This window comes from Salmo salar, chromosome ssa18, assembly GCF_905237065.1.
Source record: "Salmo salar chromosome ssa18, Ssal_v3.1, whole genome shotgun sequence".
In the NCBI taxonomy this organism is placed as follows: domain Eukaryota; kingdom Metazoa; phylum Chordata; class Actinopteri; order Salmoniformes; family Salmonidae; genus Salmo; species Salmo salar.
This window is the reverse complement of record NC_059459.1, coordinates 8,010,652-8,082,740: the sequence shown is the minus strand read 5'-3', so window position 1 is coordinate 8,082,740 and position 72,089 is coordinate 8,010,652. Positions and strand designations below refer to the sequence as shown.

Here is a 72,089-nt window from a genome sequence, read left to right as displayed (position 1 = left end):
CATGATTGTGCTAAATACCAGGATACTTATAATAACATATTTACTGTATAAACACTGTTCATCTTTGAAAATACATAGCTCACACCTTCTCTGATCACTGAAGAATGAATGGTAAGGATGTCATGTGTACTTTCAACTCTCACCTTGATAATCTGCCCATCTGTTCTATCAGCATTCTCTGCAGACTGGACAATGACGAGCCCAATGTCTTTGTGCAGCTTTCCCATAGACATGGCCTCTTTGGTGTATAAATTAGATAGGAGAGAGGTCATATTGTTTAAAAAATGGTGGATGCTTGCATTGGGATAATGAGGGAGGACTAGGTAGCAAGGTTTCTCTACATTCCGTTACATTTTTTAGATACAGAGCATTCTTCACTTTGAACAGACTGTCTTTTACAGTAATAGGAAGGAGATTAGAATTGAGACACCCACCTTTGGCACTCTGGGATATAGTAATCTCACTATCTGGGAGGTTCACATATACGTCAAACAAATCCGATCTGTTGCTCACTTCTGGATCAACAAATCCTGCGACGTATCCTGCAGAGACAGTGAGCATATGGGTGAATCAACTATTCATTTCTTCACCATAAGGCTTTTCAGGGACAGTGCAGATGGGGGTACTCACAGAACTCTACGTTGAGAAGCTCCAAGGAACATGTTTTCAAAACAGGCAAGTAAATAAATGTACTGCAAGTCAATTATTGCATGAGTCTTCCTGTGTGTGTGTGTGTGTGTGTAGAACTGACTGTTGGGAGACTATGGGAATCTGAGTTGTGTTCATTAGGACACGCTAAGGAAAACATTTAAAACATTTTGCAAGAGAAAATTAACATTCTATTGGACAGGTCAAGGAAGTCCCTGACTGTTACTGTCCATGTTCTTCTCTTTGGTGTTTAATGAACACGATCCAAGTCTGAATCAGTTTGCTTTAATGTGGATCTAATGAACCAGATATCCTCACCAGTGCACGTCCTGAGATTCTCGAGCTCACTGTCAGTCAGGTGGACATAAGGGTGCAAAATGGACCAGTCTTTCCTGTGCCACGTCAGAGCTGGAAGAGCTCTAGGAGGGAAAAATACAATAAAATCATACATTTGATATAAAGATTATAATGTTCTCTCAAAAACATCAATTGTAATCCACTTCAACAATGAAGTCCATGAACAGTCAAAGGTCAGGGCCCAGTTTCCCAAAATCATCTTAAGGCTAAGTTCATCGTTAGAACCTTCGTAGGACCATTGTTAAATCTCAGAGCTGTTTACCAAAACCATCGATACTAAAGTTGCACTTGAAAAGGCTTGCTACTTAACAACTGCCTCAGACCACTAGTAGAACATCTAAGTGCATCGTTAGATGCTTTTTTTACCTTCCGCATTAAGATGTTTATCTGTCTTTCTGTAACTGCTGATAACTTTAGACCGATTGTGACTACAAATAGATAGCTGCCAATGTCTTTCCAACTGATACAAACAAGCGAAGGATATAAGATGCTTCAAATAAAAGAGATGACTGTATTAAAAGAAACACAGTATAGGCACTCTATATTTCAATGATATTGAAATACATTTCTTGTTAATTCAATTGGGTTTTATTTACCCATTTGTATGCTACTGTCTTATTTTTGCCTACATGTGCACAAATGATGTGTCAAATCTTAATTTATTGCATATAGGATAAGCATTAGAATAAGCCGCCTCAATATTTGTAGCCATAGGTGATAATATATCATAGGAGCTGATCTGTCATCAGTATTGTGGAATAATTCTAATGCTAAGGTAAGATTTGAAAGGGAGAAAGCTGATCCGAAAGCAGCGGTTTCTTTCTATCACATCACTTAGCGAACTCTCTCTCTCTAGGCGGTGGTGGTGTTTTGGGAAACGCATGTTACATCTTCGCCCGCATTTTCTTCTGTGCATTTTCTCTATTGCCTTAGTCACCTTGTGAACTCCAACAGTGCTTCAACCTGAGGGTGATGGACCACAATCCTCTTCTTTAGCATAAGGGCTGTGTACAGGATGATGGTCTCCATACCAAACTGGGACACCACATCTGAAACAGTTATCACAAGATAGTCTACCTAATCCTGGTAATCAAATGGGATCAGCTTCTTCAAGGAAATGCTTCTTTGCATACCAATAAGGAAACTGGACAGTGTCAAGCAACTTGTATGAACAATCATGTCCTTATACTGTAATAAGTGTTTTATATTTGTACATGTTTAACCTTTCACTGAGCCTGCTAAGTAGGCCTTCCTGACATCGTAGTCCTTGATGAGAAAGGAGCCATTCTCGTCACTCTGGCAGATGCCTTTGGTGAGGACTGCAATGTAACCCTCCATCATTTTCACAGGGCTCCCATGTTTGATGTACATCCTGAATGATAAAACACACATGAAGAAATATGTTTTTGGGAAGTATTAAATAAGCAGACATTTAGCCATGGGGATGCATTAGCGTAGCATGCTGTACCTGCATAGTACTCGACTGAATGCTGCATACTTCTCAGGGTTGAAGTCCTTTGCTGTGACAACTATTGAAAAATGTGTGACCTAAAAAGAGAGAAATACGAGCAATATAATTTATCATTAGACCTACAAGTTCAAATTATTTCAATGAATGGAGAATTTCAAAACTAACTGTACCTTCTTTAGGGCGGTGGGTTCCTGCACCTCTACAGTGGATATGTAGTACCAGGTACGGCAGAACTGGCCAAACACAAAAGTGTGCAAGCCTCGGCTGTCCTGTCTGAGACAGCACTTACTGAGCAGGACCTCCCGGAGCTCAGCACTGACTGAAGGATAGCACCACACCCACAAGGTGTCTGCATTCACATCTTTCTCTGTGTGGGGAAGAATATGAGAATACTGTGTCATATTACTTTCACAACTCATTAGTATCAATATTACAGATCTTTAACTAAATTAATCTGTTCTCACGCTTACAGGAAGTAAAATCAAAGATGGTAAAATACTTCATCACATTGATATCACAGATGGAACAATGAGACAGATATTTCACTGGATGTATAAATATGAAGCATCTTGTTGGCGTTTCCACTCACTACCAAATATGGTAGTGAGAGGAAGCCCACTGGTGGGAGAAGATGGAACGAGATGGATTTTGGCCAACATTCTGCAAATCTTATCAATTAAACATTGTATCTCAATACAGTTCTGTTCCCAAAACTAGAATCTGTTATGAACAGAACAGACTAAGTTTTGTAGACTTCACCCATTGCCAAAGTTTCTAAAAATGTAGTTCTTTAAAAGGAATTGTAAAGACGAATTGAGTTATTGCATACACACGGTTCACAGCGTAGGCGTTCCCTGACGGAAATATGCTAGAACGCGCCAATAGGATCTCGCTAACTCGTGCTTGGTTCTACACACTATGATTAATTTGCTCCCATTGGAAACGGCAGGCTGTGGTCTATCTTGGGTTAGTTAAACAAATCTTTGTTGATCTCATGTGATGCCAGTCAAAGCCAAACAGAAGCAAACCTGGCACGCTTCAATCAAAAAAGCAGGGTAAAAATAATTAGAAAAGGGGAAAGATATGTCTTTCCTTACCAATTAATCCAACGCTTAACATGAGCTGAGTTTCTGGTGCCGCCATATCCCATCACAGTTCTGTTGTACTGTGGGAGTTGACAATTAGGGACTCATGACAGCTTGTCTTGGGCAAGGAAGTACTTTCACCAAACGAACAGCTAGCTAGCTGTTCCTGACTGTTTGGAGATAGGATGAGCAAGAAAGAAGAGTAAACGCTATGATAAAACATGTTCATTAGCTCTAGCAGGTTAGAGGTTATACCGACATCAACAAATTAGCCACAATGAATGATTAGCTACAAGTAGTTCGACAGTGATAACATTTGATTTGAGAAGCCATGCACAGTTTGATGATAACAGTCTTAGGCTTCTAGCTAGCTACGGTATAGGACACACAAAGTTGATGAAAGTACAGTTACTGTACCCTGTGTCTGGTCCAGATCTGCGATTATTATCGTGTGGATTTAGCGAATCTACAAAATGTATAAATGATTAGCTAACATTGATGCTTTCAAAACACACAAGCATTGTGAACCTATCGCAATTGAGGTCATGTGATCATACGGACAATTTTCTAAATAAAAGTCCCCTGAAAAACTGTTACAGGACGTTTTTCTGATTTAAAAATCACAAAACGTATAGTTAAAAGTTACTCAAACATTTGAAAATGAACAAATATAGATTTACTGTATTATTATTCTTAACTATAGCCTAATGATAACGCTTTTCGTTATAGTGCCCTGTAAAAAACAATACCAACACTGTTGCTGGAAGTATTAGTGGTTTTCTAACTACTGTCCACTCGTAACAGAACAGGATTTAAACATGTTTTGAAGAGAACATTTTCACATTGGCCCCGTCCAGGGATAACTTTGGACGGGACCACAGTGTTTGCACTGTACAAGGCCATAGAGGATAGCGGTGAACCACATGACAGTGTCTGCCTTCCAGCAGAGACCCCAGACTGTGTTTTTGTGTGAGGAGGATGCAACCATGGAACTGAGGGTTAAAACTGTCAAGTACTTCCAAGGCGAGCTCATTTTTTCCCAATGGTCTGTGCTATCTGGCATCCTTGGGAAGTCCTTACCCCATTGAAGTTGACATTTTCAATGGTTAACAAGAGTTGGGGTAGGGTAAGGGTTGGGGTTAGAGTTTAGGGATGTCCCAAGAATCCCGGATAGCATTGAACCTTACCAAATAACTTAATCCCAATGTTTATTTCATGATTGTGCCACTTGCATGGCTTATGAACAAAATCTATTCAGTGTTTTGTGTTATTTTTGGCTTGGGATTTTTTTATTGTATTCAAAACTAAAATGTGAATAAAATGAAAATCTAACTCACTTGACCTATTGTTATTTCCCCTCTAGGAAACCTGCAATGACATAGATGCATGACATGCCTGGATATGAGCAGCATGGAGAACAGTGCCATCTAGTGAAATGAAAATTAAACTATTATTACAGATCATTTAAATGAAAAATATTGAACTTTCAATCATTATTTCGTTTTCAACTCGTGTATTTTGGAAGACTGTAAAAGCAATTTGTTTAATACACATTTCGATGTCCCATTATTAAAATAATTACATGTACTGATTACATGTTTTATTTAATCTACTTACAAATAACCACAAGCACTCAACAATAAGACTTAATACCTCCTACAATAGCATGAAAAGAGGAGGGTAGGAACAATGAAACAGAATAAGGCATCTTGATACAGCCAAATATAGTACCATTTGTGAGTGTTCAAGTAAACGGAGGACTTCTATTTTGAAGCTTTTCCGGCGATTTGGACCCGTTAATGACGCTTATTTTTTCATCCGTACTCCAGGACGACCCACGTGACCTTAATGAAACGGTTGTCTCTGGCTTCCATATGCCGCGTTCAAAACAATTGTAAAATCTAAAATATTCGACTTTAGTGCATTCAAAACAATTGGGAACTTCAAAAAACGAGCTCCGACTGGGATTTTTTTTTTGAACGGTCATCCAACTCGGAATTCCAACTCGGGCCCCTTTCTAGACATGAAGATCACTGACGTCATGATTTGACCTCGTATTTTTCCGCGCTTGGTGCGTTGTCTTCTACAATTCATCTCCTGAAAAATGTATTTTAAACCTAACCACACTGCTAACTTTATGCCTAACACAATGCTTAATTTAAGAACAAAAGGCTCATTTACGTTTTCAGGAATTTTTACAATATAGCCTATGTTGACTTTGTGGCTATGGAATATGATGCTGCAATTTGATGCCCTATGCAGGTGTCGCTCCACCATTTCCTGGTTGCTAAAATTATAATAGTTCGCCTAATTTCAGTTTATGTGACAAAACAAGCAAGTATAGTGGAAAGAATCCTAATACCAACTAAACCGCTGTGAAATATATATTTTCCATGAGAAAAAATATAGCATTTTCAGCTGTTTGAAGCAGGTGTACTAAGCCTAACGTAAAATACAAAAACGAAATTTAAGAACGCATAGAAATTGCACACATAGCACATATCTACTGCTTCTGAGACTTGCTTTCAATGAGAATGACAGATCTATAAAAAACACTTCTATGTGGATTTGATATGTCCCCCCCAAAATGTAAATATTGGAGCTGTAATTCCTTTCATCCCTCAAGATGTATGTCACTGTATCACCAATAAATGTATCTACAATTGTATTTAATTAAACTATGTTTTCACACAATGTCTGATTTTAATTTCACATTAAATTTGTCTCATATGCCTACTGAGCAAATTAATGTATCATAAATATTGAATATAAATTCATATTAATTTGTTGAAACCTACCAGGTACAACCCCAAATCCGTAAACATGGGCACCCTCATAGATATCATCCTAACCAACTTGCCCTCCAAATACACCTCTGCTGTTTTCAACCAAGATCTCAGCAATCACTGCCTCATTGCCCTGCATCCATAATGGGTCTGCGGTCAAACGACCACCCCTCATCACTGTCAAACGCTCCCTAAAACACTTCAGCGAGCAGGCCTTTCTAATCGACCTGGCTGGGGTATCCTGGAATGATATTGACCTCATCCCGTCAGTAGAGGATGCCTGGTTATTCTTTAAAAGTGCCTTCCTCACCATCTTAAATAAGCATGCTCCATTCAAAAAATGTAGAACCAGGAACAGATATAGCCCTTGGTTCACTCCAGACCTGACTGCCCTTGACCAGCACAAAAACATCCTGTGGCATACTGCATTAGCATTGAATAGCCCCAGTGATATGCAACTTTTCAGGAAAGTTAGGAACCAATATACACAGGCAGTTAGGAAAGCTAAGGCTAGCTTTTTCAAACAGAAATTTGCATCCTGTAGCACAAACTCAAAAAGGTTCTGGGACACTGTAAAGTCCATGGAGAATAAGAGCACCTCCTGCACTGAGGCTAGGAAACACTGTTACCACCGATAAATCCACTATAATTGAGAATTGAAATAAGCATTTTTCTACGGCTGGCCAAGCTTTCCACCTGGCTAACCCTACCCCGGTCAACTGCCCGGCACCCCCCACAGCAACTCGCCCAAGCCTCCCCCATTTCTCCTTCACCCAAATCCAGATAGCTGATGTAATGAAAGAGCTGCAAAATCTGGACCCCTACAAAATCAGCCGGGCTAGAAAATCTGGACCCTCTCTTTCTAAAATTATCCGCCGAAATTGTTGCAACCCCTATTACTAGCCTGTTCAACCTCTCTTTCGTATCGTCTGAGATTCCCAAAGATTGGAAAGCTGCCGCGATCATCCCCCTCTTCAAAGGGGGAGACACTCTAGACCCAAACTGCTACAGACCTATATCTATCCTACCCTGCCTTTCTAAGGTCATCGAAAGCCAAGTTAACAAACAGATTACCGAGCATTTTGAATCCCACCGTACCTTCTCCGCTATGCAATCTGGTTTCAGAGCTGGTCATGGGTGCACCTCAGCCACGCTCAAGGTCCTAAACGATATCATAACTGCCATCGATAAGAGACATTACTGTGCAGCCGTCTTCATCGACCTGGCCAAGGCTTTCGACACTGTCAATCATCACATTCTTATTGGCAGACTAAACAGCCTTGGTTTCTCAAATGACTGCCTCGTCTGGTTCACCAACTACTTCTCTGATAGAGTTCAGTGTGTCAAATCGGAGAGCCTGTTGTCTGGAACTCTGGCAGTCTCTATGGGGGTGCCACAGGGTTCAATTCTCGGGCCGACTCTCCTCTGTATACATCAATGATGTCACTCTTGCTGCTGGTGATTCTCTGATCCACATCTACGCAGACAACACCATTCTGTATACTTCTGGCCCTTTTTTGGACTCTGTGTTAACTAACCTCCAGACGAGCTTCAATGCCATACAACTCTCCTTCCGTTGCCTCCAACTGCTTTTAAATGCAAGTAAAACTAAATGCATGCTCTTCAACCGATCGCTGCCCGCCCATCCAGCATCACTACTCTGGACGGTTCTGACTTAGAATATGTGGACAACTACAAATACCTAGGTGTCTGGTTAGACTGTAAACTCTCCTTCCAGATTCACATTAAGAATCTCCAATCCAAAATTAAATATAGAATCGGCTTCCTATTTCGCAACAAAGCATCCTTCACTCATGCTGCCAAACATGCGCTCGTAAAACTGACCATCCTACCGATCCTCGACTTAGGCGATGTCATTTACAAAATAGCCTCCAACACTCTACTCAACAAATTGGATGCAGTCTATCACAGTGCCATCTGTTTTGTCACCAAAGCCCCATATACTACCCACCATTGCGACCTGAATTCTCTCGTTGGCTGGCCCTCGCTTCATACATGTCGCCAAACCCACTGGCTCCAGGTCATCTACAAGTCTCTGCTAGGTAAAGCCCCGCCTTATCTCAGCTCACTGGTCACCATAGCAGCACCCACCCGTAGCACGCGCTCCAGCAGGTATATCTCACTAGTTACCCCCAAAGCCAAATCCTCATTTGGCCGCCTTTCCTTCCAGTTCTCTGCTGCCAATGACTGGAACGAACTGCAAAAATCACTGAAGCTGGAGACTCATATCTCCCTCACTAGCTTTAAGCACCAGCTGTCAGAGCAGCTTACAGATCACTGCAACTGTACATAGCCCAGCTGTAAATAGCCCATCCAACTACCTCATCCCCATACTGTATTTATTTATTTATGTTGCTCCTTTGCACCCCAGTATCTCTACTTGCACATTCATCTTCTGCACATCAATCACTCCAGTGTTTAATTGGTATATTGTAATTACTTCGCCACCATGGCCTATTTATTGCCTTACCTCCCTTATCTTACCTCATTTGCACACACTGTATATAGACTTTTTCTACTGTATTAGTGACTGTATGTTTGTTTATTCCATGTGTAACTCTGTGTTGTTGTATGTGTCGAACTGCTTTGCTTTATTCTTGGCCAGGTCGCAGTTGTAAATGAGAACTTGTTCTCAACTAGCCTACCTGGTTAAATAATGGTTAAAAAAATATAATTTAAGCGTTAAGAGCAATGTCACGAAAAAAACCCCCCCACATGTAATTCAAATACATTTTCCTCTCAATCAATATACAGTTAAAGTCAGATGTTTACATACACTTAGGTTGGAGTCATTAAAACTTGTTTTTCAATCACTCCACAAATTTCTTGTCAAAAAACTATAGGTTTGGCAAGTCGGTTAGAACACCTACTTTGGGAATGACAAGTCATTTTTCCAACAATTGTTAACATACAGATTATTTCACTCTATCACAATTCCAGTGTGTCAGAAGGTTACATCCACTAAGTTGACTGTGCCTTTAAACAGCTTAGAAAATTCCAGAAAATGATGTCATGGCTTTAGAAGCTTCTGATAGGCTAATTGACATCATTTGAGTCAATTGGAGGTGTACGTGTGGATGTATTTCAAGGCTTACCTTCACACTCGGTGCCTCTTTCCTTGACATCATGGGAAATCAAAAGAAATCAGCCAAGACCTCAGCAAAAAAAATTGTAGACCTCCACAAGTCTGGTTCATCCATGGGAGCAATTTCCCAACGCCTGAATATACCACATTCATCTGTACAAACAATAGTACGCAAGTATAAACACCATGAGACCACACAGCCGTCATACAGCCCAGGAAGGAGACGCATTCTGTCTCCTAGAGATTAAGGTACTTTGGTGCGAAAAGTGCAAATCAATCCCAGAACAACAGCAAAGGACCTTGTGATGATGCTGGAGGAAACAGGTACAAAAGTATCTATATCCACAGTAAAAAGGGTCCTATATCGACATAACCAAAAAGGCCGCTCAGCAAGGAAGAAGCCACTGCTCCAAAACCAAAATAAAAAAGCCATACTGTGGTTTGCAACTGCACATGGGGACAAAGATCATACTTTTTGGAGAAATGTCCTCAGGAAGTGAAAGCTTGGTCGCAAATGGGTCTTCCAAATGGACAATGACCCCAAGCATATTTCCAAAGTTGTGGCAAAATGGCTTAAAGGACAACAAAGTCAAGGTATTGGAGTGTCTGTCACAAAGCCATGACCTCAACCCTATAGAACATTTGTGGGCAGAACTGAAAAAGTGTGTGTGAGCAAGGAGGCCTACAAACCTGACTCAGTTACACCAGCTCTGTCAGGAGTAATGGGCGAAAATTCACCCAACTTATTGTGGGAAGCATGTGGAAGGCTAACCCGAAACATTTGACCCAAGTTAAACAATTTAAAGGCAATGCTACCAAATACTAATTGAGTGTATGTAAACTTCTGACCCACTTGGAATGTGATGAAAGAAATAAAAGCTGAAATGAATCATTCTCTACTATTATTCTGACATTTCACATTCTTAAAATAAAGTAGCGATCCTAACTGACCTAAGACAGGGAATTTTTACTTGGATGAAATGTCAGGAATTGTGAAAAACGGAGTTTAAATGTATTTGGCTAAGATGTATGTAAACTTCCGACTTCAACTGTACATACAGTACCAGTCCAAAGTTTGGACTCACCTACTCATTCAAGAGTTTTTATTTATTTTACCTTTTTTCTACATTGTAGAATAATAGTGAAGCTATCAAAACTATGAAATGGCACATAGGGAATCATGTAGAAACCCAAAAAGTGTTAAACAAATCAAAATATATTTTATATTCTTCAAAGTAGCCATTCTTCGTACTCTATCAACCAGCTTCATCAGTCTTGAGGGAGTTCCCACTAATGCTGAGCACCTGTTGGCTGCTTTTCCTTCGCTCTGCAGTCCAACTCCTCCCAAACCATCTCAATTGGGTTGAGGTCGGGTGATTGTGGAGGCCAGGTCATTTGATCAGCACTCCATCACTCTTCTTCTTTTTCAAATAGCCCCTACACAGCCCGGAGATGTGTTTTGTGGCATTGTCCTGCTGAAAAACAAATGATAGTCCCACTAAGCGCAAACCAGATGGAATGGCGTATCGCTGTGGTAGCAATGTTGGTTAAGTGTGACTTGAATTCTAAATAAATCACTGACAGTGTCACCAGCAAAGCACCCCCACACCATCACACCTCCTCCTCCATGCTTCACGGTGGGAACCACACATGCGGAGATCATCCGTTCACCTACTCTGCATCTCACAAAGACACCGCTGTTGGAAACAAAAATCTCAAATTTGGACTCATCAGACCAAAGGACAGATTTCCACCAGTCTAATGTCCATTGCTTGTGTTTCTTGGCCCAATCAAGTTTCTTCTTCTTATTGGTGTCCTTTAGTAGTGGTTTCTTTGCAGCAATTCACACAGTCTCCTCTGAACAGTTGATGTTGAGATGTGTCTGTTACTTGAACTCTGTGAAGCATATATTTTGGCTGCATTCTGAGATACAGTTAACTCTAATGAACTCAGCAGAGGTAACTCTGGGTCTTCCTTTCCTGTGGCGCATCTCATGAGAGCCAGTTTCATCATAGCACTTGATGGTTTTTGTGACTGAACTTGAAGAAACTTTAAAAGTTCTTGACATTTTCCGGATTGACCTTCATGTCGTTTCTCTTTGCTTATTTGAGCTGTTCTTGCCATAATATGGACTTGGTCTTTTACCAAATAGGGCTATCTTCTGTATACCACCCCTACCTTGTCACAACACAACTGATTGGCTCCAACCCATTAAGAAGGAAAGAAATTACACAAATTAACATGGCACACCTGTTCATTGAAATGCATTCCAGGGGACTACCTCATGAAGCTGGCTGAGAGAATGCCAGAAGTGTGCAAAGCTGTCATCAAGGCAAAGGGTGGCTGTTTTGAAGAATCTTGGTTACTACAACAAAAGAAAGGGGATGATCGTGGATTTCAGGAAACAGCAGAGGGAGCACCCCCCTATCGACGGGACAGCAGAGGATAAAAAGGTGGAAAGTTTTAAGTTCTTCGGCGTACACATCACGGACAAACTGAAATGGTCCACCCACACAGACAGTGTTGTGAAGAAGGCGCAACAACGCCTCTTCAACCTCAGGTGGCTGAAGAAATTTGGCTTGTCACCTAAAACCCTCAAACTTTTACAGATGCACAATTGAGAGCATCCTGTCGGGCTGTATCACCGCCTGGTACGGCAACTGCACCACCCACAACAGCAAGGCTCTCCAGAGGGTGGTGCGGTCTGCACAATGTATCACCGGGGGCATACTACCTGCCCTCCAGGACACCTACAGCACCCGATGTCACAGGAAGGCCAAAAATATCATCAAGGACAACAACCACCTGAGCCACTGCCTGTTCACCCCACTACCATCCAGAATGCGAGGTCAGTACAGGTGCATCAAAGCTGGGACCGAGAAACTGAAAAACAGCTTCTATCTCAAGGCCATCAGACTTAAACAGCCATCTCTAACACAGAGAGACTGCTGCCTACATACAGACTTGAAATCATTGGCCACTTTAATAAATGGATCACTAGACACTTTAAATAATGCCACTTTAATTATGTTTACATATCTTACATTACTCATCTCATATGTATATACTGTATTTTATACCATCTATTGCATCTTGCCTATGCCGCTCGGTCATCGCTCATTCATATATTTATATGTATATATTCTTATTCCATTCCTTTATTTAGATTTGTGTGTATTAGGTAGTTGTTGTGGAATTGTTAGATTACTGTTAGATATTACTGCACTGTCGGAACTAGAAGCACAAGCATTTCGCTACACACACAATAACATCTTCTAACCATGTGTATGTGACCAATACAATGATTTTATTTGATTCCATATGTGTTATTTCATAGTTGAGGTCTTCACTATTATTCTTCACTATTTGTCTTCACTTTTATTTACGTTTCATGCTCTTTTGCACACCAGTATTTCTACTTGCACATCATCTGCACATCTATCACTCAAGTGTTAAATTGTAATTACTTTGCTACTATGGCCTATTTATTGCCTTACCTCCTCACGCCATTTGCACACACTGTATATAGACTTCTTTTTTTATTTTTCTATTGTGTTATTGACTGTACGCTTGTTTATTCCATGTGTTACACTGTGTTGTTGTTTGTGTTGCACTGCTTTGCTTTATCTTGGCCAGGTCGCAGTTGCAAATGAGAACTGGTTCTCAACTGGCCTGCCTGGTTAAATAAAGGTGAAATATATATATATATATATATATATATATATATATATATACTGCTCAAAAAAATAAAGGGAACACTTAAACAACACAATGTAACTCCAAGTCAATCACACTTCTGTGAAATCAAACTGTCCACTTAGGAAGCAACACTGATTGACAATAAATTTCACATGCTGTTGTGCAGATGGAATAGACAACAGGTGGAAATTATAGGCAATTAGCAAGACACCCCCAATAAAGGAGTGGTTCTGCAGGTGTTAACCACAGACCACTTCTCAGTTCCTATGCTTCCTGGCTGATGTTTTGGTCACTTTTGAATGCTGGCGTTGCTTTCACTCTAGTGGTAGCATGAGACGGAGTCTACAACCTACACAAGTGGCTCAGGTAGTGCAGCTCATCCAGGATGGCACATCAATGCGAGCTGTGGCAAGAAGGTTTGCTGTGTCTGTCAGCGTAGTGTCCAGAGCATGGAGGCGCTACCAGGAGACAGGCCAGTACATCAGGAGACGTGGAGGAGGCCGTAGGAGGGCAACAACACAGCAGCAGGACCGCTACCTCCGCCTTTGTGCAAGGAGGAGCACTGCCAGAGCCCTGCAAAATGACCTCCAGCAGGCCACAAATGTACATGTGTCTGCTCAAACGGTCAGAAACAGACTCCATGAGGGTGGTATGAGGGCCCGACGTCCACAGGTGGGGGTTGTGCTTACAGCCCAACACCGTGCAGGACGTTTGGCATTTGCCAGAGAACACCAAGATTGGCAAATTCGCCACTGGCGCCCTGTGCTCTTCACAGATGAAAGAAGGTTCACACTGAGCACGTGACAGACGTGACAGAGTCTGGAGACGCCGTGGAGAACATTCTGCTGCCTGCAACATCCTCCAGCATGACCGGTTTGGCGGTGGGTCAGTCATGGTGTGGGGTGGCATTTCTTTGGGGGGCCGCACAGCCCTCCATGTGCTCGGCCAGAGGTAGCCTGACTGCCATTAGGTACCGAGATGAGATCCTCAGACCCCTTGTGAGACCATATGCTGGTGCGGTTGGCCCTGGGTTCCTCCTAATGCAAGACAATGCTAGACCTCATGTGGCTGGAGTGTGTCAGCAGTTCCTGCAAGGGGAAGCATTGATGCTATGGACTGGCCCGCCCGTTCCCCAGACCTGAAACCAATTGAGCACATCTGGGACATCATGTCTCGCTCCATCCACCAACGTTACGTTGCACCACAGACTGTCCAGGAGTTGGCGGATGCTTTAGTCCAGGTCTGGGAGGAGATCCCTCAGGAGACCATCCGCCACCTCATCAGGAGCATGCCCAGGCGTTGTAGGGAGGTCATACAGGCACGTGGAGGCCACACACACTACTGAGCCTCATTTTGACTTGTTTTAAGGACATTACATCAAAGTTGGATCAGCCTGTAGTGTGGTTTTCCACTTTAATTTTGAGTGTGACTCCAAATCCAGACCTCCATGGGTTGATAAATTGGATTTCCATTGATTATTTTTGTGTGATTTTGTTGTCAGCACATTCAAGTATGTAAAGATAAAAGTATTTAATAAGATTATTTCATTCATTCAGATCTAGGATGTGTTATTTTAGTGTTCCCTTTATTTTTTTGAGCAGTGTATATATATATATATATATATATATATATATATTTTTTTTTATTCTACAATGTAGAAAATAGTAAAAATAAAGAAAAACCCTTGAATGAGTAGGCGTGTCCAAACTCTTGACTGGTACTATATATTTCATTATTTACTTTGCTACTTACTGCCTGTCTAGCTATATCAAAGACAAAAACTGTGATGAAAAGCGCTTCGTGTACATACGGGAACTTATGTCGTTACTGATGTAGGCCGCTCACAAGCAAGGTTGCCATGTGTGTGGTTATCCTGTTATAGGCTACTTAGAAAACGATGTCAAGGGTGAAAATGTATTGGTCGAGCATTTCATTTTTTTTTACCTCTTAAGTGACCCGTGGCCGTCTTGGCATTTCTCTTAAAAATATATATTTATTTAACTGTGACCTGTTGCTGCCGATTTACATGCCATTGTAAGCTACCATTTGATACAATAAATATGTTGAAATGACTGTCACTGGAGTCATTGCAAATCAATTTGTGCCATTTGTGTAGTCTACTTGGAGTTGGCAAACGGATTTAATAAATAGCCTATAACTTCAGTGTATTGTTGTTGTAGCCTTGTGTTATGCAATTATTAATGGACATGTTCAGTTAATTAAATTGGAAGTTATCAAAGCTCTATCGCAATTTCAAATCAGTTGTTAGAATGCATTAGATTGATGGTAACAGTCAGTCAGATTAGGCTAAAGGAAAATATGTTAAACACTGGCTCTTGTTGACAAGCTTATTTAGTTGATATACATATTATTAGTATTTAATTGAAATTACGACCCAATCCTCAGTAGCCTATTCTAATAGGCTATTGGGAAACACACACACTTCTTACCTCGAAATCGCCAAACTATTCATGTTAAACAAAAGAGTCAATTTGAATTCAGCAAGCTGCTAAATCTTTCATTTTACATCTTGCCTACATTTTGCTTAGACTACTGTAGACTATCTGAAATAAGATGTAGGCCTGTCTGGGGCTCTAGGCTACCTGCATCTATCTAAGCAAACCATGGCAAAGTTGAATTACAACCGTACACCCAGAATTTTGTCTGTAGTCAATGCCTATTGAAATGACAAGTCAAATGGGCCATTCATAGCTGTTTGTAGTCTTAACATCGGGCATATAATAAAAGGCACAATTGAAGGAAAATAGCCTAACAGTTTTTTTAAGTCTCAATAAGGCACCTCCAAGGTTTATAATTAAGCAATAAGGCCCGAGGGGTTGTGGTATATGGCCAATATACCACGGCTAAGGGCTGTTCTTATGCACAAATCAACGCGGCCCTAAGCCGTGGTATATTGGCCATATACCACATCCCCTCCGGCCTTATTGCTTGATTATAAACGGGTTCAAGCCCTGAATGCTGATTGGCTGACAGAAAATTACTTTTATGTTGGTAATCAGTTTATAATAGCAATAAGGCACCCTTGGGGTTTGTGGTATATGGCCAATATTACAGGGCTAACGCCTACATCCAGGCACATCATGTTGCGTCATGCTTAAGAACAGCCCTTAGCCATGGTATATTGGCCATATACCATACCCCATTGCTTAATCATAGCAGTCAAACAAGTTAAATAGACATCCATTGATGGACAATGATATGAGTTTAATAAGGGCAAATTATATTTTCTCTTGCAACATATTCAAATTAGTTTATTACATCATGTCATAGTTTGCAATAATTATTATTTTGATAAACTTGTAACTACTATACATGTGGCAACTCTCCTCTTGCGGTGGGGGAAAAATGGGGCTATTTTTCATGCCTTTTGTGCGGGTTTTGAATAGTCGTTTACAGGATTTTTACGAATTTTCTCGAACCTGGCAACCCAGCTCACGAGGTTAATTCCTTTCCCAGGAGCTTGTAGAGTGGGTGAATGCCTGGCTCGGATGGACCGGTGAAATTAGTAAAATTCACCTAAACCAACCTTCTCTTCATTCCGCGAGCAAGGCCATAAAATGCCGGCATATTTCCAACGACCGGAGAATGCTCTCAAACGAGCAAATGGTGAGTGTAAAGGTTAATTTCCTAGATGTCATCGCTTGCTAGCTAGATAGCTAGCTAGCCAGCCAGCCAAAGTTATGTGTATTCATTGTTGGCTTGCCATGGTTAACGTAACAGCTAGCTACGCATGGCGGGGAAGCCATGTTTCAAGTATACGCTCATTCAGGCCACCCGTGTCACTAGGCCTTAGAGTTAGGGTTCCACCACCCATAATGACGTTAAATGTGTCATGGCCCTGCCAATTCAGCAAGATTAGCAGCTTGAAATCGAAAATCGCACTAGTTATCAGATTGTCTCACTGACATCAAAAAAGTACCTGCCATCTTAGCTCACACTCACATAGATACATTTAAACATCAGCACATCCTAGCCCTGAAGGGATAACATATCCCGTCATCATCAAGCTGAGATAGTGAGCGGCTAACTAGTAGTGGCACAGTGAGCAACTTGTCCAACTCGCTTTGATGTCCGTAACTAATCGGTTTAGCCACATGTAACGTTAGTTGACTATAATTTTTTTTTACATTTAACCTTTATTTAACTAGGCAAGTCAGTTAAGAGCAAATTCTTATTTACAATGACGACCAAACCCGGACGACGCTGGGCCAATTGTGCGTCGCCTTATGGGACTCCCAATCACAGCCGGATATGATGCAGTCTGGATTGGAACCAGGGACTGCAGTGCCTTCTGACTACACGCGAGCGTTGCAAAATAAATGTAGAAATCTATGTTATTCAATTATTGCACCCACACTGCTCATGCGCGTCTGCGTTGCTAAAATAGAAGTCCTTTCTATTTCTGACTCAGATCAAGCTGAAAGTCCTGCCTTTCCCATCTCCTCATTGGTTTATAGAAGCAGGTACCCACGTGCCATCTCCTCATTGGTTATACCCACGTGGGTGCTTGAAAGAAGATGGTGTAGAGGGACAAAATACATTTATGCACGATGGCGCATGCGCACAGCTGGTTTGGGTTCCGTGTTTAACACATACGCGATCACAACAGGCAGGTTAAAATATCAAAACAAACTCTGAACCAATTAGATTAATTTGGAGACAGGTCGAAAAGAATTAAACATTTATGGAAATTTAGCTAGTTAGCTTGCACTTGCTAGCTAATTTGCCCCATTTAGCTAGCTTGCTGTTGCTAGCTAATTTGTCCTGTGATATAAATATTGAGTTGTTATTTTACCTGAAATGCAGAATGTCCTCTACACTGCCAATTAATCCACACATAAAACGAATCGTTTTTAGTCATCCCTCTTCCTTCCAGGCCTTTTCTTCTCTTGACTTTATATTGCGATTGGCAACTTTCATAAATTAGGTGCATTACCACCACTGACCTCGTTCGTCTTTCAGTCACCCACTTGGGTATAACCAATGAGGAGATGGCATGTGGGTACCTGCTTCTATAAACCCATGAGGAGATGGGAAAGGCAGGACTTGCAGCGTGATCTGCGTCAGAAGTAGAAAGGACTTCTATTTTAGCCCTTTGCAACGCAGACGCTTGTTGGCGCGCTGAGCAGTGTGTTGTGCAATAATTGAATAACAAAGATTTCGAAATGTATTTTGCCACCACTGCGCCAATCGGGAACTATCAACTGAAAAGCAACAAGTGTTGCTGGTTCATGTTTTTTTAGAATTGTCTTGGGGCTCCTGAGTGGCGCGGCGGTCTAAGCTCATCTCAGTTCTAGAGGCGTCACTTCAGACCCTGGTTCGATTCCAGGCTGTATCGTAACCGGCCGTGATTGGGAGTCCCATAGGGCGGCGCACAATTGGCCCAGCGTCGTCCAGGTTAGGGTTTGGCCGTGGTAGGCCGTCATTGTAAATAAGAATTTGTTCTTGACTTGCCTAGTTAAATAAAGGTTGAATAAAATAAAGATTGCATCACCAAAACAAGGCCATACTAAGATTGTCTATCAATTGCAGTAGCTAGCTAGCTAGTTAGTCACCTTTAATTAGGATTAATGAGTCACTTGACACATCTTGCAATTATATTGTCGCATAGTAGTACCAATAGTCGTTGTTAGTCAACATATAGCTGGTTTGGGGAGTAACTACCCCATTCATAGACGCTAACTGCTTTAGCGCCTCTGATGATAGTATGTTCTGGTCGGGGATCTTTTGTTAAGAGCCCCTACGCTCGTTTTGAACTTTAAAACACATCGCATACGGTACAGTTTTGGAAACATAAGAAAAGTGTCTTTCATATCAGTGAGAAACTAAAAACAAAAAAAAGGTTAAATGACTACACACCTTTTTGTAGGGTTACTTCTTGCGCTTCCCAGAGCAGAGCTGTTGTCAAGGAAGTGAGTTTTTGTGTTTATACAGGACCTCCCGCACACTACTACCATCAACCAATCATGTCAATGCGGACCTATACAGATCCCTCCGCACTATTAAATAATTTGGGAGTCGCACGGCATCGCCTTATGGAGCTCGATTTGGCCTCCGCAAGCCTCCGGAGGCTCTGCAATTGGGTCATACCCTCCATACGGAGCCTCCGGACAGCATTGTCGGATCAAGCATAAATCAGCTATTAGTATAACCACACGGCCGTATCTCCATGTTACAGAGCTTGTTTAAGGAAGACAGATGGAAGATATAGGTGGTCACCAGTGCCAATTAGCTATCTAGCGCGGTCTTAACACGTGTGTAAGCGTAACTGGGGAAGAAGTATAGTTTGTCAACTGGAGGCATATAGCGTATTGATCTGTGCAAAACTGGTACAGTAAGTGTATATTTTTTGTTTGTTTTGCAGGCAATGGTTTTGACGTTTCTAAACTTTAAAACAGAACGTCGGACTTGTAGTTCACACGCAGCCAACCATGGGGGAAGCTAAATGCTGAAAACACTACGTATAATAAGACAGGTTTTCAAAGGCTAGGGAGTAGCTAGCTAAATGGTTAGGTTGATAGCTCTACCTTCAACTATCAGATCGTTTTTTAATCCATTTGGTGTCCCATGAATATACATGTTAGTAGCAACTGACTCACCTTCCAAACTATTATGCTGTTTGCCTCCATTTTCATGTAATTTGCTGTGTTTGTACAGAGTTCTTGGAGGTTGGCAAAAAGCAGCCAGCTTTGGATGTTTTGTACGATGTCATCAAGAGCAAAAAGCATCGAACATGGCAGAAGATCCACGAGCCCATCATGGTCAAGTACCTGGAGCTCTGTGTTGACCTGCGCAAGAGCCACCTGGCAAAGGAGGGTCTCTACCAGTACAAGAACATCTGCCAGCAGGTCAGTGGAAGCACACCCAGCCCTCTCTTTGATAACCCTAAATGTTGGATACTATTGATCCTACTTAGTCACTCACCTGCCGGAGTTAAAGGTCCAATGCAGACGTTTTTATCTCAATATCAAATCATTTCTGGGTAACAATTAAATATCTTACTGTGATTGTTTTCAATTAAAATGGTCAAAAAGAAACAGATTCTTAGCAAGAGCAATTTCTCAAGCAATACTTTTGATTGGACTGTCAGGGAGTGGTCTGAGTGGGGATTGGAAAACTGAAAACTACCTGTTATTGGCAGAAAGGTTTGGAACTCTTTCTTATTGGTCTATATTGGTCTATTAACTAATTTACTGCCTGGTGATGCTACCAGCCAGGCCAAAACTCCACCCCACCAAAACAGGCTGATATTTCAGGCGGTCTTTTCAATCAGCTCTTACACTAAAAGAGAACTATCATAATTTTCACAGTATTATTCCAACCTCATTTTATACAGTACCAGTCAAAAGTTTGGGCACACCTACTCATTCAAGGGATTTCCTTTATTTTTACTATTTTATACATTGCAGAATAATAATGAAGACATCAAAACTATGAAATAACACATATGGAATCATGTAGTAACCAAAAAAGTATTTTACTAAATATATTTTATATTTGAGATTCTTCAAAGTAGCCACCCTTTGCCTTGATGACAGCTTTGCACACTCGTGGCATTCTCTCAACCAGCTTCATGAGGAATGCTTTTCCAACAGTCTTGAAGGAGTTCCCACATATGCTGAGCACTTGTTGGCCTCTTTTCCTTCACTCTGCGGTCCAACTCATCCCAAACCATCTCAATTGGTTTGAGACAGGTGATTGTGGAGGCCAGGTCAAATAAAGAAAAACCCTGGAATGAGTAGGTGTGTCCAAACTTTTGACTGGTACTGTGTATATATACTGCTCAAAAAAATAAAGGGAACACTTAAACAACACATCCTAGATCTGAATGAAAGAAATAATCTTATTAAATACTTTTTTCTTTACATAGTTGAATGTGCTGACAACAAAATCACACAAAAATAATCAATGGAAGTCCAATTTATCAACCCATGGAGGTCTGGATTTGGAGTCACACTCAAAATTAAAGTGGAAAACCACACTACAGGCTGATCCAACTTTGATGTAATGTCCTTAAAACAAGTCAAAATGAGGCTCAGTAGTGTGTGTGGCCTCCACGTGCCTGTATGACCTCCCTACAACACCTGGGCATGCTCCTGATGAAGTGGAGCTCCTCCCAGACCTGGACTAAAGCATCCGCCAACTCCTGGACAGTCTGTGGTGCAACGTGGCGTTGGTGGATGGAGCGAGACATGATGTCCCAGATGTGCTCAATTGGATTCAGGTCTGGGGAACGGGCGGGCCAGTCCATAGCATCAATGCCTTCCTCTTGCAGGAACTGCTGACACACTCCAGCCACATGAGGTCTAGCATTGTCTTGCATTAGGAGGAACCCAGGGCCAACCGCACCAGCATACGGTCTCACAAGGGGTCTGAGGATCTCATCTCGGTACCTAATGGCAGTCAGGCTACCTCTGGCAAGCACATGGAGGGCTGTGCGGCCCCCCAAAGAAATGCCACCCCACACCATGACTGACCCATCGCCATACCGGTCATGCTGGAGGATGTTGCAGGCAGCAGAACGTTCTCCACGGCGTCTCCAGACTCTGTCACGTCTGTCACGTGCTCAGTGTGAACCTGCTTTCATCTGTGAAGAGCAGAGGGCGCCAGTGGCGAATTTGCCAATCTTGGTGTTCTCTGGCAAATGCCAAACGTCCTGCACGGTGTTGGGCTGTAAGCACAACCCCCACCTGTGGACGTCGGGCCCTCATACCACCCTCATGGAGTCTGTTTCTGACCGTTTGAGCAGACACATGCACATTTGTGGCCTGCTGGAGGTCATTTTGCAGGGCTCTGGCAGTGCTTCTCCTGCTCCTCCTTGCACAAAGGCGGAGGTAGCGGTCCTGCTGCTGGGTTGTTGCCCTCCTACGGCCTCCTCCACGTCTCCTGATGTACTGGCCTGTCTCCTGATAGCGCCTCCATGCTCTGGACACTACGCTGACAGACACAGCAAACCTTCTTGCCACAGCTCGCATTGATGTGCCATCCTGGATGAGCTGCACTACCTGAGCCACTTGTGTGGGTTGTAGACTCCGTCTCATGCTACCACTAGAGTGAAAGCACCGCCAGCATTCAAAAGTGACCAAAACATCCGCCAGGAAGCATAGGAACTGAGAAGTGGTCTGTGGTCCCCACCTGCAGAACCACTCCTTTATTGGGGGTGTCTTGCTAATGGCCTATAATTTCCACCTGCTGTCTATTCCATTTGCACAACAGCATGTGAAATGTATTGTCAATCAGTGTTGCTTCCTAAGTGGACAGTTTGATTTCACAGAAGTGTGATTGAGTTGGAGTTACATTGTGTTGTTTAAGTGTTCCCTTAATTTTTTTGAGCAGTGTATATTACAAACAGGGAAATCTAGTTTTTGACTACACTGGGCCTTTAAGCATGAGCCTCTATTTCGTGATGTAGGTGAACATCAAATCCCTCGAGGATGTGGTTCGAGCCTACCTGAAGTTGGCCGAGGAGAAGACAGAGACCGCCAAGGGGGAGTCGCAGCAGATGGTCCTGGACATTGAGGACCTTGACAACATCCAGACTCCTGAGAGGTATTTATTTAACCAGGAAATTGCTTTGAGGTATGGGGCTATTAAAACTTTGTGATGGGCTGATACTATAATTCAGATATATTGGACTGTCTGCACACTTAATGTTACTACCTTTAATGGTGGTAACCATGCTAACAGTCATGCTTCACCTCTGCTGTAAACCATTCCAAGTGGTGGACACACTGAAATGTGTCTTCCGCATTTAACCCAACCACTCTGAATCAGAGAGGTGTGGGGGGATGCCTTAATCGACACCCAAGTCTTCAGCGCCCGGGGAACAGTGGGTTAACTGCCTTGCTCAGGGGCAGAACGACAGATTTTGTACCTTGTCAGCTCGGGGATTCGATCCAGCAACCTTTCGGTTACTGGCCCAAAGCACCTACCCGCCAGGCTACCTGCCACCCCCACAATGTTGACGGTGCAGTTCTGTGAGCTCAAGTTTTGATGCATAACTTCCTGTGTGATCCTAGTGTACTTCTGAGTGCTGTGAGTGGTGAAGACACCCAGGATCGTACAGACCGTCTGCTGCTCACTCCCTGGGTGAAATTTCTGTGGGAATCCTACCGCCAATGCCTGGACCTGCTGCGTAACAACTCCAAGGTGGAGCGCCTATACCATGACATTGCCCAACAAGGTGAGCACAATCTGAATATTAAACATGATGTCCAGGGTGGGAAATGAACTTTTTGGTCCAACAGTCACTGTGGCAGATAGCTGGAGAAAAGAAATCCCAACTAATTACACCAAAAATAACAAAAAGCGGATTAACATGCTTTTGTAATGTTTCTAAAACAAGAAATGTATTACTAGTAAGAAGTAATGTGGTATTATTGCTCAGTTGAATTTTTGTGACCGGAGCCTTTTAACCAGTCATTTAGATACAATAGTAAAACAGACATAGTTTCTACAACTGAACATCACAAATCAAGTGATGAGTCTTATTTATTATTATTACTTCAGGGCTCTAACGCTGACATTTTTTTACAATGAGTACATACGTCTATTTAGGAGCACAATGCAATTATTTGAGTGTTTTAATGATAAGGAATGACATAAAGCTCATGAATAAAAGTTTCTGGAGTGTTCCATGTTCAATCAAGCACAACCTACCCAAATATTTGAGTAATGTAGGTGGAGACAGAAATGTTCAGCTGCTCCTTTAAACTTCTACATTTGGGCTTTGGATTTATTTATTTTCCCCCAAAATGCTGTGCGACCACACGCCAACGTGGCTGGTGAAATAGTCATTCTCCTCCGTCAATGCCAAAATCTACCCACATGTGGCCGGTGTTCATTTCCCACACGGATGATGTACATGAGGGCTTGGTAACTAGATTCAGCCGCTGCAGATTTTTGTCAGAGAGGACGGTTGGGGGGGGGGATATTAGTAAGCCCAAAAAGATTGGATTTGAAAATAACATAATCATTTCATACCCGTGCCTGGTCTGAGTGTAGGTTTGATATTATCTAACAATCTTGTTATTAGAAATATATATTAGTCTGAGATGCGTAAGTGTAGTATGCTGTGACCTAGTTTTTTTCCTAAAGTTAGGTTTACTCACACTCTGTAACCATATCACAGTATGAAGTGTTATTATTAAGGATGCACGATATATCGGTGAACATATCGGAATCGGACGATATCAGCTAAAAATGCCAACATCGGGATCGGCCCGATGTCTAGTTTAACACCGTGTTAAAAACCGATGTCAAAGCTACCGTGCATACCTATGTAACGTAGGTACATGACGTAATAACGCCACGTAAAATGTTGCGCTACACGTGCCACACAGCATTCCTAACCTAGCCCACACAATGTCTGCTGTGTGGATCGAGCAATCAACAAGTCGAGCAGTCATTTGAAAGAGAAATACAATTTCAGCGAGACAACTCAAAGGAGAAATCCATTAATGCCAAGATAATGGAATTCATTGCCCTTGACAATCAACCGTTCTCTGTCGTTGGGGATGTTGGTTTTCGCCAACTGGGAGCACCGGTACACACTACCAAGTGCGCTATTTTTCAGATGTTGCCCTACCGAAGTTACAAAGTAGTAGCGTCACTGCTATTAGCTTCACGACATACATACTATGGAACGCCGTTTGGGTCTTTGCGTGTCAAAAACGATACAGTAGCACAGTCAAAGCTGGACAAAAAAGTCTGCAAATAAGAAAACACCGGCGACGAACTATGTGTTTACAATACCGCGTTGGTAATAAAGCATCATTTGTTCGACCGCAACTTCTGGGTTTGCCAGCTTTAGCTTGGTACCTAGCTAGCACCAATACAACCAGCCTGAAAACAATGACCAGTAGAAACTGCAATCATTTTCATTATTCTTAGCAATGATTTAGGAATCCTTGTGAGTAAGTATTAGCTATGTTGCCACTTGTTATTCACCTATTGAAATTGAACTTCAGTTCATGAAAATAAATAGCTAGCCAGCTACTTAACCCTGTTGCCCAAAGCTAACGTTAAAAGCAGCCAGCTGGCTTCATTGGGCTAGTGACGCTCGACCGGACCGGGTTATGTGTTGTGAAGCTAGCCACAATAAGGATTAGGCACAATAGTGGAATTTGCGGTTTGCCTTCAAAATAAAAGTATTTAATTGACAGTGATGCAAATGAATACAGAGTAGAATTATGCCATACTTTTATTTTGAAGGCTAACCGCAAAGTCCACTATTGTGGCTAATCCTTATTATGGCTAGCTTCACATAGATGGGTCCGACCACCATTAATCAAATAAGAAGTGTCTTATAAATTAGGGTTATTTTAGATGATGACACCTAGCTATATAGTTAGCTAACTATAGCTACTGAAACAGATTATGTCGTGTTATTTGACATGTATCTTATTTGACACGCAAAGACCCAAACGGCGTTCCATAGAAATCCTGGTTTAGAATGAAACGACTGAACAAATGAACATGAAACAGCACAGCAAGTAAGTGAAGGAAATAGGATTTCATTATGTTTTACTGGTAATGGGGACATACATAAAAGCGTGTGTGTGTGTGTGTGTGTGTGTGTGTGTGTACTTTATTTAACTAGGCAAGTCAGTTAAGAGCACATTCTTATTTTCAATGACGGCCCGGGTGACGCTGGGCCAACTGTGCGTCGCCGTATGGGACTCCCAATCACAGTTGGATGTGATACAGCCTGGATTCGAACCAGGGACTGTAGTGATGCCTCTTGCACTGAGATGCAGTGCCTTAGACCGCTGCGTGTGTGTTAACTATTTAACTGTACTAGAATGCTTAAAAGGCTGCAAAATGTTTAAATATCAGTTATCTGTATCGTTTTTTTGGGGCAAAGAAAATATTGGATATCGGTATCGGCCAAAAATGTGCATCACTAGTTATTATGGTTCATAATTCAAGCTAAAGTCAACAACTGTCAGTGTTCTAAACGTTGATGTAAATTAAAAAATATATATATTGCTCTGCATCCTAACCATATCCTGATGTGCTCCACAGCTTTCAAGTTCTGCCTTCAGTACATCCGTAAGGCAGAGTTCCGGAAGCTGTGCGACAATCTACGCATGCATCTGGGTCAGATCCAGCGCCACCACAACCAGAGCACAGCCATCAACCTGAACAACCCTGAGAGCCAGTCTATGCACCTGGAAACACGCCTGGTGCAGCTGGACAGTGCCATCGCCATGGAGCTCTGGCAGGTATGATGTCATATATGCAGGGATGGAAATGAAGCTCGCCTGCTTGACTGAGGCAAGTGTTTTTCAGAGAGCGAGGGAAACTCATTTTAAGGTGTTTTATAAACCGCTGTGATTTGCACATGTGTTAAAATGCTCTACAACAACAACTCCACCTTAAAAGTCGAATTCTACTCAGCTGGCGTCTGGCGAATGTTCACGTTGACGTAGCTAGCTACAGTGTAGTTGATTGACATGCGAGTAGACCATTAGCCTCGATCCTCTGCCTTCAGCGGCGGGTAAACAGATACACACACACAAGCTTAGTTTGGTTGCCAAGGGAACATTGTTGCGTTTGACAGCTGTGTGTGAATAGTTGTCGGTAGCTAGCAACAAAGAAAATATATATATTTTTTTGCAAACGTAACACCCCCCCCACCAAGAAGAACTAAAACTGACACAAACAAATAGTTGTTACAACCTAATTTTAACATTGTGTAATGTTCCGGGAACGAGAGGTTTTCCAATATGTTTTTATGCCTGACTCTGACTTATCTGTTTTCCAATTTCAAAGCAAATACAAAGGTCTATATCTGCTGGGCGCTTACCTCGTATATACCACTATATAAACTGGGCTAGTACCATCTTAGCCAGTCTACTAGCCCGGCCAGTGCCCAAAAGCCTTGAGTTCCATCACTGCATATATAATTAGCTTGCAGTATTGTAACTGTTGCATCTGGGAGAAGAATACTTCATCGTCCATTTTATTTTTTCAATACGCCCTTTTTTATCTACATTTTATTACGAACATTGATTTTATGTGTTATGAATGGTGAAATTAGATTTTTGATTTTTACAGGAAGCTTTCAAGGCTGTGGAAGACATCCATGGTCTCTTCGCCCTTTCCAAGAAGCCCCCCAAGCCTCAACTTATGGCCAACTACTACAACAAGGTTTCCACCGTGTTTTGGAAGTCTGGGAACGCCCTGTTCCACGCTTGCACCCTCCACCGCCTTTACCACCTCTCCAGGGAGATGCGCAAGAACCTCACCCAGGAGGAGATGCAGAGGTATGCTAGCCCAGTCCTTACCAGTCTCTGCTGGAATATGTGGCACGTAGAAATATAATTACTAGAACGGTCATTCGCAAGTCAACGTTTGACAGGTAGATCCGAGGTTGCAGGTCAGGCAGGTGCTTACGGCTCTCTTTTCTCTCGCTTCCTCAGGATGTCCACAAGGGTCCTCCTGGCCACCCTGTCCATTCCCATCACCCCGGAGCGCACGGACATCGCCCGCCTGTTGGACATGGATGGCATCATCGTGGAGAAACACCGCAGGCTGGCCACACTACTGGGCCTGCAGTCCCCCCCGACCCGCCAGAGCCTCATCAATGACATGGTATATACACGCATGCATGGAACAGTATAGAAATAACCATGGGGATTTCTGTTTGTGAGCAGGCTGGGTATAAGAGGCAGGTGACAGAATGTCCGATATGTCAGACAACGTTAGGAGTTTGTATTTTAGTGCTCGACTTGTTTTATTCTTGTGAACAACACGTACAGATACGTTTGCTACATAATTGAAAATGAAAACAAACACGGTAAGCAACTGCTGTTGCTTTTGTTGGGGGTTGTTCACTGAGTGCTATGTGTGTGTTGTGTTTACCTTCAGGTGAGGTTCAATTTGCTGCAGTACATTGTACCTGAAGTGAAGGAGCTGTACAATTGGCTGGAGATGGACTTCCACCCACTGAAGCTGAGCGGAAGAGTAGCAAAGGTAACATTTGAATTCAGATTCAGAAAAGCTATAGTGTCGAGACATTGGGCAATTTGACTTGCAACTGTACAAAAAACAATACACAGTGTACAATGCATACACACAATTCCTCTAATAACGACAGCTATTTGTTACACGGCTGATTCATTTACCATTTCGTTTTTTTAAATCTGTGGTATTGACTGGCCCCACCCCTCTTCCTGTTAGGTGTTGAACTGGGTGAGAGACCAGTCGGAGAAAGAGGCGGACCTCCAGCAGTATGTTCCCCACCTGCAGAGTAACACCATCCTCAGGCTGCTGCAGCAGGTGACTTATTGCTCATTTTTCTTAGGCCCTTATACTTGATGGTCTGTTAATCTCACTCGTAGTTACACGTCACGAATATTTGTCAAACAATAACTAATCAAATAAAATGTCATTTAACTTTGTTATTAACCATGTCTGTTGTCCTTGTCGTAACTCTATAGTGCAGGGATGGGCACCAGGAGGCCCGCGAGACGATTAAATGCCGCCCACAATAGATTTAGTTAATAAATAAAAAAGGGAAGGGGGGGATTGGGATTAAAAAACTATTTGAGGCTACATTTGAACGTCTAAAACCTGATAGGTACATTAAAACTTCTTCATACGTTCTATGTATTTTAAAATAACTGCCCTTTTTCCAGCCCACAAATTGGTTTTGACTAACAAAATGGTCAACAACAACAAAACCGCAGTCCTAATATGGCCCTCGAGCCTCAAGACGTTGCCCATCCCTGCTATAGTGTGTAATGCATGTTGTCACTGTAACAAAATGCTTTGTAACACATGTCATGTATTGTATGTAAGTTGTGGTCCTATGAGCTAATCACTGAACACTGTTTATTCTATTGGGATATTAGGTGGCGCAAATCTATCAGAGCATTGAGTTCAGCCGTCTGGCCTCCCTAGTTCCATTTGTGGATGCCTTCCAGTTGGAGCGCTCCATTGTGGATGCTGCCAGACACTGCGATCTGCAGGTAGAGTACTGGACATGGATTTTGCCTGAAACGATGAGATTCTCTGTGCAAAGTCATACAAAGTGGACTTTTCAACTTAATCCATTTTTGTGTTTTCATACCGATACACTTTGAATTCAGTCAGTATTTCCACAACTAAAAGATGAACACTTCTGTTTATATTACACAGAATGGTCACAGGAGGTTGGTGGCACCTTAGTTGGGGAGAGCGGGCTTGTGTTAATGACTGCCGCGGAATTGTATCAAATACATCAAAAACATGGTTTCCAGGTGTTTGCCATTCCATTTGCTCCCTTCCGGCCATTATTATGAGCCGTTCTCCCCTCAGCAGCCTCCAGTGAGAATGGTACACGTGAAAAACATTTTGGAAATGTCTGTTCTAGGTTCGAATTGACCACACCACTCGAAACCTGAGCTTTGGTTCAGACCTGAACTACTCAACCAAAGAGGACTCTCCTGTGGGGCCGTTCCTGCAGAACATGCCCTCTGCGCAGATCAGGAACCAGCTGACAGCCATGTCGTCATCCTTGGCCAAGGCGATCCAGGTCATAAAGCCTGCATCCATGCTGGTGAGCACAGCCCCCTGTCGTGATAGCATTTGGATATGGGCTGCTAGCCCTAAAAACGTCAAGTCGACAATGTCGCTGTCCTCCCTGATCAAATATCAAGACTTGCTTTTCTATCATCCCCGATGCACATTCCATAAATTATTCTATGGTATTCAGGGCCAATACTGTATGTATTGTTCCATGCATATACATACAAACACAGCACCAATTCACAATGATACCGCATGAAACCCCCATTCATGCACAATCTCTACTGCTCCATTTCATTCTCGCTCAAACAAACCTGTCCCTGTCTCTCACTCATTTACCCTCTTGTCTACCATTTCCAGCAAGAGCGTGAGGAGCAAAGCCATCTGGCCATCACTGCCTACCTGAAGAATGGCCGCAAGGAGCACCAGCGCATCCTGGCCCGCCGGCAGACCATCGAGGAGCGCAAGGAGCGCCTAGAGAACCTCAACATCCAGCGGGAGAAGGAGGAGCTGGAACAACGCGAGGCGGAGCTGCAGAAGGTGCGCAAAGCGGAAGAGGAGCGCCTGCGCCAGGAGGCCAAGGAGCGCGAGAAGGAGCGCATCATGCAGGAGCACGAGCAGATCAAGAAGAAGACGGTGCGCGAGCGGCTGGAGCAGATCAAGAAGACAGAGCTGGGAGCCAAGGCGTTCAAATACTTCGATATAGAGGTAAACTACACATAAGCTCAAATAAGCTGTACATTATGCCACTCATCAAACATATTAACCTTAGAGATCCTATTAAAGCTGCAATATGTAACTTTTTGATTGACAGGACCAAATTCACATAGAAATGTGTGTTATAGATCTGTCATTTTCATTGAAAGCAAGTCTAAGAATCGGTAGATCTATGTTATGTGTGCTATTTCTCTGCTTCCATTGTTTCGTTTTTGCGTCTTTTACTTTCGGTTTTATACATCAGCTGAAAACACAATATTTTGGGTTATGGAAAATATATTTCACAGCGGTTTAGATAGTACAATGATTCTCGACACTACTTGCTTGTTTTGTCATATAAACAGAAATTAGGCAAACTATTAGAATTTTAGCAACTAGGAAATGGAGGAGCGATTTCTGAATAGTGCATCTTTAGATTACTAGAGGGGCTATGTCATTAACCCTCAAAGTTCCTGAATGGGGTGACAATGTCAGCCATATTGGTCAGGGAGAAATCCAAACCAGTCTAATTGGAATGAAGGGCAGTAGAGGCATAATCCAGATTTTACTTATGCAGGAAAATAAAAGTAAGGCATGTTATGTAATAGTTAGAGTCAACCTAAAATATTGTCATATAATTATAAATACCCTGAGTGTACATAACATTAAGGACAACTGTTCTTTCCTTGACACAGACTGGCCAGGTGAATCCAGGTGAAAGCTATGATCCCTTATTGATGTCACTTTGTTAAATCCACTTCAGTCAGTGTAGATGAAGGGGAGGAGACAGGTTAAAGAAGGATTTTGAAGCCTTGAGACAGTTGACATGGATTGTGTATGTGTGCCATTCAGAAGATGAATGGGCAAGAGAAAAGATTCAAGTGCCTTTGAACGGGGTACGGTAGTAGGTGCCAGGCGCACTGGTTTGTGTCATGAACTGCAACGCTGCTGGGTTTTTAACCCTCCGCAGTTTCCCGTGTGTATCAAGAATGGTCCACCACCCAAAGGACATCCAGCCACAACTGTGGGAAGCCATGGAGTCCTGTGGAACGCTTTCGACACCTTGTAGAGTCCATGCCCTGCTGAGTTGAGGCTGTTCTGAGGGCAAAAAAGAGGGTGTGCAACTCAATATTAGGAAGGTACAATACTGGTTTTATACCGATTTTCTGTTTAAATAGCCTCTATATGTAACATCATAAATGTCTTGGAAAGCTGTGAGTGCTATTATACTGAACAACAATATAAACGCAGTATGCAACAATTTCAAAGATTCTACAGTTCATATAAGGAAATCAGTCAATTGAAATAAATTCCTTAGGCCCAAATCTGCATCCATGCTGGTGAGCACAGCCCCCCATGACTGGGAAGACACATATGCATCTGTTGGTCACAGATACCTTAAAAAAAAAAAGTGTTAATCAGAAAACCAGTCAGTATCTTGTGTGACCACCATTTGCCTCATGCAGTGCGACACATCTCCTTCGCATAGAGTTGATGAGGCTGTTGATTGTGTCCTGTGGAATGTTGTCCCACTCATCTTCAATGGCTGTAGTTTCAGGATGTTGGCAGGAACTGGAACACGTTGATCCAGAGCATCCCAAAATGCTCACTAACACAGGTGTAAACAAATTTGTGTGCAATATTTGAGCGAAATAAGCTTGTTGTGCATATGGAACATTTCTGGATTTTTTTTTTTCAGCTCATGAAACATGGGACCAACACTTTACATGTTGCATTTATATTTTTGCTCAGTGTATATGATACCATATCAGTACTAGTTGCATTTACAACTAGTCTAAATCCTATCATCAACTGACTCATTTCAGCCAGTATGGCTGTGTTGACATCATTGTTTGAATGGAATGTTGGCTTATTGGCTGTTAATTTGGCAAATGAATGGAATCAGTCCTCTCAAGCTGGCTTGCTATCTAACAAACATACAGTGCAGGTTAATTCTTAAAATTCATTATTTTACACAATATAAACACATCTGGAAAACCATCATTGCCCAACTCCGTGACCAAAATGGCTGACCTTTATATCATCATAAGAAGGTTACTGTTTATTCTAGTATTCTAATTCTATGTCAATGATGTTAAGACAAGTTTTTTTCCCAGTGGGTCATACCTATATCAGTACCATAAGTGTAAACCTGGAATGTAGATACAATCTAGAATGGGCTTTGGAAAAGAAGTGTGGCTGTACAATGATGAAATTAACTCTTAACCACCCTCTGCACAGAACCTTGAGGACCTGGACCCTGACTTCATCATGTCCAAGCAGGTGGAGCAGCTGGAGAAGGAGAAGCGAGAACTTCAGGACCGCCTGAAGAACCAGGAGAAAAAGGTGAAGACAGAATTTTCAGCAAATTAGGCGATTCCATGTTTTCTGTCTTGCCTGTTACACAAACACGTGATACGTAAAGACCTCTACTAGGGGGGGAAAATGACTCACTCAACATTGTTTCATGTGTGGACTGGTCCTTGCAGATTGACTACTTTGAGCGTGCCAAACGTCTGGAGGAGATCCCCTTGATCAAGAAGGCCTATGAGGAGCAGCGTGTCAAAGACATGGAGTTATGGGAGCTCCAAGAGGAGGAGAGGGTATGGCAATATATTTCTTCAGTGTCTGTGCCTTTGTAAATCCTAAACACAAAGCCATCTAGGGCTGTCCCCAACCCCCCAAGTTGTCTGTTCTTAAAAAGTGTATTTTTCCATATACTGACACATCCTATGTGTTTTAATCAAATCGACTATATTCACTGAGCTTGTCTGATGCTTTAATCACACTCTTTTTAGTTAAATAATTAAGACACACAAATGACTAGAGGGAGTCCGACCAGCAATTGATTTGATTGTGCTTGGCCGGGCTCAGACAGCGAATGACTGTGTGACTAGCACCCGTTGTCTCTCTCTCCTCCCTGCTGCAGCGACCACCACAGAACATCAACGTGTTTATCGCGCTCTCCGTGTTGCTGAAGCTGCAACATAATTACAGCTATTTCTGACTGAGAAGTTATCGAAATGTAGGAAAAACATTCCCTATTCCCTCAACCCTTGCTGTCTTTACGTGACACATGTATGAATCACACGCATGTGACCAAAGACTTATTCACATGGGACTAGTATTACTAGAGAATGTTGGTTATGTAATTATTACTCTATTCCGGAGGATGATTCGGACGGGATTAGTTTTTTCCCAAACTGCCCCCTGTAATTATGATTATTTGTTATGTAAATCGACAATTATGACTAAAGCTTGGAGGTTTTTATTCTAGGCGTGAAGATAGAGCCACACTGATAACTCGAGCTTGCTTCCGAAGTTTCTAAACCACATCAAACTGTCTTTGGTATAGTGTCGCCATAACATTTCAATTGAGGAAGTGTGATCATAATCATTAGGATATTTTAGCGATCCGCAGTATGTCCTAAATGCCCCCCAGCCTTCAGGTGTGAGCTAAACAGTGCAATTACAACTTGAGATGTGTTTTAAGGCTACGGATGAGAAACTTAAGTTAGCATTTCCAAGCGTTTAGGTCAGTTGTATGCTGCTGCTTTGTGATCTATTAACAGAAAGGGTTGCATTAAATAGCCTCAAAATGTTTTACTGATGCATTTGGCAATTTTCAATTCATACGCACAAAACATATAAACAAAAGCATTCACTGTTGATGGGCTACATGTAGACCATTCATATATAGCTTATGCACATTTATCGAATCAGTTATTGTTTTCTTGTTTAACCTCTATGGGCTAGGTGGGACTCTAGCGTCCCCCCCGTGGTGCACTCCATCAACAGCAGGTGCATTTCAAGAGCGGCAAATTTGAATCCAAATAAATGTCAAAATTCAAATTTTTCAAACATACAACTATTTTACACCCTTTGAAAGATAAACATCTCCTTAATCTAACCACGTTTTACGATTTCAAAAAGGTTTTACGGCGAAAGCATAAATTTAGAGTATGTTAGGACAGTACATTTACAAGAGTTGTGTGTAATGTTTTGTCAATTCAAAGACAGGGTCACCAAAACCATAAAACCAGCTAAAATGATGCACTAACCTTTTACAATCTCCATCAGATGACACTCCTAGGACATTATGTTAGACAATGCATGCATTTTTAGTTCTATCAAGTTCATATTTATATCCAAAAACAGCGTTTTACTATGGCATTGATGTTGAGGAAATCGTTTCCCTCCAATAACCGGCAGTCAAGTCAACACCACAAATTAAATAATTAAAATTAGAAAACATTGGTAAAATATTATATTGTCATTTAAAGAATTATAGATTTACATCTCTTGAACGCAATCAACTTGCCAGATTTAAAAATAACCTTACTGGGAAATCACACTTTGCAATAATCTGAGCACTGCGCCCAGAAAAATACGCGTTGCGATACAGACTAGACGTCATGTTGGGGAGATCTAAAATCGAAAATACTATGTAAATAATCCATTACCTTTGATTCTCTTCATCAGATGTCACTTCCAGGTATCACAGGTCCATAACGAATGTAGTTTTGTTCAAAAAAGCTCATCATTTATGTCCAAAAATCTCCGTCTTGTTAGCACATGATCTAAGCCAGCCGGACTTCTCGTCATGAACGAGGGGAAAAAATATATTTACGTTCGTTCAAACATGTCAAACGTTGTATAGCATAAATCATTAGGGCCTTTTTAACCAGAACATGAATAATATTCAAGGTGGACGAATGCATACTCTTTTATAACGTATTGGAACGAGGGTACCCAACATGAACTCGCGCGCCAGGTGTCTAATGGGCCATCATCGTTCCATGGCTCTTGTTCGGTCAGATCTCCCTCCAGAAGACTCAAAACACTTTGTAAAGGCTGGTGACATCTAGTGGAAGCAATAGGAAGTGCCAAAATATTCCTCAGCCCCTGTGTTTTTCAATGGGATAGGTTTAAAGGTAATACAACACATCAGGTATCCACTTCCTGTCAGAAAATGTCTCAGGGTTTTGCCTGCCAAATGAGTTCTGTTATACTCACAGACACCATTCAAACAGTTTTAGAAACTTTAGAGTGTTTTCTATCCATATATAATAAGTATATGCATATTCTAGTTACTGGGTAGGATTAGTAACCAGATTAAATCGGGTACATTTTTTTTATCCAGCCGTGCAAATACTGCCCCCTAGCCCTAACAGGTTAAATCGCGAGCAACATCTGTCAAACTCAGGCATTTCTCTCAAAAGACAGGTATGTCGATTAGCACGGGACTAGTATTATCAGAGGCTATTCTGCCTGGAATCGTTACTTTCCTGCCATGTAAAAATTACTGACATGGCAGATTTGGACGGGACAAAAATTACAGATGTGATGTTTTGTGCTTGTGCACATAATTACATTACCCAACCTCCCCCAGTAAAAATAATCCCATCCAAATAGGGCACAATAGGGCCTGACCTATAGCGTATCATAGTCAAATTGGTTATAACAAACTCAGAACACCGTAACACATGTGACAGCAAAATGGATGCAGAGGATGTGAAAAATAAACTCGAAACGGGGGAATGTTTTCTGGTTGCTCAGGAGGTAAAGGGAAAGTCAGCTATGTGGAATAAATTTGACTAGTTGTGGAAAATATTGGAGATCAAGAAAAAGAAGGTAAGGAGCAAGCACTGCGTGCATATTATGTGTGCCAAACAGGTGCTGTGTAGATTACAATATAATTTCTCTGACCGTTTGGAACAATGTAAACAACACTGAATAAATTATAGGCGTACCAGAGAGTCTGTTGTAACATTTTTTTGCTAAGCCTTTATTACAGCAAAGACTAAAAACAGTTGCATTCATTCATGAATGCAATTTCTGAAATTTAACTATTTATTTATTGTTTAAGCTAATTATTCAAGGCTCACTTAGTTTTAAAATAAACATTTAAATGCTTGATTGCATTTCAAATCAAGAATGACTCCTATGCTTTGTGATGACATAAATGATTTATGACTTATTGATTGATGCAGTAGCCTATATAAGTATTGAAATATAGGCTTAAGTAAGTTACGGTATTAAGACTAAACTGGATACATTCTTAGGCCTGCAGCTCAATGGTGGTTACACAAGGCTGCTGTACTAAGCCTACTGATGATAATGACATTACTTATGATCATAATAGTAATAACAAGAAAAAGTAGATAAAGAAAAAGGAGCGTTATTATTATAAATATAATTTTTCGGACAATTTGGAGCAGTGTAAACCACAATTTATAAATAATACCAGAGAGACTAAGGAAAAAAAGTGTACATTTTTTTTTATATATATTTTTTAAATGGTGTAATTGTTTACTTGAAATGCCATGCCGTTGCTTGAGGTTTTTGGCTTACGAAATCAGTAGACTATTAAACAAACAAACAGGCAACGGAAGCAGGATCTGTCTTATTTCTGTAGATATATTGATGATTCATAATGCCAGGCACCTTTAACAGTTAGGCTATTGATTATAGACCTAATTAAGTTGGGGGTTTTCGTAGACAATAAGGCAAGGGCTGTTTTCTCATCTCCTCATTCTGCTGCTGCCGCCGCTGCATTGTTCTAATCACCGATATGCTGGTTAACTTTGATATTATGCACATAGCAACATGGTCTAGGAAAAGGGCCTCAATTCAACAGCGCACTGATGTGTTTCTGATCCGCGCACAGTGACCACTATCCAACGCGGGAGAGCGCATTTTGTTATAAAATAATCATATATTTATTAGTGTTGCACCATTGTTCTTATGTAATATAACCATATACAATTTCAGTAGCACATGTCTTAGACTGATGGACTGTGCCACCCCCACGGCCTCCACAATGGATCAGTCATCTCAGACAGGTGCAAATCAGACATGTCTTGTACACCATGGTATTTTTATTTTAGCAACTGCTCGACTAAAGAAATCTCGGTCGACCAACAGACTATCAACCAAATCGACCAGTTGACTAAATGGTGTCAGCCCGAAAGCCATCATAGATAGGATGCATGAACTGAGCACTCTAGTGATGTCAGGCTGACTGGTCCATGTTTTTTGTCTAATAAAAAAAAAAGAATGTGGTTACGCAATGGTCAATGATTATGGTCCATGTGTTGTAGATCAGCAACATGAAGGTGGATCGTGAGAAGGCCTTGGAGCACAAACAGAGGATGTCAAGAATGATGCAGGACAAGGAGAACTTTGTGGGCAAAATAACCGACGCCCGCAGCTTCATCTACGAGGTAAACACCATTTGAACATGCATGAAACCACAGATTCTATAAGCCCATTGGCAATGACATTAAAGAGCTATTATCAATTGCTACTAAGAAAGCAGGAATAACCAAACAAAAGTAATACCAGTGTCAATGGTGTTCCACCATAAGTTATTTTGCTGGTGCTGTTTTTCATCATATTAAGAACACACCTCAGTAAGAATGTTATGAGTTGAAAGCGTTGGCCTAAAATGTCTTTGTTCTTCTTACCTTCCAAGGAAAAACTGAAACAGTTCCAGGAGCGCCTGGTGGAGGAGAGGACGAAGCGTCGAGAGGAGAGGAAGATCCACCGCAAGGAGGACCGTCGCAACACCTTCTACCGCAATAAGGAGGAGGAGGCCCAGCGCATCCATGAGGAGCAGCTCAAGAAAGGTACCTCAGAGTTACCTCTCAGGTCCAGAGATGACTTGATCTATAGAATGACTGTCAAATTAACTTAGATCTAGTCCTCTGAGTTTCTCTTAAAGGTTTGGCATTACAGGGCATTTAAAAATCTACCAACGAGTTCGATTTTTTTACCAGCCAAAATATAATTTTTTCACTAAAATCACACCAACAAAACACCAAAATAAACAGATGAGAATGTTTTGTAATGTTTCTAACACAATAAATGTATTACCGTAATTTCCGGACTATTAAGCTCACCTGAATATAAGCCGCACCCACTGAATTTAATATTATTTTTTTTTTCACATAAATAAGCCGCACATGTCTATAAGCCGCAGGTGTCTACCGGTACATTGAAACAAATGAACTTTACACAGGCTTTAACGAAACACGGCTTGTAACAAAAAATAAAAAATTAGCAGTAAGCTTTAGTTGTCTTTTTGCACTGAGTCAATACCTCACGCTGCTGTTTCCAACGTCTTATCATCGACTCAGCTCTATTTCCTTTTCCAACAGCCAGATCAATCGTCTTCAACTTGAAAGCTGCATCTTATGCATTTCTCCGTGTCTTTGCCATGATGAGGGTGACAAAATGACTACCGTAATCAGAATGATGGGAAGTTTGAGAGCGTTTGACCTTAACCCGTTCGGCAATTTCATTGGTCTAATGAAAGCTTCATCCCGCCAAAAAACTGAGCACGTCACAGAATGTGTTTTTGTTGTAGAAAAAAAAATTGAAAGCGGGAAAAATCCATATATTAGCCGCGTCATTGTTTAAGCCGCGAGGTTCAAAGCCTGGGAAAAAAGTTTCGGCTTATAGTCCGGAATTTACGGTACTAGTAAGAAAAAATGTGGTATATTGTTTAATTGTTTTTAAATGGGACCTGTCTTTTAACCAAAATATCACAGATGAGGCAAAAATGTTTACCGGACACTTTAAGGACGGGAGGTTACCGTGGTAACATGACTCGTCATGTTTGCCTGTGAGATTGAGTCTGACTAGTAGAAGCGTTATCGTTTCCCTAGCAGTTTAAACTAAAATATAGAAAAACAACCTAGCTTGTGAACAAAACAATGGAAATAACCAAGAAACACAAGGACAATGTCTAACTTCAGTAGACTTTCGATTCAAGTAAATTAGACCCACTTTTATGCCTGTGTGCAACGCTTCTAAAAATGAATCTTTCCCTCAGCTTTTCACGTGCACACAGCCCATAGCTTGGCGGTGGTACATCACGAGGTGGAATAGGCTATATAGGATTTGTAATCGCTTTGTGCGATTCATTTTCCAGCTATGAAACAAAACAGCGGAAATACTTTGAAAACAGCTACTGCAGCATTTATTTTACTATAAATGTGATCATATTTGACTATTTTTAGTCACAGATGCGAGTGAAACGCTCTCACTGTGGAGCCCTGACCTGCCACCAACATGGCTGGTGAAATAGACGTCTTACCCTCCAATGCCAAAATCTACCCGCATTTGGCAGGTGTTAGTTTTAGGCCTTGGTAAAATAGTTTAATTGATGTCAGTTGAAGATGTGTGCAAAAACTTGAGTTATGCACACAGATTTAGGTAGGTTAGATTTTGGGTCCAATGTGGTTTTTGGTTGGAGTTTGTTCATCTGGGTGTCCAATGTGACGCTTGCCCCATAGTCTTCAGTGATCCTGTGTTCTACGTATTATCCATGTGTTGTTGCAGAGCGCGAGGAGCGCGAGCGCATCGAGCAGGAGGCGCGCGAGGCAGAGGAGGCAGTGTACCAGGAGCGCCTTGCCAAACTGGAGGAGCAGGAGAGGAAGCAGCGCGCCCGGCAGCAGGAGATCGAGGAGCGCGAGCGCCGCAGGGAGGAGGAGATGAAGACCCCTGCTAGATCCGAGGAGAAACCCAGAGGAGAAACCAAGGTAGCCTACTACACATCCCCGTCAACATCTCCTCCCAGAGCACTTTCACACAGCCTCACTTTGCCTGTTGAGTCAAAGATGACTCCCTTTAAAGGGGTGTTAATATCAATATGTAATATTAATAAATGGGTTTTATGTAGCGCTTCTAATGGACCCAAAGTCACTTCAAAGTTTTGTTTGCTCAGTGATGATTCTCCTCCATTGATCGCTCAAGAGCGACATGAAATGAAATGCACTTCTATTTCACCGGCGAACTGAGAGCAACGAGCACAGGCACCCGTCTGAAAGTAAAATACAGCTATTTTCCCCTTCACAGTGTGAAGTGTCTTGACACTTTGGGTGTAGAATGCGAAATGAATGTAGTCCTTCACCCTGTCGACTTAGTACCCTGTTAACTTAAAAATGAGCTTAGATAAAGGTATATTGAGTAGGATAAAATGATCATAATTATGTTGTAAAGGTAATGAAACCCGCCACTCAGTGTTGGACACTCTTTTCCTCTCCAGGACTGGGGCGCTGAGAAGGAGGAGGGAGGAGGAGGATGGAGGAGACGTACCGAGGTTGAATCAGAGAGGCGTCGCCCCGTGCCTGATAAGTGAGTGTGATTTCATTCAGAATGTATTTTTGAAGCTCTTCATCTGGTTAAAAATAATTTTGAGTTCACTGATCAAAAACTGGTTTATTATTCTCTATAGTGTCACCGTACAGGCTAAGTGAGTGGGATTTCATTCAGTTTGCACATTTTAAGTATTTTATCTGGTTTAAAGTACTTTGTATGTTTGTGTTCACTGTTTAAAGTGACATGTCCCTATCTGTCTTATAACTGTGCTGTGCGTTCGCTCTGTCTCCCTAGGGACTGGAGAGCCGAGGGCCGCGAGGATGTCGGCGAGGACAGAGACCGAGAGCCACCCTTCAGGAGAGGAGGAGACGGCCCTCGCCGTGGCGGAGACGATGACCGTGGACCGCCGCGCAGGGGCTTCGGGGATGACGACCGCCCCCTGCGCAGAGGCATGGATGAAGACCGTCCACCGAGGAGAACCTTTGGGGATGATGACCGTGGTCCCAGAAGGGGAGGGGACGAGGACCGCGGTCCCCGCAGAGGCTTCGATGATGGCCCCAGGCGTGGTTTTGATGACGGCCCCCGCAGAGGCATGGACGAGTCCAGGGGCCCCAGGCGCGGGGCTGATGATGACACCTGGGGCCCCAGGAGAGGGGGAGATGACGAGAGGGGAGGGCCCCGTGACGACAAGCCATGGAAGCCCGCTGTTCGGCCCGGTATGGATGCGTTTTTCATTTAATCTGTTCCAAATATGGATCATTGAATTGATGTGGTTGCATGTTTGTCTTGTGTAGTAAGTGTGTTGTTGTTGAAAGCGCCCTTGTACTTGTTCTCCTGTAATTCTGTATTGAACTTCCAATAGTGAATGTGTGTGTAGTGGCAACTGTTGCCAGTTCTTTTCACACGTTGTGCTGGATCATGGGCAGTTGCTCTGGTGTCTGCTTCAGGTGGTGGCTGGCGTGAGAGGGAAAAGGCCCGCGAGGAGAGCTGGGGTCCACCCCGCGAAGGTGGCGGCCGCAAGGAGGACGAAGAGGGCGAGAGGGAGGAGAGAGAGGATAAACAGGAGAGCGAACGCTTCCCAGAGCGCCGCCCACCCAGGTCAGACACACAGTATGTGGACTACAAACGGCACTACTGTGATATGGAGGCTCATATACCATATGATCAGGAGTGGCCCTAAACGGGTGGATGGTTTCACTGATATTGTGAAAATAAAGTAGCATACATGTGTTATGGCAAGGTGTTGGTTTTTTTGTGGAGTAATGGGGACCTCTGTTTTCAGGGAGGAGGGTGGTGGAGGTGGTGGTGCCTGGAGAAGGCCAGGTGCTGATGAGGCGCCCAAGAAAAGCTGGAGAGACTCTGTTCGTCAGGAAGAGCCTGCCCGTGAGGACCGCCCTCCTATCCGTCGAGAGCGACCTGATCGCAGGGATGACCGTGAACGCCCCCCACCCAGCAGAGAGCCTGAAGAAGGTAAGACGAGCTCAGTCCTCTGCAGACACATTTCAAGTTTTGCTATAAAGCTTTAATTTTAAACTATTTAGCCAGCAGGTGTCCCCACTTTCTCTGTATTTATTGCAAGCGTCAACCAGGATCAAGCATCAACCTGTTACTGCAGCAATACTATCATTCATTGCTTGTACCATGAAAATCAAGACTACTGTAACCCCTGACCTGTGGTGGTATTTCCAATCTGGAGGAGGTATTTTTAAACAACACTTAGAGTTAAGATGCCATCCCCTAACGAGACGGGGTTCTGTGCACACAGGAGGCGGCTCCTGGCGCCGTGCAGGTGATGACAAGCGTGAGGAGCGTAAAGAGGAACGTCCGACTCCTCCCAGACCCAGAGAGGGTGAGCGTGAAGAGGACGGAGAGAAGAGCTCCTGGCGCTCCGAGAAAGACAAAGAGAACGCTGGTCGCTCTAATAAGACCACCGACGAGACCGACGATGACGGCTGGACCACTGTGGCCCGCCGCTGAGTCCACCCTCTCTCTAAGCATCTGCTTCAAAATGGCCCCGCAATGGCTAATGTACCCCTTATTGCCGCCAGCCTCCTAGTGGTTTAACCTTGGCATAAGCTGATGAAAACTGGCATAGCAAAGCTGTTTAATTGTTAAATCAAATGTGTCATCTCATCAACAACTATCTCTATTGCCAATGAATTTTGTTAAAGTTGCTTCTTAACCTAAAAAGTAGTTGATTCCCATTTTGATGTGCATTCTTAAGAGTATCTACACTGTGCGAGAATATAAACGCAACATGTAAAGTGTTGGTCCCATGTTTCATGACCTGAAATAAAAAATCCCAGACATTTTACATATGCACAAAAAGCTTATTTCGCTAAATTTTTTGGGGCACAAATGTGTTAACATCCATCTTAGTGAGCATTTATCCTTTGCAAAGATAATCTATCTACCTGACGGGTGTAGCATATCAAGAAGCTGATTAAACAGGATGATCATTACATAGGTGCACCTTGTCCTTCGGACAAAGGGCCACTTTTAAAAGGTGCACACAACACAATGCCACAGATATCTCAAGTTTCGAAGGAGCGTGCAATTGGCGTGCTGACTGCAGGAATGTCCACCAGAGCTGTTGCCAGAGAATTTAATATTCATTTCTGTACCATAAACTGCCTCCAACGTCGTTTTAGAGAATTTGACAGTACGTCCAACCGGCCTCACAACCACAGACCACGTGCAACCACGCCAGCCCAGGACCTCCACATCCGGCTTCTTCACCTGTGGGATCGTCTGAGGAGGCTGGGCCTGGCTCCCCAGTGGGTGGGCCTTTATGCCTTCCCAGGCCCACCCATGGCTGCTCCCCTGCCCATGCATGTGAAATCCATAGATTCGGGCCTAATGAATTTATTTCAATTGACTGATTTCCTTATATGAACTGTAACTCAGTTAAAATCTTTGAAATTGTTGATGTTGCGTTTATATTTGTGTTCAGTTTTTGTTTGTCTATTCTGCATCCGTAGATAAACCATGTGTCTGTGATTAATGGGGGCTGAACTAGGCGGTGTTTGTGAGGCCGGGGCCGGGTCTTTTATACAAAAACCTCTAGAGTCAGAATGGTTCAAGCTACAAACTGTTAAAAGCTGTTATCTATGAAAAGCTGAGACCTCCACAAACTTGCACGTGACATGTTTTGATCTATGATGCTCACAAGCTACACAAGAGTCGTTAGAAGGTAAGGTTCTTCTACATAGATCAAAGGAAATCCCATGACATAGTGTCTATAATACTGTAATAAGCTCACAATAGTTATTTTCTTGTAAGTTTTTTTTTTAACCTTTATTTAACTAGGCAAGTCAGTTAAGAACAAATGATTTACAATGACGGCCTACCAAAAGGCAAAATGCCTCGTGGGGATGGGGGCTGGGATTCAAAATAAAAATATAGGACAAAACACATCATGACGAGAGACACCACAACACTACATAAAGAGAGACCTATGACAACACAGCATGGTAGCAACACAACATGACAACAACATGGCAGCAGCACAACATGGTAGCAGCCCAAAACATGTTACAAACATTATTGGGCACAAACAACAGCACAAGAGGGCAAGAAGGTAGACAACAATACATCACACGAAGCAGCCACAACTGTTAGTAAGTGTGTCCATGATTGAGTCTTTGCATGAAGAGATGGAGCTAAAACTGTCCAGTTTAGTTGCTGTCACAAACTCCACATAGTTGTCACTGACTAGTTGGATATGAATTTCCCAGTGAGCAAATCATTTCTGTACTTAACAGCATTCATATGACTTCATTTTTATCAGGCTTTTGCTTTGGCAGACCTTATTTTTTTAATTGACATTTGTCAATAAAAGTCATGAATGGAACTATCAAATTGTTTTGTGTTCTACTTGTAGCCCTGGTTGTCCTGAAAATAAAATGATAAAACAATTCATTGTGAGGCAATTCATGCCCAGGCATGTGAAATTCATAGATTAGGACCTAATGAATTTATTTCAATTGACTGATTTCCTTAAATGAACTGTAACGCAGTAAAATCTTTGAAATTGTTGATGTTGCTTTTATATTTTTCTTTGGTTTAATTGGTCTCACTCAATATATAGTGTCTGGTTCTATTTTAAATCATTCAACCATATTGCATGTTTATAGATAAAGCCTTTATTAGTAAAGTACTTTGCGCAACAGTTTATTTCTCTGTTAAGGCTCAAGGCCTGAAGGGTTGGTTAGAGCATAGCTTGTACTCAGTAGAGTTTTTCTTACACTTGGTCCTTTTTAAATAAACGTCATGAATGCAACTATGAAATTGTTTTGTGTTCTGCTTGTAGCCCTGGTTGTCCTGAAAATAAAATGGTAAAACAATTCACTGTGAGGCAAAATATAAAGGCTGGATTAATGAAAGTCAGATAAATGAAAAGACGATTTTTGCTAGAATCTCGGGACTGATAGGGACCCTTGGAATCGAGTGAGCATGGCTGGAGGGAGTTTCCACCATATTTCTTACAGCAGTCCATTCCTTTTAAATCCATAAGGGGGAGTGAAAGCTAGAGAATCGCATTTAATCTTATATCTCAGTTCAAATGGCTGAAAATCTTAAATCCAAAAGTTAGTTCATTTGAGAAAAGTTGTTCCCTGTTAGTTTTAAAAGACGTTCCTACTTGAGAATGTAAAAATAAGTAACAAAGCTCTTTGTTGGTTTATGTATCCTAGACTGGCTATACGATTATGTAGGCATAGGGTATGTAACAAACGGTTCAATCATCTCCCAGTCCCATCCCCATTGAGAATAGGCCTACTCGTTTGACCTATGGATTCTACCCATAAGAATGTGTAGAGAAGCTACGGTTGGTCTCATTTCGAATCTTACATTTTCATGCAACCAGTCTGTGTCCCTTCTTTACGCGTCCTATTAACTACCAAAACCACAACAATCACCCTCATTAGTTCGATAGACATTGCAAATGTTTGTGTGATTTTTGGATCTTGGGCCTATTTGATATATTATTGGTGGGCCAACTGTGATGTGTCTGAAATGCGTGTAGATTATGCTCCAAAGGGCAACCAAAATATGTTATTTTATTTTGCCACCATGGAAGGAGGGTATTTGCAGTGATCTCTGAAAGGAATGCGCTAAAACTATTTCCTCTTGAGGTATTGAAATGCAGTTGTATTTGAAGCAAAGCCATGTAAAGTAGCTACATAGCCTATATCAGAAAGGCATGGGTGATGTATAAATACAAAACGAAAAAAAGCTACAAAGAAAACGAATAAAATATAGGGCTAATGTAGTTTTCAAGATTGTTTGATATATACTGCAGCATTAAAAGGGCTGTCACAACAACAAAAAAAGTTACCTTTATAGGGAACTGGGGTAAACTGTTTTTCATGTCAATTGAAAAGGAGTCGGCTGACACCGTAGTCTGAAAAATCAGGTGGGATATGTCGACACGCACTCACAGTCACACAAACACGCACACCTTTAGTTTCGTAAGTCACGGCCGATTAAAATGTGCAATATTAGGGCTATGATTATGATGATAGGGGAAGTTGTGTTGGCCAACATGTTTGCTTATTTTTTTGGTCGCCAGAATTAGTTCGCAAAAGTGTAGCAGAGTGCAAATGTTATGATAACGCGTATTGGCTTTACGTGTAGGCTGTAGAACATGTGATCATTCATAAGCTATAGGCCAACTAGTCCTACTTTAGAAAGCTTATCATTCAGCAATATTTTACACGTGTATTTTTTCAATAGTCATTATGCAAAAATGTTGGCTCGAGAATAGTTTGTAGGAATTATTCTGCCTCGACAGCTATTTTCATCCGTTTCAATTTGAACATGGAAAAATATTACATTATTATATTAGCTTACTAGCTTACAATATTAGATATGTCAATGCATCGTAGCCTATGTTGTGACTTAATAATCGATGACTTTATTATTTTGGGGGAAATAGTTTGAGGGCTAGCCTAGGTCTACTATGTGAAATGCTTCATCTTTACACATCATTTTGATAATTAAATAGGCTAGGCCTATATCAGTGCCTTCAGAAAGTATTCACACCCCTTAACCTTTTCCACATTTCTCTGTGTTACAGCCAGCATTTATAATGGATTAAATTGACATTTTGAACATGATTTTTTTAATGACTATTTCATCTCTGTACCCCACACATACAATAATCGGTAAGATCCCTCAGCCAAGCAGTGGATTTCAAACAACGATTCAACCAAACAAGGGAGGTTTTCCAATGCTTCACAGCAAAGAAGGGCACCAATTGGTAGATGGGTAAAAAAGCTAAAAGAAAACGTTGAATGTTATCCCTTTGAGCATGGTGAAGTTATTAATTAGACTTTGGATGGCATATCAATACACCCAGTCACTACAAAGATGCAGTTGCCGGAGAGGAACTAAACAGCTCAGGGATTTCACCAATGGTGACTTTACAACAGTTACAGAGTTTAATGGCTGTGATAGGAGAAAACTGAAGATGGATCAACAACATTGTAGTTACTCCACAATACTAACCTAACTGACAGAGAAGGAATCCTGTACAGAATATTCCAAAACATGCATCTTGTTTGCAACAAGGCACATAAGTAATGCTGCAAAAAATGTGGCAAATCAATTAACTTTTTGTCCTGAATACAAAGTGTTACGTTTGGGGTAAATCCAATACAATACATTAGTGAGTACCACTCTCCATAGTCTCAAGCATAGTGGTGGATGCATCATGTTATGGGTATACTTGTAATCGGCAAGGACTGGGGAGTTTTTCCAGATTAAAAAAAATTATGGAATGGAGCCAAGCACAGGCAAAATCCTAGAGGAAACCTGGTTCAGTCTGCTTTCCACCAGACACTGAAATATTAATTCACCTTTCAGCAGGACAATAATCATAAACATAAGGCCAAATCTACAGTGAATGTTTCTGAGTGGCCGAGTTCCAGTTTTGACTTAAATCTGCTTAAAAATCTATGGCAAGACCTGAAAATGGTTGTCTAGCAATGACCAAAAACCAATTTGACAGAGCTTGAAGAACTTTGAAAATAATAATGGGCAAATATTGCACAATCCAGATGTGGAAAGCTCTTAGAGAATTACCCAGAAAGACTCACAGCTGTAATTGCTGCCAAATGTGATGTTAACATGTATTGTTTCAGGGGTTTGAATACTTATCTAATCAAGATATATTCGTGTTTTATTTTTCTTCATTTTTTTTTTTTGTTATACAAATGTTAGAAGTTTTCTTCCTCTTTGACATTACAGAGTATTTTTGTGTAGAAAGTTGACAAAACAAATACAATTAAATCAATTTGAATCTCACTTCGTAACACAACAAAATGAGGAAAAAGTCAAAGGGTGTGAATACTTTCTGAAAGCACTATACAAAGCGATGACAGAACATGTTTCTCGATGAGTACAATTTCGAAGACATAGTTCAGCCATTTTTCTCTCATTCTTGTTGTTTCCTGTAACTGAAATTAACACATTTAGAGTGTTAGTAAAGAATAGTTAGGCTGCAACTTTTTAATAACGGGTGTAAAAGCATACTAATAATTCTACCGCACCTTCACAAGATGTCCACCGGAGGCCGGCAGCGCACCATCGCTGAATGTTGGTCAAAACCATAGAGAATGATAGAGGACTGTTGTTTGTGTCTGTCCAACTATGGCGTCTGTGAGAGTACCTGCAGCTCCTTTGAGGCCATCTCGATTTTGAAGAAGTGAATTTCTTCTTCTACTACTTCTCTGAGTTGGTAAACAAACTGAAAATGTTCATACACCTGCAGTGTGTTGTTTGAACAGGTATAAAGCCAAGGTTGGCGATTTCACATCAACAGGACTGTAGTCAAGCGGGTTGAGAACTTCAAGTTCCTCGGTGTCCACATCACTAAGGATCTATCATGGTCCACACACACCAACACAATTGTAAGGAGTGCGCAACAATGTCTTCTCCCCCTCAGGAGGCTGAAAATATTTGGCATGTGCCCTCAGATCCTGAAAAAGTTCTACACCATGCACCATTGAGAGCATCTTGACTGGCTGCATCACCGCTTGGTATGGCAACTGCTTGGCAACCAGCCATGAGGCTCTACATAGGGTAGTGCGTACAGTCCAGTACATCACTGGGGCCGAGCTCCCTGCCATCCAGGAAATTGTCTAAGACTCCAGCCACCCAAGTCATAGACTGTTCTGCCTGCTACTGCACACCAAGCAGTACCGATGCACCAAGTCTGGAACCAACAGATTCCTGAACAGATTCTACCCCCCAGCCATAAGACTGTAAATAGTTAGTTAAATAGTGAACCAAATAGCTACCCGGGCAATCTGCATTGACCCTTTTTGCACTAACTTTTATTTACTCATCACATACGCTGCTGCTACTGTTTATTATAGGTCATTTTATTCCTAGTTATATGTACATATCTACCTCAATTACCTCGTACCCATGAACATCGACTCGGTACTGGTACCTGTGTATATAGCCAAGTTATCGTTGCTCATTTTGTATTTATTATTACTTTTATTATAACGTGTTTTACTTTTCTATGATATCTCTATTTTCTTTCTCTCTGCATTGTTGGGAAGGGCCGCAAGTAAGCATTTCACTGTTAGTCTACACCTGTTGTTCATGAAGCATGTGATGAATAAAATGTGATTTGATTTAATGCCACTTGACGTTATGGAATGTTTGCACACAAGTATAAATCATTGGATGATCCCCCTGATAACCCGGATGGAATTATGTGATCCTTCCTTAAACCCTTAGGAAGTCCCACCCACTTGACTACTTAAAAATTGTGAAAGTAGTCAATGGGCACTGCTCATGCTACAAAATAGGCTTTTGGGTACTAGAGTCCTCTATCTATCTCTATGGTCAAAACCAAGAAGTCGCACGAACCATGATGGTTAAGAACCATCAGTCATGGATGCTGTAAAAAAAAACGTTGAGTTTTTCCAAAATAATCTAGGACTATACAAACAGATATGCAACGGAAATAAAAACCTCAACTAAAAAAAAATCTACTAAAAAAATCTATGATAAACAAACGATTATCCGCGTAAGTACATATTTGCATTGACAAGGCTACCAGTAGGTGACGCAGTTTTGAACAGCTAGCCTACTAAACCTACACCCTTGAGAAACCCTCCTTCATCCCTGGTTCATTGAATGGATTCCAATAATAAACAATCCAAAGAATGAGACCAGTGTAATATAAGGTAATCTTGCTAGCTATATTGTTAACAATGTTTTTATTCATTTAAGTCTCAGCAACAATTCTGAGTAGACCTACATTTATTCGTTACTACATACATTAGGGCATGTGGCCTATTGTTATTATTATGCTATTAATATCAGAATTTCTGGAACAATAATACTGATGAACTGATAATAATAATAATAATAATAATAATAATTGTTCTATTTTTTGTTATTATTTTATTATCACTAATATTCTGCCTTAGTGCTGAAGTAGATGCATTAGCCTACTGTTTATCAGTCTGTAACTGCAAAACGTCCGTTTCCTCATTGACTAATGCAGGCCGTTGTGATATATAGGCCATCGGATGCATGGAGTATGCCAGACTGTATGTTGCTGTTGGGCTACACAAAGAAGCAGCAAGCTGCACCGTGTACAGAAAAGGACAAGCAAGATAATAACACAAAACAGAGACATCCCACTGACCCTTCCACCACTACAGTCACGGAGAGAGCAAGCAGCAGTAAGATTGGTCACTGCCATGCACCAACCTGACCACCCTCCACATGATCTCCTACCACAGAGAAAGGGAGACAGTATTGGCAGAGTCTTCTGAAACCAGAAACGACTGTCCAAAATCAACGCAAGGACAAAAAGGCTGGTCAATTCTACCACAGCCACAGCCATCAGACTTTGATTTTGTGATTTTTTTAACTGTATTTTTTCCTAAGATATGGGACCTTTTTAATTGAATGTAATATCTTGTGTGTTTTTTAAATATTGTCTAAATTCCACTGTGCATTCTGCAAAATGTAGTCTTGTGGACTGCGAGTATGAATTGAATCAATACAGGCCTACGGCAGATAAAATGTAAATCATATGCACAGGACTTTTCGAAAGACATATGGGACCTTCTCAATTGAATGCAATAGCTTGTGTTTTTTAAGAATTGTCTAATTGTAACTGTGCATTCTGCAAAATTCAATATTGTGGACTGCGAGCGTGAATGAAATAAATCAAATCAAAATCAGGCCTGCAGCAGGTCAAATGTAAATCATACGCACAGGACGTTTTCAAAGACACTGCACATAGAGGGAAATAGTGCATATTACTACGCAAGGAGACAACGGCCTACAATGGTGCAATGTTGCAATATCGATGTTCAGCACAAATGCTTATTGGGGTTATAATTTATTAAAATAACACAATGCGTGCTGACTTCAGTTAAGTTTTCATCATCCCAGTTTTCAGGTACAAGCCATGGCTTGCAACCATGTTATCGTTAGACCGAGTTGGCACTATAGCCTACATGAGCTGTCCAGACGTAAAAATGTGTTCAACTGAAGTCATCCTTCGATATCTTTCTTATATATTTTTAAGTAAATCTTAGATTGAATTAGCAAAAGTGTAACCTTGCCATAATATGAATAGGCCTAATTAATCATCATAATCATTCATTTTTTATGGATTTCTTGTTATTCATAATAATTTGACCATCAATGTAATGGGCTTGTAGTCATGCAGGACGGATTGGCCGCGTAGATCTAATAAGCAGAACATCGCAAACAAAGTTAAACTACAGAGACTCAAATCCCGGGCAGATTTGGACTCACACCCCATAGCATTTTCTTATAGCCTACTTGTGGGTGGAATCATATGTCTCCGAAGATGAGCATTATAATAATGACAATGACTACAAACCTACAGTTAAATGAAAGAAAAACATAGTTATCTTATTCCAACAGAGGTCCTTTATTGGATTAAGAAAACCATCATGCGCATTTTCATGGAATTCAGCAATGGCAAAATAATGAAGATATCACTAAGGCATGTAGAACTATTGCGGCATATAATAGGCTATATGTTACAGGTGGTTTTATCATTATGGTACAGACATTTCCGCTAAATGAACGATTAAATGAAAGGCATACCAAATACATTTCTAAACTCGTGCGTGTGAATAGGCCTATAGCTTCCTATGCACTTTGTAAACCTCAAATAAATTACAAATGATAAACCTTTCGTCAGTGAATGCTTGACTTGCATTGAGCAGAAATTAGCCTACGCAAAAAGTTGTGTGTAGGGTAATTTACGTAGGCCTAAATGAATGGGTCGTTTATATGTCAATACAACAAACCAACTGCACTGAACATAGTGTGGATCCAATATCCATCGTCCCAATCTTCCGGCCAATAGAAATTGGGGAGTATTCAACCCCTAACTAATCACAAACTGATAGGAGAAAATGAAAACACGGAGAGACGAGGCCAGGGTATGTAGTTGGGTATGCTGTAATTACCATAATAATGGAAAATATAAATTAAATATAAAACCTACCCCTAAAATGTAAAATCGGTAAAACCCCATTTTAACATAACTATGTGGTGGCTATTGGTAAACACACCCAGGTCAATGGTGTAGGCTACATTTTATACTAACAACGTATCACACTTATGTCAAAGAATGTTAAACCGACTCTTAGCCCCATACTTCAACATAAAACTCAACACTGATAAACATAAAGGCCCCTTTAAGACCAACTGTCTGTCCTCAGGCCTTATCGGTAGACAAAAATGCAAACGTAAGTACCTTGAGCTTTTCTACTGGTTCAGCTGAGTAGCCTATGTAAAAATGTTCTGAAGATCTGGTTCTGAACGAATCCGTTCCGTTTTGCTCGAGTCCGCCTCTCCGTGCCTGTTCCTATTGACGCACTTAAAGACTCTTCCCTCAACCTTAAGGCGAGTAGCAGCGACCAATCACCATGCCATTACAGGCTTCAGAGGAAGCTGTTTATGTGACTCCAGCGCTAATTAGGCTCATGAACTAACAAATCGCTTGCACAACTGGTGAGGAACCGATCACATCCATGGATTGTCTGGCGCAGTCGACCACCTTTATGGCTATTTGTTGATTTGTTGTTACTTTGGCTTCTATTCTTGCTGCACTCTTCGTTCCAAAGTTATTTATGCTGACAAACTTTCTCGGTGTGGAGTAGTAACCTATTTTTACGAAGAACGCCTGCACCTCTTAAACTCTAAGCTGGGGAATCTTGACTATCAAACCATGTTTCAACCTACACCGAAGAGGTGTTTTACTATAGAATCGTTGGTAGCGAAGGATAATCCTCTACCAGTGTCGAGGTCTGAGGAGCCCATACGACCAGCAGCTCTGAGCTATGCAAACTCCAGCCAGATGAATCCATTTCTGAACGGGTTTCATTCCAGCGGCAGGGGCGTCTACTCTAATCCGGACTTGGTGTTCGCTGAGGCGGTCTCACATCAGAACAACTCCGGTGTCCCAGTTCATTCGGTACCACCTCCACACGCTTTGGCTCACCCACTTTCATCCTCACATAGTCCGCACCATCTTTTTGCTAGCCAGCAAAGGGACCCCTCAACTTTTTACCCATGGCTAATACATAGATATAGGTACTTGGGTCACAGATTCCAAGGTAGGTTGAAGTTACATTTGTCTTTTTAACGCATTTATTACGTATTTATGCTGTTAAGCCATTTTGAATGTTCCATCGCATTTATGTCGGCCAATATAACATGTAATTATGAGAATAAAGAAACGAATGATAAATATCAGTGAGCTATCGAATTTTGGAAATATATGTGCTATCGACTTGTCTCGAACAGTTTTACAAAGTGTTTTTGTCTGTTATAATTATAACACTGTTCAACTGAAATAGGCTAGGGTACTTTTAGTAGCCTAATGTAGGGCATAGTATTTCTCTATGTGGTGACACGGGTTCACATTTATTTTGCTGGTAGTCTATAGCCTATCATTTTACATTTTGTTAAAAAAGGAATTGCAAAGAGTCGACTTTTAAAAGGTCCTTTAGCATCTAAAACATTTCATTGAAACAAAAATAAGCATAAAACCTTACAACTGTAAAGTGTAGGCCTATATAATTAATTGACTTGTTATTTTGAACAAAAAAAATGATTGTTGAAAAATAAATAATGATTTAATTTGGCCTAGATATTTACTTCATGTTTTAACTGAGTGCAAATCAACTTAACTACATTGATAGATGCCTGTTTATTTTTTTTTGTAATCATCCGTGCCTTGGAATAGGGATTGGGTCGTATTTGTGGGCTGTGTTTTTATTGCCCAAACTGCTGTTTAAGAAATTGTACACAATGCACTTTTTAAAATCGCACTATTCATTTAACGTCCCCCAAATTGGACTGTCATTTTAGAAAATTATATATTTTTTTTGCTGGTGGATGCTTATTGATCTTTTTCTGAAAACAGTGACATGCAAATTGTATAATAAGTGAACGATCTGTTTTCATAATGGTTATTTTAATAAGGGTCTTGATAGTAATTCTGACAAAAAATATAGGCTAATGTAGTCTATTTTATTCTCCACCATATACTTACAGTATACCAGTGACTGTAGGCTAATGTTAAAAATAAAAGATCGAGAAGGGTTAGGCTATAGAGGCTTCTAGGCCCCTTTGTGATTGTAGACCATTGTGTTGCTATTTTCTTATGTGTAGGCCTAGTGTTTTTAGGATAACCATAGACTGTATCGAAACGGCGCTTAATTTAGCCACTGCATAGCACTATTGTTTCCATTTGAATAATATATACTGTATCAATTTGCTATTGTTAAAATTATTGCAAAAAATTGTCAAGGTGTTGTGTGACTAAATTGGTTTCAATGTTCAATTGAGTGTTGCCGTAGACTTTAGTTAGAAGGCCCAAGTCTGCGGTATAGCCAAATTATGAGCATAGCATCATCATCTATTTAGCCTCAGTTTGCAACATAAGAGTGGTCATAATTAACATCCCTCCCATTGTCGTTTTCAGGTAACGAAACAAGCCCGGAGAGCTTCCTTTTGCACAATGCACTGGCCAGAAAGCCCAAAAGAATTCGGACAGCTTTTTCCCCTTCCCAACTTCTGCGGCTTGAGCACGCATTTGAAAAAAACCATTACGTCGTAGGTGCCGAACGAAAACAGCTTGCGCACACCCTTAGCCTCACAGAAACTCAGGTAAGAAAATGAATTGAATATTCACAAGTGTATCGTTAAATCCGCATTAGGCCTACTTTGAATAGGGAATGGTTTTAAAAGACGATTGTGTTCAGTTGCATCAGACCTGACATGACGCACAGGTTTGTGGGGTGTTTTTCAAGGGGTGTTTTATAGCCCGTAGGCCTACCTACATTAGGCTATTGGACAATAATAACTTGTTTTGGTGTTGGCTACGGAATCTGTGAATATGCTAAAATTATCTGAATAGGCTAATTATTTATTGGGAATTCATATGCCTGCCTATAAGTGACATTACGGGAATTCTTTATTCATTTCTTGAAAACACGACAATGTGTTGTCTATTGGGGGAAACTGCACACATGCTATGGTTAATCCGTATAGCAAGTCAAATGTATGAATTTCACATAGGCCTAAATGCTATTTTATTTTAAAAATTGAAATGAAACAGACGTTTATTCATTTTTCAAAATTAGGCCTACTATTGGATTGACCTGTGAACTCACAGTTTCAGAGATACACAAATAAATGTATACACCACCATCGGCCTTGAGGCTTTTAGTTGGATGAAATCCATGATCATTGTACAACCTCGTTGGGTTGAATTACTTTGTTTTGGGGAAAAAAAGGTTTCCATTCAAAATGGAGGGCAATTAACCAGTTAACCATTTTAAAGGATCTATGGCACGATAAAAAAGAATGAGACGGACTCAATGAATTTCCCTGGCCATATTTAAGATCGTATTTGTGCCTATCAGCTTGTGGAACGGTCGGTGTCTTTTGTCCCAGTGTCACCACCGGCTCTTCTCTAAACGGAGGCTTTCAGAGGGGAATGAGGGAGAAATTAACCATCACCCACTTCAATTAGCTGACTGAAAGCACATTAAATGCACCTCACTTGCCAAGCTGTCATACGGATGGCTTGTATATATTAATATTGCCCACTAGCCTATTGATATGCATTTACAAAAGGCTTAAAATTAACAAGCAATGTGTCTTTTACATTTTGGGGGAAATTATTAGAAATTAAATGAAACTTATTTGTTATGCATTGCATATTCGTGGGCCTGTTTGCGCCCGTTTATTTTCGACCAAGGGGACGTCAATGTCTGGTAATTGGCTTATGTTTGTACTATAAAAAAATAGAGCATGCAATACATGCCATTTTTGACCTAGGCAATATCCCATCTGAAAATAACCGTACTTCTAGCCTAACTTGTAAGACATTTAGGGCCTATAGCATTGGACAAATTTTCACACGGCGATCTATGAGAGCGTATGCAAAAATGTAAGGCCTTTGCACTCCTTTTATAGTCTATGCTTGTATCTCTTTTTGCTATTCTGCTATTTGAATTCTCACTTTAAGCAGATGGATCGTTTTTGTTTAGTATTTTGGTATTTATTGTAGCCTTTATTTATTTCCCTTAGGTAAAAGTGTGGTTTCAGAACCGAAGAACCAAGTTCAAGCGGCAAAAGTTGGAGGAGGAGGGTTCAGATTCGCAACAGAAGAAGAAGGGGACCCATCACATAAACCGATGGAGACTCGCAACTAAACAAGGATCGGGAAGCCCGGAGGAAATTGATGTAACTTCAGACGATTAAAATACGAAATTGTTTGAACCTGGGACAGCCGTGTGGCGTGAAGGATGACATGGCTAAGGATGCTGTGTACAGAGAGACAGAGAGAGGGTAAAGCCAATGTCACATTTCGATTCTTCGGAGATCGGCAGCTGAGGGTGAGAGATCCGATTGGTGGCACTGCTGTCACTACCATGGGTCTGTCAAACCATATCAAATTGCCCAGGCAAAAGTGATTGACAGTATCGCAGTCCACCTACCTGACCACCATCCACGCATCAACCCACCACTTCAATCTCCCACGAACCACCCAAAAATTAATCTCCAATTCACATTGGACATTTGCACTTCTGAAAGTTTCTAAATATGAACGTTTCCACTCAAGATACCAAAATCCACAACTGTTTTTGTAAAACTTAAATTGCATGGTAGACTTTCTGGTAGTTGTTTTAATTTGATCATTTTCTCAAAAACAACTTTGTTTTAACTCTATTTTCAATCTCAGAGATGTTGTGCTTCTTCCTTTTTACAAAGTGTGCAGTCTTTTAATTAATGATTATCGTGTTAAAGTGATTGTGAGAACAGTATGAAGTAGCAGTGCTGCGTTATAGTGTTTTTAAAGAAAATGTATTTCGAAAACTTTATAGAAGTTTATCAAACCACAGATAAAGTACTTAAAGGGAAAGTATCCAGGACATTCCTTAAACCTAAAGCTTTACCATGTCTCCGTTATTCTGTCACGAGCATATTGTCAGGATTTGACCCTCCCGTGAGAGTTGCCACAAAGGACTAATGCAAGAATTGACTGCCGTAGGGGCGAGAAAACGTCAAGCACTGAGCGTATCCATGTACAGAGATACTAAAAGTTAATGTTTCTGTTAAACCCTCTTTTATCAGAATGTAAATAATGTTGTGTTTGTGTTAAGTTTGCTACAATTTTAACACAAAGTATACTTCCAAGAAGTATGTAATTGTTAATATTTTGTCAATAAAGTTTTATCAATATGTTGCGCGCGGAGTAAAAGTAGGGTTTTGATTTAAGATCAACTTTCATATTTTGTCATTTTATAAAGAGACCTGTTACGCTCTTCAATTCAAGCGTGTATTATTTCACACTTTTTATAGGCTATTGGCTGCCACCAATCACCCGCTTCATATATCTTGATTTTGGTCAAACCAGTCTCACAATTAGCCTATATTTGAGAAAGGCCTCTAACTAACTTTAGAAGGAATCCAGACAATGTGGCTTGTTAAAAGTAACTTATAAAATCCAAAATTATTTTTCTGTGGCAAGTGCATGGTTGTTTTTCCGGTGGTTCATTTGCTCCTCAGTCTGATAGACTGCATTAATCCGTTTTTATTTAGAGGGGCAGCGTCTGGTCTGTTCAGGCTACAAAGAGTCCTACGAGCTTTTGTGAAAGTGCAAATCAGTTTAGGCAATTATCATGCGAGTAATATGAGGGGGAAAGGGGATGCATTGCCCAGTGGTCCACTTTAATCTCTTAATCCGTGGATCCAAGGGGGCTTGGTTGGACATAATTTAGTACAATCTGACTACCCCTCACGAAGCGATAAGGGAAGGTTGCAATGTGCAGCAAAATGAGATCTTTGTTTAAAATCTTGTCTCCGACAGCCACGAGTAGGATATGCGTACACGCGCTCTTCCCACAAATTGATCACGAACAAAACAGCATCAACGCATGTATACTCTTTTCCCGTTTCATGTGTAGCCTATTACGCTTGTACGGCAAAAATAAATTCTCTATATTTTGTTTTGTTTTTACATCTAAGAGCTTAATAGACCAACGTCTTTCTTTATAAGTGACTCAAACATAACATTTTATTATTTATTTATTCAGGGCAAACCCATTGACACCAAGGTCTCATTCACAAGGATGCCCTGGTCACAGTAGCACAATTAAATACAACATGGAAACAAAACAGCCATCAATACAATGTAAAAGAAAAGAAAAAAATACAGCACAACACAATTGAAGAAAAACAGTTACACTTCTCAACTACAAAATGTTATATTCCTCAGCTACTAAGTCCTCAGTCAATCATTTAAATTGCCATAGCGACACCAGAACATCCTATTGTAATGAGTTTTGTGAATTGTTTGAGTAGTGAGGTGCATTAAAAGTAAGAAAGGATTGACCTAATTCGGTGGAGACCCGAGGAACCTCAAGAGTTAACCAACTCTGTGAAAGGGTTTGGTATCTCATGTTTCTATGCTTCAACAACGAAGTTAGGTAACAGAAAGGGAATATTGAAGTGACCTACAGGACTTTAATGAGGACCAGCTAACCTTTTAATACAGGATGCGTATTAAAACCGTAACCTGTGATAAATCGGAGGGGTTTTGGTAGACAGCATCCCCAAAGGTTTAAGAGTAGTGGCTGCTGCATTCTGGTAACTGGTGTCACCATAGTCAAGAACTGTCAGGAAAGTTGACTACAATATGCTTTCGGCTGTTTAGAGAGAGGCGTTTTAACTAGCTCATTAGTATGTTTCTTTTTACCCTTGCCAATCCAAATGCCCAGATATTTATAGGCGGGAGCCCGATCAATGGGTGAGCCATTAAATTAACAAATGCGTAGTCCAATGCACATGGGAAAAACGCACATCAAATTGCTTTAAATGTTGCAACATTAAACTGTATTATATTTACACTATGTATCTCCTATACATGTGAAGTCCCACCATTCATAGTGTATGATGTGAGGTGTAGTGTCTGTTTCTATAATTGTTTTACATCTTGAAAAGGAGCTTTTCGGAGGGGGTGGGGGGGGGGCTATAGGCCTACATACAAACTATGGTCCCCATATATGGATGGGGAGTTTTAATCGGCCCATGGACTATAACAGCAATAAGAATCTTCAGAGAATACCATTAGCTTTGAAAAAAACCCTAAAAGCTTTATTACAAACCCAGCTTTGAAATAGGGGGATTAGAGGGCTGAAAAGGTCCCACAATAGTTAGAAGAAAAGGTTTCATGCTAATGAGGTTAATGCCCTTTGTATCTCCGGACTCCACAACTTCATTACTCCTATCTCCGGCAACACCGAGCGGCTCAGAGCGCGCAATCCACTCGAGCTTCTCCCTACCCTGCCTAAAGAAGGATTTGATAGCAGTCCTGTTCAAACTAGATAATTATATATTTTCAAGTTGGAATTAAGATAAAGAAAGTGCAGTGAAGGCGGTGAGCCTTGATCCGCTGCAAACAAATTTGGCGCACTTTCTCCCTCCGCGGTGCCTCAATAAGCAGGACAGCCCCCTCATTCTGACTGGGTCTCGTTTTATTAACTGTGCACTCTTTTGATTGAAACAAGTCCAGTGTTTTGAATTTAAAGGCAGATTATTGTATACAACGAAATTAAATAAATGTTATAATGAAGAACCGGATCTGTTCAAATGTACGGGTTCCCATGAATAGCCTATACATTAGCACTTCTACACAAGTAGGCCTATACAGGCCATTCACAGAGCTAATTTGGAGCTAGGGGAGGACATTTCTATTCAAGGCTGCATTGCAGGCCTTTATGACACATGCTGAAATGTATTTTATTTTATAGTGGATATATTCGTCAAATAGGCTATTGAATTAACACTGCACACTATTTGGTTTTTTTTGATAAAGGCTATGATAGGCCTATATTTTTTCATAGAAGTCTGTGCATAGGCATATGAATGCGTAAAGCCTCGACCTTTTCATTTTTACAAGGCCTACAATTGCAAAGATGTACATATCTTGGGTTTTGACAATTTAACATTTTCACTGAGGTAAAGCAGCAACGCAGGGGGTAAAATACCAATGTGCGCAGGAAAGCGCACCTGTCTTCTTGAACAAGGCAGGTGAAAACGTTGTTTGTCATTGTTCATCTTTAGTGGTTCCGGTAGACCTACTGTTTCCTCCACTAAAACTTGCTCTGGGTCAGTGAATGTTAAGTTATGAGATACTAGACCCAATATACTGTATCAATCGATTCCTTTCCCAAACAATAAAGCTGTGTGTATGGGGAGTGCTGGGGACCTTGTGACCCGCTTATTTAACCTTGCGCTGCTCCGCCGTACAGAGGCTAAAGTTTTTTTTGGCCGCCCTTAATAAGGACTGGGAAACGATCAATCATCAAAGCCCCATGGCTTGGGTTTATTATTTAGTTACTATAGCCAGATCATTCCTGGCTGCTAAATACTCGATGAGGAATATGGATTCTGACACCATCTGTAAGCCAAAGGTCTAGTTCTAGGCTACATACCTGATGTGAAATAATTATCCGCCATTTAAAGAACCGTCCTATCAAATGATCCCAGTGACCCAAACCCCCTAATCTGCAATTAGTAGGTCTAAATATGTCCGCTGATGTTGCTAATGTGAATGGTATTTGGATGGCAACCATTACACACCAATAACGCACTTCCCCGCTATAGCCTAAATACTGAAAACAAGTATATCTGCAAAAACAAACACACATTAGATGAAGTCCACTATATAAAACATGCAATGAGACTAATCTGCTCTTGTTAGCGTAACACGGGCCATATAGCCTACTTATAACTCGCACTCACAAATATAGGCTACATTTCATCACCATTATGCACAGATGAGCGACTGCAAGCATGGTATAGCCTTATATCATGTGTGATTTATGATCCGGTTTTTGAAGACTTACTGGTAGGCCTAGGGCCTAGGCCACAGTGGTGCATGCCAACTGCCGTCCTACTCGTATTCACGTTGCTTGAAACTAGGTAATGCCAACTTCTGTCCTCTCATTCACGTTGCTTGAAACTAGGTAATGCCAACTTCTGTCCTCTCATTCACGTTTCTTGACACTAGCTACACTGTAAAAAGTCATTAGTTCTGCTAACTCAATTATTTTGAGGAAACCCGTTGCCTAGAACCATTCGAGTAACCCACCTCAAGGTATTTCAGTGTTCAATACTTAAAGTAATAAAGTGACCTTTAAAAAAATATATGTTTAAATGTAACCTTTATTTAACTAGGCAAGTCAGATAAGAACAAATTCTTATTTACAATGACGGCCTACCCACGGCCAAAACCAGACAGAGGCTAGGCCATCTGTGGGACTATAGGACCCCCAATCACGGCCGGATGTGATGTAACCTGGATTCGAACCAGGGACTGCAGTGACGCCTCTTGCACTGAGATGCAGTGCCTTTGACCGCTGCGCCACTCGAGAGCCGTAATCACCACCCATATATTTGAAAGTTGTAAGTTGCATTATATATTCTGTACTATAACGATTGAAGTTACTTGAACATGACCATTTGTTGTAGTGAACACTAAAATGTAGGGTCCCTTCTCTTTAAATTATTAACCTTCATTACATTTTTTTTCACGTGTAAATAGTAGGCCTACGTAGTTCTGATTAGTAGGCTAATTATCAGTGGTCGTGTGTTAATGTTTAACATTTTTTTAAATGTATTTGACCATGTGTAATTTTAGCAGGCATTGTTGAGCATGGTGCTTATTCCTCTTGCAGTAACTGGAGGTAGAGCTGTAAGCGTTACAGGATGCTGCATTAGCCTCTGACATGAAGGGCTCTATTCAATCTGTAAATCTGATGAATTACATATTCCGCGAAAGAAATGTAAGGGTCATTTCCGATTGAGCCCACATATGCAACATTTTCCGTGAACGCAGTCTCCACTAAAGCAGGAACATTGCCTTTAAATTTCCAGCACCCTGTAAAATCTCTGAAGCTGGAGACTCATATCTCCCTCACTAGCTTTAAGCACCAGCTGTCAGAGCAGCTCACAGATCACTGCACCTGTACATAGCCCATCTGTAAACAGCCCATCTATCTACCTACCTCATCCCCATACTGTATTTATTTATTTATCTTGCTCCTTTGCACCCCAGTATCTCTACTTGCACATTCATCTTCTGCACATCTACCATTCAAGTGTTTAATTGCTATATTGTAATTACTTCGCCACCATGGCCTATTTATTGCCTTAACTTACCTCATTTGCACTCACTGTATATAGACTTTATGTTTTCTTTTGTTCTACTGTATTATTGACTGTATGTTTTGTTTATTCCACGTGTAACTCTGTGTTGTTGTATGTGTCGAATTGCTATGCATTATCTTGGCCAGGTCGCAGTTGCAAATGAGAACTTGTTCTCAACTAGCCTACCTGGTTAAATAAAGGTGAAAAAAGAAAGAAAAGAAAAATTAACTTCCGCAATGCGGATTAAATAGAGCCCTAAGATTAGTACGTACACATGACCTTGTTGATAGTGGGACTGGCCTGTCTCATTATTGAACGCCGGATTGTCTGACGGTTTTTATATCAGTTCACCATGATCAATAACACGTCATAGCACAACAAACTGCTTAATACTGTTTTAGAATGATACTTTTCACTGTATACACTGACCGTTGGAGATGTTTGAGTAGCCACTACTCAATTTCTATAATGAGTTAGGTAGTTACTTTTTTACATTGTATACAGTACAGTCTACACTGTGTCAGCTACTGCCATTTCACATTCTCATCTCAGCTAGTAGACTAAAGTCGTGTCAGAGAAGAAAATGTTTTTGAGCTGATACTTATAGTTTGCGGTTGCCCTGTCAGAATCTGACGTCATGACAAAACTTGATCTGTCCTGTTTCACAAATTGCTTCTGAAATTGATCCTTGAAACGAGAGAATGAACCCTACACAATTCCCTTGGCCTTGACATAAGGTACAGCGATAAATATACAAGAATAATGAGCAATTACCATATAATCACCCCCCAAATAGCTTACATAATAATAAATTAAACATTGTAGTTTCTCGGATACAGTTTCTCATTTTATTATTAACGAGGGGGGGGGGGCTTGCATGGTGCAGAGATAGGCTTATTGAGATGATGATGTTTTCCAAACACAACAATTCTATTTTTTCCATGCGTAAGGCAGATCAAATTGTTATTCCGATTGGCGGGCTGCGTAGTTCACTGACTTTTTCTAATGATATTGATCGCGTGGTTTTGATGCCTATGCTGGAAACATGGAAAAAGAACTACAAAACAGAGATTTTTAATCAACTTTAAGTAGCCTTTTCAAAATAATATTTTTGAAATATAAGTGTCAAAGGTTTCATGTTGTTATGTTGTTGATATAACTGAGGAAACGTGCGCGCGCACACACACACACACACACACACACACACACACACATTGCTTGAGGTCGTTCATTTGGATAAGATTATATAACATTTAGGAGACAGTTACACCCTATCCATTCTACAAGTGCAAACTATCATTTTTGGATTATTACTTTTTATGTTGGATAGTGCTGCATAAAATCAGCCGAGGTAAACAATTTTCATTATCACGGATTACCATTGATTACCATTAAGCCCTGCATAGCTTATTTAACAACTACTGCCACCGTTTCTGTAGCCTTATAGTAACACCTTATTTGTAATATTCACATTTGAATGTATGACACTTTCTTCAACTGACTTACGATAAAGTAAGAAAGACATAGTCCTGGTAACTTTAATTGCCCATTTCCCAGAGGGTTATTATACCTATTTTACCAATCATTTACACCTATCAGTGGCTACAGTTACATTTTAGCTTCAGGATAACATACACCTGCAAATACTGCGGGGTTAAGTTTAGCATCCTATCCAAATTAGCCTATCATGATTTTGTTGCTTATTTTTCACTAATGTTTTAATAGGGCCTACTTTTATTTGGGTCAAGACTGTAGCCTACACTGAAGAACCATGAAACGTGACATGTTTATAACCTAAACGTCAGTGTTTAAAACTTAAACACTAAGCATTTGGATTTGCCAATAAGTGTTCTCATCTGAAACACAGGTGTTTAGAATGCGTTTAGAATGCAATATTGAACACAATAGTCAGCTTTTTCCAGTCAGTTTCCAACCAGAAGAACACGTATAGTGTTCAGATTTTAAACACTAGTGTTTACTTTGCCATAGTCCTGTTTAAAGTACGTTTAATCATTAGAAATTGATGTGAAGTTACATGCCTTTTATTCATATCTGTGTAAGGAATGTCTGTCACCTTACCTACAGTTCATTTGGAAAGTATTCAGACCTATTGAGTTTTTCCACATTTTGTTACGTTACAGCCTTATTCTAAAATTGATTAAATAGTTCTCCACCCTCATCAATCTACACACAATGCCCCTAAATGAAAAATAAAAAATAGTTTTTTAGAAATGTTTGAAAATTAAAAACTGAAATATTACATTTACATAAGTATTCAGACCCTTTACTCAGTACTTTGTTGAAGCACCTTTGGCAGTGGTTACAGACTTGAGTCTTCTTGGGTATGATGCTACAAGCTTGGCATGCCTGTATTTGGGGAGTTTCTCCCATTCTTCTCTGCAGATTCTCTCAAGTTATTTCAGGTTGGATGGGGAGCGTCGCTGCATCTGCTATTTTCAGGTTTCTCCAGAAATGTTAGATCGGGTTCAAGTCCGGGCTCTGGCTGGGCCACTCAAGGACATTCAGAGACTTGTCCAGAAGCCACTCCTGCGTTGGCTGTGTGCTTAGCGTCGTTCTCCTGTTTTAAGGTGAACCTGCGCCCCTGTCTGAGGTCCTGAGCGCTCTGGAGCAGGTTTTTATCAAGGATATCTCTGTACTTCATCTTTCCCTCGATCCTGACTAGTCTTCCAGTGCCTGCCACTGGAAAACATCCTCACAGCATGATGCTGCCACCACCATGCTTCACAGAAGGGATGGTGCCAGGTTCCCTCCAGACGTGACGCTTGGCATTCAGGCCAAAGAGTTCAATCTTGGTTTCGTCAGACCAAAGAATCTTGTTTCTCATGGTCTGAGAGTCTTTAGGTGCCTTTTGGCAAACTGCAATTTTTTTTAAATTGAACCTTAATTTTACTAAGCAAGTCAGTTAAGAATGAATTGTTATTTTACAATTACCCTGGCCAAACCTTCACCTAACCCGGACGACACTGGGCCAATTGTGCGCCGCCCGATCACAGCCGGTTGTGATACAGCCCAGGATCGAACCAGGGTCTGTAGTGACACCTCTAGCACTGAGATGCAGTGCCGTAGACTGCTGCGCCACTCAGGAAATCATTTTATTGAGGAGTGGCTTCTGTCTGGCCACTCTACCATTAAGGCCCGATTGATGGAGTGCTGCAAAGATGGTTGTCCTTCTGGAAGTTTCTCCCAGCTTCACAGAGGAACTCTGGAGCTCTGTTTAGAATGACCATCGGGTTCTTGGTCACCTCTCTGACCAAGGCCCTTCTTCCTTGATTGTTCAGTTTGGCCGGGCGACCAGCTCTAGGAAGAGTCTTGGCGGTTCCAAACATCTTCCATTTAAGAATGATGGAGGCCACTGTGTTCTTGGGGACCTTTCAATGCTGCAGAAATGTTTTGGTAGCCTTCCCCAGATCTGTGCCTCAACACAATCCTGTCTCGGAGCTCTACGGTCAATTCCTTCGACTTCATGGTTTGGTTTTTGCTCTGACATGCACTGTCAACTGTGGGACCTTATATAGACAGGTAGGTGCCTTTCCAAATCATGTCCAATCAATTGAATTTACCACAGGTGGACTCCAATCAAGTTGTAGAAACATCTCAAGGATGATCAATGGAAACAGGATGCACCTGAGCTCAATTTCGAGTCTCATAGCAAAGGGTCTGAATACTTATGTAAATAAGGTATTTCTGTATTTTATTTTTAATAAATTAGCTAAAACTTCTAAAAACCTGTTTTCGCTTTGTCTTTATGGGGTATTGTGCGTTGATTGATGAGGGGAAAAAAATAATTCAATCCATTTTAGAATAAGGCTAACAAAATGTGGAAAAAGTCAATGGGCCTGAATACTTTCCAAATGCACTGTACATTTCATCTCAACTGAACAGGACATTTGATTCAAGAAATCTTTTTAATCTCATGTTGTTGTTACTGGACTGTGTTGAGTTCATTTCTGTTAAAGCTGCAATATATAACTTTTTGGGCAACCCCTGACCATATTCACAAAGAAGTTGAGTTATAGATCTGTCATTCTCATTGAAAGCAAGTCTAAGAAGCGGTAGATATGTATGTGCTCTTCCCGTTGTTACGTTTCGTTTTTGGTCTTTTACTTTAGGTTTTGTACAAACAGCTGAAAATACAATATTTTTGGTTATGGAAAATATATTTCACAGCGGTTAGATAGTACAATGATTCTCTATGCTTTACTTGGTTGTTTTGTCACATACACTGAAATTAGCCGTGCTATTAGAACTTTAGCAACCAGGAAATGACGGAGCGATTTTTGCATAGTGAGTCTTCAACTCTCTCAAAGTGAAAAAGATGTGTGAGGGGCCTCATGAGCATATTTCCCAGCATGCTCTGTTGCAGGTTTCTTTTTAGAATAGTTTGTTTGATTATCTATGTTTCCTCATGCACATTGATTAATCTTATACTATACACAGATAAATACATATTTCTGGACTAATCTAATCTGTAAGGGTTTGAATTGATTGCACCCGTTACTGACATGGTTGTTCCAGTTTAGATGGTTTAGGTATTTAAAAACTTTTTTGTTAAGTAGTTCTCCAAGCAGTAGTTCTGATTGCAGGTAGTTTATGACAAAATATACAAGTTATTGGAAATCCTCTTTCTAGCTGGGTTCAGATAGGAATGACTATTTACTTGTCATTGCACGAACCATCAGTTTTTGACTTGCAGGTTTGATGTGGGCCATGAGCCAGGATTTTCAGACCACAATGACAACTAGGCCATAATGAAAGGCCTAATGAAATGTCTACTTCATGGTCTTAAAGGCTTTGGTTTTAATTGAGACACAATCACTTTGTTAGTCAGTTGGATAAGGCATCAGGAAAATAAGTTGTTGAATGAAACAAACATATTGCTGTCACTAACAAACACAATCATGAGTGGGTATCTCTCACATTCACTGGAATAGCATGCTGGGAAATATGCAAATACAGCTTTACACCCTACTCTGTTAAAAGAACACCCCCATTATTTAGTGTTTATAACCTCAACACCTTGTGCTGAATAAACGTGTTAATGTGTTTAAAAAGTGTACAGTGAATAAACATGTTCTGGTGTTTACATCTAAACACTGTGACGCGTTTTCATTGAAAGTCTAAATGCCTGAGGCGTTTAAAAAAGTGTTACAGAAAAGTGTTAAGTTATGTGTTCAGATCCTAACATTTGGTTTTACAGTGTTTATGCATGCACGCACACACGTGGTTATGGATTGGATGAAATATTCAGTGTGGACGCTTATGTTGTTATTGATGCTCGAAAGGTTTTGTTGAAATGTTCTCCATGCAGAATTGATTAACATTGTATATCACAAGCTGTTAACTAGCAACATCATTTTTTGAAATTCCTTTATTACAGAATAGGTCTAGACTCGTGATGCTTCTTGTGTTCACATCAGTTGTTCGCTAGTGTTGCTAAATACTTGAATCATGACGTAATGTAGGGTCCCTGGCTGTTACTGTTTTCTGGGCATATTATGTCTAATTGCAAATTTGAGTATTCAGGAATCCCCTGTCCCCACCCCTTTCCTCTCCTTGATGATATAGTCTACAGAGTGAGAGAGAGATAGAACGAGAGAAAGCACAGGAGCACAGAGCAATGATGGGAGTTTTTTCAACATAAAAAGTTCTTATTCTCTAACACTTTAATTAACAAATATCTGAATATTATTCTTTGGGACAAGTCTGCACATGGCAAAAAAGCCGTGTTTGACAATAGGAACACGTACCTCTTCAATTAAATTACTCTGGCAGTGGTACAAATCAGCACACTATTGGAATCAACTATAAAAATGTATAAATTCTCCATAGGCCTACATATTATTGACACAGCAAAATCATAGCCAATGCACAAGGTCAAAGCTGGGTTCATTATTTGGTCAAGAGATGTCTAGAGTGCAGCAGTGACAAATGGCCCATTTTATAAGTAAACATTTATATAGTGTTTCGGCAAGATGGGACTCAGAAACATTAAACTTTTCCCAACTGTAGACGTGTCTTTCGCCGTCCAGCTACCGTAACATATATGGTTCCTTGGAAGTTGTGGGAACATATGTTTTTGGTTTCACATTGGCTGTGGGAATGAAGCCATACATTTCTTACATTTTAGTCATTTAGCAGACACTCTTATCCAGAGAGACTTACTAGTGAATGCATACATTTCATACCATGCATTTTTTTTTTGTACTGGCCCCCGTGGGAATTGAACCCACAACCCTGGCATTGCACACACCATGCTGGCATTGCAAACACCATGCCCTACCAACTGAGCCACAGGGAAGAGATTTCTTGACCGGTAAATGTTTTTTAAACATTCTGAGAACAGAAATGAAAAATTTCAGCTGGTCTGGGAATGTTTTTGGGGGATTACAGGGAGGTTCTGAGAACGCTTAACTCTGGTTCCTGGAAAGTTTCCCTGAGAGGTTTTATTAACGGTCTAAGAACGGAAATTATCGGTTATTTGGAGGATTTTGAATAACTTCCTTAAAACTTTCACTGAATGTTTCAATAAAACGGCTAGCTTGTTTTCTGTAAACTTTTTTAAAACTCCAAGCACAAATGGAAATGCATTTCCTTAGGCATTCATCATGCAAACACATTTCTATTTTATTGTGCCACAACGTCAGTGAGATTCCAACCTATAATCTTTTGTTCGCGATCCATGGAATTAGTCCACTGCACCAGCAGGATGGAGCTAGCTTGCCATGTTTTTTTATGCACACAAAGCTGTTCATTTTAGTCTATTCAAACAGACCCCATTTCAAAGGAAACAAGCACTCATTAAGATCAAGTGGGCCCCCTTTAGTGGGTGTGGCCAACACACCTGAACACACTTAACAACATAGAGGATAGAGAGAGTTTTGTTGATGCTGAGAACGGAATGTATGTTTTTAAATAATGTTCATGTTCTCTGAACGTTTCTAAAGTTTTCTTGTGGTTTTTATGGGAAAAAAAAACACGGAACAAGTTGAGAACATCACTTTAAATAGAACCACAAAGAAACTTTTAGGAAACGTTATGCTGAAGTACTGAAATTCCCACAGAAGAACATTGTTTCTTAATGTTCTTGGAACAATTTGAGAACATAAAAATAAAATAGTATCATGTGGAATCCTGTAGGAAACATTATGCTGAAGTACTGAAATTCCCACAGGTAAACGTTGTTTCTTAACGTTTTCTGAACGATTTGAGAACGTTCCCAATTTCAAACCAGTTGGAGATCGTTCCTAAAACATTAACAAAATTGAAATTAATAAGAGTCTATTGACGCTACCGTGCGTCAATCTAAGTAACATAATAAAAAAATCACCCATCAAAATCTGTCAATTTAAACTAGATATATCTGGGGGGTTTTCATGGGCTGCATCTCAATCCATCGCATTCGCCTATGTTGGCCTTCCGCATCTGCGGTGGAAGAAGATTGAGCTACAGCAGTGTTTGTCAGACCATGAGACATCACAAAAATCGGTCTTTTCACACAAACGGTTGGCCTACAAACTAATATGACCCCACTAAAGAAAGGGGAGATTCTCACGAACACGATGGTGTTCTTTGTTTTGCTCTACAACCCCCAAAAGTGTCAGAGGACTCATCTGAAGGTAACCTGGTACCGACTTAAAAAATGAATGGAAGATTGGAGGTAGTTTAGTGCCAACAAAAAAAAGGGGTAAATGTAACCATGATTGAATTGAATTTAAATATCAATAATATAAAAAATATCAATAAGGTTTTAAGAGTCCGTCCAATATCTAGGAGATATAAGAAAGCTCAGGAATTCTATGAAAAACATTTGACACATATTTAACCCCTTTTTTTATCACGGGATTTTTTTATTATGTTAATTGATTGATGCAAGGTGCATACATCGATTCAAGGGGGTTTAAAGCTAAGACTTGAATGGAGAAAGCTGATCCGAGAGCAGAGCTGCTTTTCCTTCGATCCTATCAGTTTTGACACACAGTCTAATGATGGATCTAGCAAACTTTCTCTCTATGTGCTAGTATGGGGAACACGTATAAAGTTGTCTCGTAAAATAACGATGCACCTGGTACGATCATCATAATGCTTAAGTTACATACAAGTGGGAAACGAGGCCCAGGTAAGTAGGTATTCATTTAAAGGTCAAACGCAGACATTTTTTTTAATTTGATCTCAATATCAAATCATTTCTGGGTAACAATTAAGTACCTTACTGTGATTGTTTTCAGTCAAAAATGAACAAAAATAGCTTCTTAGCAAAAAGCGATTTCTCAAGCAAGAATTATGCAAGGACTGTCTGGGAGAGGTTCGAGAGGAGAGAGAAAAACTGAAACACAGCTTTAATTGGTAGAGAGGTTTGGAACTATCTTTCTTATTGGGCTATTAACTAATTTACCGCATGGTGATGTCAACATGGAAAGCCAAAACCCCACGCCACCAAAACAGGCAGAAATTTCAGGCGGTCTTTTTAAACAGCTCTTACGCTAAACGGGCATTATCATAATTTTCTCAATTTCACAGTGTTGTTACAACCTCATAGTGTGGAAATACAGTGAGCTCCAAAAGTATTGGGACAGTGAATATTTTTGTTGTTGTTTTAGCTCCACTCAATATTAGGAAGGTGTCCTTAATATTTTGTACACTCAGTGTATAAAGCACAGAAAATGCTATAGAACGAAACATAGCCAAGTCATGTTAGTAGGCTAATGGCTTGGATATAAAACAAACATTTAGATTTATTCAAACTTTTGCATTAGGCCTAGAGATCTCGGAACTAATACATTTGACTGAGGTTTATGAATTTGAAAGGTTTCACTAAACAGTGTCCCTAAAGCCTACCTTGCTCCCTTTTATGTATCATGCTGCCCTGTAGGCCTAATAATATATTCTCACGTTCTCATATAGTCCACAGACCCCTTTGTCAGAGAACAAATCATTCCCCTGTCTTCTGAAGTACTAAATACGACAACATTTTACAGCAGATATCGGCAACCAACATTCCCCTCAGAACTCTAATGTGTACACCTGATAAAATACCTTATGGGCCGTGCAGTTTAGAAAATCCTCAATTCGTTCCCTAAATAAAACAAACAATGGCTTCACTAAATGTGTCACATGTGCAGCCAAACTATTTTGTCTCTCGACCTGGAGTTTACTCCTCTCACGTTGCGATTAATAAACGTGTTTCCATTTGCTGACAGTGGACTGTCTTTCAGATGTTTTGGGTCTGTTTTATATGGCATATTAGCAAACACTATTCTGCAGTAGCCTATATAGACTGCCACACAATAAAAAAATGTAACAATTGCTTGTTGTTGTTGTATCAGGACCCAGTAAGTATTGTAGCAAATTTAGGGTGGACGAAGGGGGGAAAGATACCTTGTAACGTAACACTAAATCAATATGTTTAACCCACAGAGGCTGTAGGCCTACTCTTACCAATGGCAATGTCGTTACTGGAAATACTTTTTCCCTTACTGTGATCATCGGGTAGAGGTCTGATGGCCTAAATGTAGTCTCTCTCGCCGGTTGCTTCCGTCAATTTACCAGTGCTCCAGCTTAACACGTCTGTAGTGGGTTCCGGCGTCAGTTGGGACAAAGACAGAGAGGACGAGTCGGAAATGGGAGGCAGGTCACCTTTAACGTCCCTGCCGTATCCGCTTTTTGGCCTGGCTATACATGAGCACAATTCTCGCCTGCATTTGAACCCTTTATGATAAGCCACGTGAATTTCATGTGAACACATGTGAAGTCTTCCAAAAACACGTGTTTTCATGTGAACACGTGTGATCTTAAGTGAAGTTAATGTGATAACATGTGACAACATGTAA

The 72,089-nt window shown here is 40.9% G+C and overlaps 3 protein-coding genes across 8 annotated transcripts in view; 2 read left to right on the top strand and 1 right to left on the bottom strand.

Annotated features, from left to right (window-relative positions):
* The window catches only part of LOC106576813 (DENN domain-containing protein 10), a 4,759-nt gene extending 627 nt beyond the window's left edge, over window positions 1-4,132 (bottom strand). The window contains exons 1-9 of the mRNA XM_014154252.2: window positions 3,979-4,132; window positions 3,574-3,731; window positions 2,647-2,843; window positions 2,474-2,553; window positions 2,229-2,377; window positions 1,943-2,054; window positions 967-1,067; window positions 435-542; window positions 144-238 (exon numbers count right to left, since the gene is read on the bottom strand). Coding sequence (XP_014009727.1) covers window positions 144-238; window positions 435-542; window positions 967-1,067; window positions 1,943-2,054; window positions 2,229-2,377; window positions 2,474-2,553; window positions 2,647-2,843; window positions 3,574-3,619 — 888 coding nt within the window. The 5' untranslated portion in view covers window positions 3,620-3,731; window positions 3,979-4,132. The remainder of the gene's footprint in view (window positions 1-143; window positions 239-434; window positions 543-966; window positions 1,068-1,942; window positions 2,055-2,228; window positions 2,378-2,473; window positions 2,554-2,646; window positions 2,844-3,573; window positions 3,732-3,978) is intronic.
* Window positions 4,133-16,583: 12,451 nt separating this feature from the next.
* Window positions 16,584-42,805, top strand: LOC100380334 (eukaryotic translation initiation factor 3, subunit A). Of its 6 annotated transcripts, none has more exons than XM_045700439.1 (23): window positions 16,584-16,779; window positions 19,831-20,021; window positions 22,586-22,722; window positions 23,193-23,356; window positions 26,200-26,399; window positions 27,235-27,443; window positions 27,600-27,771; window positions 28,048-28,152; window positions 28,360-28,458; window positions 29,034-29,150; window positions 29,534-29,719; window positions 30,049-30,396; window positions 32,626-32,730; window positions 32,874-32,987; window positions 37,488-37,610; window positions 37,862-38,015; window positions 39,733-39,932; window positions 40,439-40,527; window positions 40,628-40,645; window positions 40,786-41,207; window positions 41,439-41,589; window positions 41,774-41,961; window positions 42,257-42,805. In XM_045700439.1, exons 1-23 carry the CDS (start codon window positions 16,731-16,733, stop codon window positions 42,466-42,468), a joined length of 3,753 nt encoding a protein of 1,250 aa, XP_045556395.1. In that variant the 5' UTR covers window positions 16,584-16,730; the 3' UTR covers window positions 42,469-42,805.
* A 9,562-nt stretch (window positions 42,806-52,367) lies between these two features.
* Window positions 52,368-57,353, top strand: LOC106576814 (homeobox protein EMX2). The gene is made up of 3 exons (XM_014154253.2): window positions 52,368-53,129; window positions 54,503-54,687; window positions 56,116-57,353. Exons 1-3 carry the CDS (start codon window positions 52,742-52,744, stop codon window positions 56,287-56,289), a joined length of 747 nt encoding a protein of 248 aa, XP_014009728.1. The 5' UTR covers window positions 52,368-52,741; the 3' UTR covers window positions 56,290-57,353.
* Window positions 57,354-72,089: the final 14,736 nt, after the last annotated feature.

Excerpts from the sequence above, each read along its gene's own strand:
- LOC100380334 (XM_014153938.2), top strand. The coding sequence starts at position 16,731 with ATGCCGGCATATTTCCAACGACCGGAGAATGCTCTCAAACGAGCAAAT. Across the intron at positions 37,611-37,861 it reads CCCGCAGCTTCATCTACGAG|GAAAAACTGAAACAGTTCCA; the intron begins GTAAACACCATT and ends TTACCTTCCAAG. Across the intron at positions 38,016-39,732 it reads TGAGGAGCAGCTCAAGAAAG|AGCGCGAGGAGCGCGAGCGC; the intron begins GTACCTCAGAGT and ends GTGTTGTTGCAG.
- LOC106576814 (XM_014154253.2), top strand. The coding sequence starts at position 52,742 with ATGTTTCAACCTACACCGAAGAGGTGTTTTACTATAGAATCGTTGGTA. Across the intron at positions 53,130-54,502 it reads CTTGGGTCACAGATTCCAAG|GTAACGAAACAAGCCCGGAG; the intron begins GTAGGTTGAAGT and ends TGTCGTTTTCAG. Across the intron at positions 54,688-56,115 it reads TTAGCCTCACAGAAACTCAG|GTAAAAGTGTGGTTTCAGAA; the intron begins GTAAGAAAATGA and ends TATTTCCCTTAG.